General features: G+C 37.2%; 1 protein-coding gene and 1 pseudogene across 1 annotated transcript; one reads left to right on the top strand and one right to left on the bottom strand.

The window, feature by feature from the left end:
• Positions 1 to 14,514: 14,514 nt before the first annotated feature.
• HS3ST3B1 (heparan sulfate-glucosamine 3-sulfotransferase 3B1) lies at positions 14,515 to 42,759 on the bottom strand. The gene is made up of 2 exons (XM_044004714.1): positions 42,022 to 42,759; positions 14,515 to 15,316 (listed from the first exon to the last, which is right to left on the bottom strand). Exons 1-2 carry the CDS (start codon positions 42,549 to 42,551, stop codon positions 14,698 to 14,700), a joined length of 1,149 nt encoding a protein of 382 aa, XP_043860649.1. The 5' UTR covers positions 42,552 to 42,759; the 3' UTR covers positions 14,515 to 14,697.
• Positions 32,485 to 32,883, top strand: LOC122755840 (annotated as a pseudogene).
• Positions 42,760 to 62,339: the final 19,580 nt, after the last annotated feature.

Genomic DNA, 62,339 nt, shown 5'->3' with positions numbered 1-62,339 from the left:
TTCACCCTATTCCTCCTCATCAACATTTTGCTTCTTACCCCTGCCTCCCCCAATCTGCCCTCCCTTTTTATCACCCCCCTCCCTTTTCTTTATCCTTTTCTCCCTTGCTTTTGTCCTCCCTTCTATCAGTCCCCTCCTTTCCCTTTCCCTTTCCCTTTTGCTTCCCTAAAGAATGAGCTAAGTTTCTTTATCCCAATGAACGTATATGTTATTCCTTCTTTGAATCAAATCTGATGAGAGTAGGGTTGAAACAATGTTCACCCCTCCTTTCTTTCCCTCTATTGTAATAGGGTTTTTTTCACCTCTTCATATGATGTAATTCACTCCATTCCACTTCTCCTTTCCTCTCCTCCCCAAAGACTCTCTTTTTAACCCCTTAATTTTCTTTGTATCATCACATCAAAGACAATTTATATTTATACCTTCTGTGTATAGTACTTCTCTCTGCCCAAATACATTTACAGTTCTTAAGAGTTATGAGTATTATCTGGGGCAGCTAGGTAGCACAGTGGATAGAGCACCAGCCCTGGAGTCAGGAGGACCTGAGTTCAAACCTGGCCTCAGACACTTAAGACTTACTAGCTGTGTGACCCTGGGTAAGTCACTTAACCCAAATTGCCTCACTTAAAAAAAAAAAGAGTTATGAGTATTATCTTCCCATGTAGGGATGTAAACAGTTTAACCTAATTGAGCAATTTCTTTTTCCCTCTGTTTACCTTTTTAAACTTCTCTTGAGTCTTGTATGTTAAGATCGAATTTTCTGTTCGGTTCTAGTCTTTTCATCAGGAAACATTGAAAGTCCCCAATGTCATTGAATGTCCATCTTTTCCCCTGAAAGAGACTGATCAGTTTTGCTGGGTAATAGATTCTTGGCTGCAATTCAAGCTCCTTTGCCTTCTGGAATATCATATTCCAAGCCTTGCGGTCCTTTAATGTTGAAGCTGCCAGGTCCTGAGCAATGCTGACTGTGGCTCCTTGATATTTAAATTGCTTCTTTCTGGCTGCTTGGAGTATTTTCTCCTTCACGTGATAATTCTGGAATTTGGCTACAATATTCCTTGGAGTTTTCCTTTTGGGGTCTCTTTCAGGAGGTGATCGGTGGATTCTTTCAATGATGATTTTATCCTCTGATTCTATGATATCAGGGCTGTTCTCCTTAATAATTTCCTGTAATATGGTGTCTAGATTCTTTTTCTGGTCATGGCTTTCAGGCAGTCCAATGGTTCTCAAATTGTCTCTCCTGGATCTGTTTTCCAGATCAGTTGTCCAATGAGGTATTTCACATTTTCTTCTATTTTTTTCATTCTTTTGATTCTGCTTGACTGATTCCTGGTGACTCATGGATTCCTTATCTTCCAATTATCCAATTTTAATTTTTAAGGCATTGTTTTCTTCAATGAGATTATGCACCTTTTTTTTCCATTTGGCCAGATGAATTTTTTAAGGCATTGTTTTCTTCAGTGAGATTATGCACCTTTTTTTCCATTTGGCCAGATGAATTTTTAAGGCATTGTTTTCTTCAGTGAGATTATGCACCTTTTTTTCCATTTGGCCAGATGAATTTTTTAAGGCATTGTTTTCTTCAGTAGATCTTTGTGCTTCCTTTTCCAAGCTGCTGATTATTTTTTCATAGTTTTCTTGTTTTGCTTTCATTTCTCTCCCCATTTTTTCTTCTACCTCTCTCAATTGATTTTTTTTTTTTTAGTGAGGCAATTGGGGTTAAGTGACTTGCCCAGGGTCACACAGCTAGTAAGTGTTAAGTGTCTGAGGCCGGATTTGAACTCAGGTCCTCCTGAATCCAGGGCCGGTGCTCTATCCACTGCGCCACCTAGCTGCCCCTCAATTGATTTTTAAAATTCTTTTTGAGGTCTTCCAGGAAGACTTTTTGTTCTTGAGACCAATTTACCTTCCCTCTTGAGGCTTCACATGTAGGCAATTTGAGAGTATTGTCCTCATCTGAGTTTGTGTTTGCCTCTACCCTGTTGATACAGAAGCTCTCAATGGAGAGGGTTCTTTTTTGCTTCTTACTCATTATTGCAGCTTATTCATTTATTTTTTAAGTTGAGGTCTGCTCTGGGGGCACCAGGTTCCCTGTTTTGAGCTTCTTGTGCTGTGTCACCAGCTTTTTACACTGAGGCCTATATGGTGTGTGGAGTGCCCCCGCCCTGCACTTCCAGTCTGAGCGCGCTGGGGTCAGTGGGCCTAGTCAGGCCTATCCTGTTCATGGCCCTCCAGCTGGCAACTTGCCCTCTCGGCTGGTGCAGGTAGGTTTTTCCACTGTCCTGCTGGGCCACCAGATTTTTGAGCCAGGATCCAGGGGCCTCAGTTGCTCGGCTGTGGCCCGCAGCTTCCTGCTGATTTGCCGCCCTTTTGCCCAAGTCAGACCAACCTTTCCTGAAGTCTTCCAAATTATCTCTGGTTGGAAGACTGTCTCTCTCTGTCTCTTTGCAGGTTCTGTAGTTTCAGAAGCCATCCAGAGACTTGATTTAATGTTCTTTTTGAGGGAACAGAAGGAGAGCTCAGGAAGCTTGCTGGTTCCTCTCTGCTTTCTTTTGTTGGATTATTTTTGTCAATAAAAGTGTCACAATGGTAAGGAAAAAAAAACAACCAACCTGTGGTTCGTGATGTATGTATATGATATGATGTCTAGTGCTCTTCATGCTGAAACCTAGCAGTCAAGTTTCATGTCATGACTTTAGGATTAGAAATTGATTTGAAGGAGCCACTTTTACCTCATGTGTAAGTTAAGGATTCTTTTTTTAATGAAGTGGTTTTATTTTATTTTATTTTTTTAATTAATAAAGTTTTTTATTTTTTCCCCATTACATGTAAAGATAGTTCTCAACTTTTGTTTATACAAGTTTTCCAATTTCAGATTTTTCTCCCTCCCTCCCCTATACAGCAGGTAATCTGATATAGGTTATATATATATATATACACACACACACACACACACACTCTCTTATATATATATATATATATATATATACACACACACACATACATAATAACATTAAACATATTTCTGCATTAGTCATGTTACAAGAGAAAAATCAGAGCAATGACGAAAAACCTCAAAGTAGAAAAACAAAAGAAATAGCGTCTATACTCCATAGTTCTTTTTTTTCCCCTGGATTTGGAGATCCTCTTCTATCATGAGTTCCCTGGAATTCTTCTGTACTATTGCATTGGTGAGAAGAATATAGTCCATCACAGTAGATCAACACTCAATGTTGATGATACTGTGTACAGTGTTCTTTTGGTTCTGCTCATCTCACTCATCATCAGCCCACACAAGACCCTCCAGGTTTCTCTGAACTCCTCCTGCTCATCGTTTCTTACAGCACAATAGTATTCCATTGTATCACAACTTGTCCAGTCATTCCCCAATTGATGGGCATCCCCTCAACTTCCAATTCCTTACCACCACATAAAGAGCAGCTATAAATATTTTTGTACATGTGGGTCCCTTTCCCCTTTCCATGATTTCTTTGGGAAAAAGACCCAAAAGTGGTATTGCTGGGTCAAAGGGTATGCACAACTTTATCGCCCTTTGGGCATAATTCCAAATTGCTCTCCAGAATGGTTGGATCAGTTCACAGCTCCACCAACAATGCATTAGTGTTCCAATTTTTCCACAGCTTCTCCAACATTTATTATTTTCCTTTTTTGTCATTTTAGCCAATCTGATAGGTGTCAGGTGGTACCTCAGAGTTGTTTTAATTTGCATCTCTCTAATCATTAGTGATTTAGAGCATTTTTTCATATGGGAATAGATAGCTTTGGTTTCTTCATCAGAAAACTGCCTGTTCATAACCTTTGACCATTTCTCAATTGGGGAATGACTTGGATTCTTATAAATTTGATTTAGTTCCCTATATATTTTAGAGATGAGGCCTTTATCAGAAGTATTGGCCATAAAAATAGTTTCCCAGCTTTCTGCCTCCCTTCTAATTTTGGATACATTGCTTCTGTTTGTACAAAAATTTTTAATTTAATGTAATCAAAATCATCCATTTTGCACTTTATAATATACTCTATCTCTTGTTTGGTCATAAACTGTTTTTCTTTCCAAAGATCTGAAAGGTAGACTATTCCTTTCTCTCCTAGTTTACCTATGGTATCACCTCTTATGTCTAAATCATGTATCCATCTTGACCTTATTTTAGTATAAGGTGTAAGATGTTGGTCTATGCCTAATTTCTGCCATTCTATCATGAAGTGGTTTTATTAACTTGGCAAGGGTTTATTGTTTCCAATCACCAACTTTCAAGGAAAGTATCCATTAAGTACCTTTATATCTTAGAGTTATACTGTAACTCAGAGTACCTTTATAACAGATACATGCTACCCTGACATTGATTTTAAAAGGGCAATAAACAGTTCTGGAGGGGGCAGCAAACAAAATCGACCATAGCTTGCAAACCTCTACTTTTATGGAGTTTTCCAGAATATAGGAAAAAATCCCAGAGGCTCCTATGAACTTGGCTCTTTCCACCATTTGGTGTTCTAGTTTGTGAGAGAATACTTAATAATACATTATTATCTGTGTTGAGTTCAATTGTTAATGGAGCCCCCCCGGAAGGCAAATGCCCTGGGACAGAATCCTGGCTCTGCTACACTTTTTTCCTCCTTCCCATGTGTAACCTTGAGTGTGTCATTTACCTCCCTAAACTTGTTTCCTCATCTGTATGAGGAAATATAAAAAGTTTAGCCTTAAGATTTCTTCCAGCTCTTAAGTCTATGATCCCAGTGGTTGAGCAAGAATCTGATCTTGAGCAGAAGGAATGCCTGTTCTGGTCATGTGGGTGAGAAGTCAATTAAGTGTTTCTGCTATCCTTGGTCTCATAGAATTGACTGAGGCTTGTTATGCCTCCTCAAATTCCACGTCTTATGGAACACTGTGAAGTAAGTGGGACATATGCTAACACTTTGGGGGCTGGGTGCATAATTTCTCATTTTCTTTCATCAGCTATAGAAAGGAACTCTCTTTTCAGTGCTGTGTCTTGATTCAACACCTTGCAGACATCTTCAGGAGTTGAGGTGTGCTTAACTGTTTCTATGACTGAGTAATAGACATTCTAAGGACCCGGATTTTAGAATCAATTAAATAATAGTGGTCTGGGTGAGTTTGGACTTGTACAGTCATCAGTAAAGACAGCTCTGCCTCAGTGTGGGATTTCCAAAAATGAGTGGACTCACTCCTTTAGGGCAATGGAATCTAGAGATCTGGTGTGATTAAAAGTTTATGATGAGGGGCAGCTAGATGGCACAGTGGATAGAGCACCAGCCCTGGAGTCAGGAGTACCTGAGTTCAAATCCGGCCTCAGACACTTAACACTTACTAGCTGTGTGACCCTGGGCAAGTCACTTAACCCCAATTGCCTCACTAAAAAAAAAAAAAGTTTATGATGGTGCCAACCAAGTAGGCAGGAGGACAGCTTTGGAGCTGTCTTCTCTATGAAGCCTTTCTTGATCACTCTTCTTCTTCTTTTTTTTTTTTAGTGAGGCAATTGGGGTTAAGTGCCTTGCCCAAGGTCACACAGCTAGTAAGTGTTAAGTGTCTGAGGCTGGATTTGAACTCAGGTACTCCTGATTCCAGGGCCGGTGCTCCATCCACTTCGCCACCTAGCTGCCCCCAATCACTCTTCTTACTCAGATTATTTTGTATTTACTGATTTGGACAACTACTCCTGGGTCCTATCACTCTTCAAGACACTTCAAGGTGTCTGCCTCAGAAGGTAACAATGATGACATCAGCCATGCCTCTAAGGTCTTCATAATGCTTGAAGTAAATGTCTTGATAAGAAATAGAAGTCCCACATTCTTCCTGGCTACATCACTCCTTGCCATGTACATCTCTAAGAATGTGAAGTGGTGGTCAAGTTTTTCAAGTCTTTGGGGAATTCAGAACATCTTAGTTGTGTGATTTGAAGATAACAGGTCTAAGTAGTGTCTGTCAGGGGTTCAAGTAAGGGACATAGAACCCATTGGCTGGGAGTCATCTACTACTACTGAGACTCTTCTTCATTTGAATATTAGAGAAAGCCCCCTTTTGAATAACTCTTGTGGATTTGTAAGTTTGGAAACAAAAAGCTACTACATATTCAAAGGGTCTAAATTCCCTTAATTCCAAGGGGAACCAACTAACATTCTTTAGCTCACAGATCTGTTGATATAATCTTAGCAGTCAATTCAAGACTTCACTTCAGTGATGCATGTTGTAACCTATCCATGTTTGGCTAACTTATGCAGCTCTTGTCCTTGTTCTTCCCAAAGCTCACTACAATTTGCTGGAGACCTACAGTACCAGTGGAGTACTTTGGCTGTCTACCTGTCATTCCATGATATTGACATGATAACTGTTATCTTGAGTAATACTATGACTTGATATAATTTATTTTTTAAAAATCCCTCTTTGGTTCTGTCTTGCAGCCTGTTCACACCTACCATGCATGTGGCTCTCCATTAATTAGTGTAATAGCCACCTTGTAGTGCTTTGTAGCCAAGGTATTTCATATCTCAGTGCCATACAGCAACACGAGTAAACTGTTAGTATTGAAAAGATGTAGCCAGGCATTGTGGCACATACTGGGCAGTCTCTTTTGTGATAATCAACCTCTGGATATGTTCATTATTAGGTTTTATCCATTTGTATCCCTTTAAAAACCTGAAGCCCTTGAATCAATCCATCTTTTCAGTGGTCCATAAACTTTGCATGAAGTTCTTGGCAATGGAGGCCTTTCCTTATGTTCCTAGGTGTTCTGACACCAGGAAAGTCTAGGTCCTGTGGAAATCTATTTTGATTTGGGGACCCTACTTATGGGCTGAGATTAGAAACTCTTAGGCCCTCAGGGTCTCTTCTGTGTGGGAAGTGCTGGTGCCTCTCCCCCTCCACTTCAGCTGAGCCAAAAAGCCCTGTGGGCTATACAAGATGCCAGGTCAGACAGCTGGGGGGAGGGAACTCCAACCTGAGCAGATCTATCCCAGAGATCCCGGGCTCGTCCAGGCCAGCCTCCGCCATAGCCTGTGCAGAGGTCCCTGGGTGCACAGCAGGGGGCATGGGCCCCTGGAGCCCTGGGTGTGGTTCACAGGAGACACCTCAGTGTCCCCGCCCCCTAGCTGTAGCCCCCTGGCTGGCAGATTAGCTTGGTGTGTATGGGGGTGCAAAAAGCCCTGAGATTTGAGTGGAGAAAAGCAAAATATATATAGACCTGGGAGGCCGGCAGACGAGGAGGAATGGGAACAGAGAAAGGAGGCCAGCGGACAAGATTAAAGGAGGCTGACAAGATTAGAAGAACAGAGGAGAGGGGCGGCAAAGGCGGCAGAGGGCAGACTGATGAGCAGACAGACAGACAGACAGACAGAACAGGAGGCAGTAGAGAGCACAGAAGCGGTAAGCACAGGGTACAGGTTGGAGAAAGTGAAGATTAAGAGAACAGAAGGACACTGGAGCACTAGGAGAATGGAAGGAGAGGTCGGTGAGAGAGAAACACAGGGGTTCAGCGGTTTCAGAACGAGAGGAAAGTTAGACACGGGGATAGACAAAGTGAAAGGGACTCAGAGTTAGAAGAAAGTATCTGAGCAGTGAAAGTCGAACATATCCTAAGGCAAGAGGCAGCAACGGCCCTTATTGTATTAAAAAAGTTCCAGGCAGGGGCAGCTAGGTGGCACAGTGGATAGAGCACTGGCCCTGGAGTCAGGAGTACCTGAGTTCAAATCCAGCCTCAGACACTTAACACTTACTAGCTGTGTGACCCTGGGCAAGTCACTTAACCCCAATTGCCTCACTAAAAAAAAAAAAAAGTTCCAGGCACAAAAGATGGAAAGAGACACTGCAAGGCAGTCAGCTTGTACATTTTATTTCCCTGTATTCTTAATTTTAAATAGTATCTCATAAATAAACTCTGCTTTGATTATTTAGTTAAGAGGCTTCTTAATCTTTTGCTTATCAATTTGGGAGCAGTGTGGTGGAACTTTATAAATGGCCCATATTAAATTAATAGCAGTAAGATAACCAAACAGTCAACAGTCCCAGCTTAGTCCTCCAGCCAAATTAGTCCCCCCAAATTAGGGGAAATATTTTAACATATGAATGGCGACCCAGATGGGACTTACAGCCCAATTATAATTTTTATAAGCTTATAATTTTTTCCAGATTAGATTAGCTAATGGTTTTTTTTTTTTTTTTACAGTCCCCAAGACCATACACAGGGAAGGATAGATTGATGGCAAGAAATGCCTGGAGATTATTAACTTTTGGTCCTATATAGATTTATTTGGGGGAAATAGAACACAATCTGAAGATGACTTACTAATCCTGTGGGAGCAAAACAGGGCCTATGCCTGTATGGTGGGTCTGAGTACTCACTTCTCTTTACAATTCTAGAATGGTGATAATAGAGCAATATCAATTTGGTATGTTTTCTCTTTGTTCTGTCACTGTTCACTCATAAGTCCTGTTCTTGGTGCCAGCAAAGGGACCCCAGTTATCTCTTTCTGACCAGTGAGCTGACCCGTTTCCTGTGGTCTGAAAGCTCTGGAAGCCACCACTGCACAGCTGATTCAGTTGCCCCCAACGTGTGCTGTTGGTTGGCTGGGGCCATCTGTGCTGTGGTCCATTCTCGCCCCAGTGTGACTCACCTTTACTGCCAACCTCCTAAGTTGTCTTGGGCTGGAAAGTTGTTTTACCCTGTCCTTTTGTGGCTTCCGTGGGTGCAGAATTTGTCTTGAGGAATTATTTAAAGTTCTTTTGAGGGAATTTGGAATAGCTCAGGTCAGTCCCTGCCTTCTCTCCACCATATTGACTCTGCCCCCTAATAACATGATTGTGATCTTGTTGTTCATTTGTTCATTTGTGTCTGACTCTTTGTTACCCTGTATGGGGTTTTCTTGGTAAAAATGAGTGGTTTGCTATTTCCTTCTCCAGTGGGTTAAGGCAAATAGAGGTTAAGAGACTGGATTTGAACCCAGTTCTTTCTGACTCCAGGCTCTATCAACAGAGCGGACTAGGTGATTTTGGATTTACTAACATGATTCTGAGCTACTGTGTCCATATTCTTTTCTCTTGTTTGTTGTGTCTGCTTCTTTCTAACCATTTAGTCTACCCCTATCTTGATCCATCATAGCTATTCATTAAAATGGATCTACACAATATGGTCTAATGCATAAGGTATTAGATATTAGATCTAGAGTCAGGAGAAATGCAGGTTTAAATCCTGTCTCTTATACTTACTATTTGTTTGACCTAGAGCAAGTAAGTTCTCTTTATCTCTGTAAAGTGGGGTTAATAGTATTTGAAAAGTTGCTGTAAGACATCACCACATGCTCATTTAACTCTTACCCAATCCCTATATTGAATTACTATCCCCCATAAATTAGACTTCCAACAAGTAGTTGCTACCTTGTTTAGGACACTGTAAAGCCCTCAGGACCAACAAGAGATTGCCAAGTGTGAGTGAGATTTTCCCTATCCCTTAGAGATAAAGTGATTTAACTATGGTAATAATCAATATATAGACTAAGAACTGTGATTCCACATGTTTTGGTATTCTTTAGTGGCTAAAGCTTATAATAAGGAAGTAAGATATTGTTGGAACTAATATACATATTATATTGTACTCTGGTTTGGATAACTCAGAGTTCATCAACTCTCACCATCATCTCAATTCCAATTGTGGTTAGGCATCCACCAATCAGCTTAAAGGTCAAATACCAAAAATAGTAACTCCTGACCTAGAACAGACCAATCAGAACTTGAGGAAAAGCCATCTAATGGAAATCAATAGATTCCTCCAGTTGCCATCAGATAATGTGTCCAACTAGTGTCATTTTTGCGATTTTAGCTAATGTGTCAAAATGGACAAACCCAAATCAAGGGGTTAGCAAGTTGGATGACTTAATGTATTGAAAAACTTTGTACATGTATCATTTTGGTTGTGTTTTGGCGGATTGTGAAATGGGAGGAGTTTATCTAAAAATAGTATATAAATACTTGTTTGTGTATAAAAACCCTTGGGACCTGCTGCTAGAGGTCTTTGGGTCTTAGACTCGAGACCGGCTTTATTGTGAGTTAGGTACTTTCTCTCAATAAACCTTTTTTTTTTTTTTTTGGCTTGGAGACTTTGGTTTTTCTTCGTCTGACCCTGCAACAGAAATTTTCACAACACAAGTGAGCCTGTATCTTACTGACCCTGCTGCTGCTGTCTATTTAGAAAGTCCATTTTCTAGATGTTCTATTCATAGGTGATCACCAATTATAACAAGTTTTCACTGAACTTTGTGTGTGTCACACCCAAGTGATAGTCTTAGAGTAGTCACTGCTCCTATTAATAGTATACTTATTGTGGGAAGGTAAGGAAAGTGTCTTACAGAATTCCAGGTGGTCTTGATGGCTTGTAAAGTTTTCATGTCTAATTTTCATCCCTGCTCCCACACCCTTTAGTTAAATGTACTCACTTGTCTGTTTCTGTCACCATATTCAAGTATGACCCCCACCCTGAGATGCCTTCCTACCCTATCATAAAGCATATTTTAGAGTGGAGCAAATACTTGTTGATTTACTGAATCCATATGTATATACACACATACATACACATTTCTTTTAGGGTTAAACATCCTTAATTTTGAAAGGTTCATTTTGGTTATTCAGTATGACATTCACATTTGGTTCAGTAGTTAAATAAGCATGAAATGTGATGGCCTTTCCTTCTTAAATATGACAATTTTATTTTTATTTTGGCAAAATATATTTTACTTGTCCATATAAAGAAATAACATGAATTATCAGACCTTCATTTCCCTAGAAAAGTATTGTTCTATATAAAATTAATTTGGAGTGTTCATACCACAAAATGATTGCTTTGCATTTTGTGGTACAAATTAGCTAGTCTAAGTACTGTTACAAAGGATTGATTGTTATTTGCTCAGTATTTCTGTATATACCTCAGTCATAGATTAATATTGAAAAATGAAAAACACCTCTAAATTTTATAAGCACATCTCTTAAGGAAATGAAAGAATTGAACAATGACTTTCAAATATGTCTCAAATATTTATTAGGACCAGCCTTTTGCCTTAATCAATTTTCTCCTTTCTAAAACATGTTTAAGCAAGACTTGAAATTTTGTTTTGCCATATAGAGTAAATAGTAATTAATTTCTATCACTCAATATGGCTATCATACAAAGTCAAACCAGGAAGATTTAACTTCATTATTATCATCAAATTATCAATAACACTAATATTTAGCAACCGCTGACATTTTAATAGTTACTGCTTACCAAACTGGCTATCATGTAAACAAATAATTCAGAGAAAGTGGAATGAAATATCTGGAACAAACTTCTGGGTATTTAAAATGATGAATGACATAGAAGTAAGAAGATTAAGAAGGATTCAATAAATACTTTAAATTTGAAGAAATGTAAAATGCACCGAGCTAGAGTTGTCAAAATACTGAACTGTTTTGGAGCATGGATGTAGATGTTTACTAGCAGCTAAAAAGTTAGTCTGGTCACCTTGCATATGAAGAAAAAAACCAACAAGGTTGAATTCCAAATATTGCATCAATTCTCCAGTATCTCCAGAGACACATGGATTCAGATTCTATAACAATAGCTTTCACATGGTAATGTTTTGCCATAAAACAAATGATTTGTCTAAGTAAAACAAAATCCTTCTATAAGACTCCTGTGAAGCGCTGCATACAATATTTTGCCTATTCACATTACATAGTACAGTATTAAATAGAGCTATGACTCTTAGATTCAGGATTTGACCCCAAATGGGATTTAAATACATTTCAGTGTTAATGACAGAATGACCTTCCTTCTTCTTGGAAACTCCAGCCCCTCCCCCACACCAACAAAAATAACATAACAATACTTTTATCTTTAAGGCAAGGAACAATAAGAATTTGAGAGAAAATGTGGTGAAATGGTAAAAAGCAAAACCAAACAAAAACCAACAACAACCAAAAAAGCTTGTACTCCATTTTCCATTAAAATTTACTGCATGACTTCAGGCAAATCACTTTCCCTTACTCTGTTTCCTCACCTGTAAGATGAGGATATTTCATTGGATGAATTCTAAGCCCAATTCCTTGCCTAGGGTTGTATGAAAATTTAGTTCTTGTATGTATTTTACTACCTTTCTTTGTAGTACCATTTTCCATTTTCTGAGTTTATATAGCATGGGATAGGTAATGTTGCTTAAAGTGCAAGAGACAGAGGAAGGATAGATGGCTCAATAGGGTATATGATTGTGTTGTTCATTTTTCCTATCTACTACAGTAAATTAATTTCACTGAATTTCATAGCTAGATGGGACCCTAGTAACCATCTAAAGCTGCCAGTTTTATTTAAAATGAGCCTTTTATTTAGAAAGGAATACTTTTAGACCAATTAACACTTTAATTCATACTATTTAGCACCTTAATCTCATATGTAAACATAGATCCAGGCTGTGCTGTGATTGTCTCAAAACAGCTGTCCAGAAACCAGTAAAGAAACTTAGTCATTAATATCAATACTGAGGGGAGGGTGTAACTGACAGACAGACACTGGTTACCCTTCTCAAAAACAATACCCTAATATAGGTTTTTCTAGCAAAGATAAGTTGTTTAAATTGGTGCTAAGTCACATATGGCTAAATTCATGCCAAATTATTAACACATCACAAAACAAAAACAAAACAAAACAAAAAAACCAATGCCCCATAAATCAGGATCTAGTTTTTTTAGGTGGTTTTTTATTACACTACAGTAGAGCACATCTGTTATTACCTAACATTATAGAGTTTGTTTTGTAAATGCAAGCAATGATCACTAAAATAGCTTTTTTATGTTTCCATGGATTCTTTGATAAGTATATTTAATGGCTTCAAACTTAATTACTGCATGATTTAATCATTTTAATTAAGATAGAGGACAAATATATTAGCTATGTGTCTGTGAGACAGGGTACAGAGACCCTATTCTAATTAAATAGTAATTAAATGATCAACAAAAATTCCCCAAATAGGTTGGGCTGATGAGAATTCTGAAAATTCTACCCTGTCAATAATGTGGGTTCTCCCATCACAATCTTGCTAAGAATTCTGTGTAAAAATATTGCACATCAGCACTCATATCTGGCAGAAGTGACTGCAAGTAGGTATGGGATAATGTTTCCTAAGCTAAGCCTAAAGAAACCCTTATCTATTTCTTAATTTCACCCATTCACTGGATAGATTTCTTTGACTAGGGTGGATGAACATGGATGGAAAACCCATAGTGTGATTTTTGAGAAGGGAGAAGCCTGAAATTAAAAAAAAATGTCCCAGGGGCGGCTAGGTGGCGCAGTGGATAAAGAACCGGCCTTGGATTCAGGAGTACCTGAGTTCAAATCCGGCCTCAGACACTTGACTTACTAGCTGTGTGACCCTGGGCAAGTCACTTAACCCCCATTGCCCAGCCAAAAAAAAAAAAAATTAAAAAAAAAAATGTCCCAGCCTATGTCCAAGGGAGGAGCCTGAGACCATAAACAGATGTCCCAGCTTTCCTGTTAACCAAGAAGGGTCTTTTATCTCCATCAGCTTCTTTAAGATAGAGGCTTATCTTCAATCTCTTTTGTCCCCATCCCACTACATCCCTCCACAGTTGGCTTCACTACCTAGTGCAGTCTTTCTGTGCATTGTAGGTTTTTTACTGAAGACTACAGAGAAGTTGAAATGACACATACACATTTCAAATCACATCTCTCAATGCTGATTTTCTGATGGGGGTTCTTGTCATTCTGTAGTGTTCTTTGGTTTATTAAAACAGAGTGCCACCTGCCTGAAATTGAGACACCAATACTTTTTTCACAAGGAAGGGAAAAAAGGAAGGGAAAATTTCAGTTTCACTGAATATTTGCACCAAGTACCAAGCATTTCACATAAGTAAAAAGGAGAAGAGGAAACTAAAATATGCATAGAATTCCAAGTCAGAAAATCATCCTGAGATTTGAGAGAGTAGGGTAGGGGAGGACAATTAAATATGAGGTGACAAAGTACAGGGCTATCTTTCAAAATCAAAACCAAAAGGAATCAAACATCAGAATTCAAGTTTCAAAGCGGGTGCTGATGTCCCTGAAGAGGATATAATCATTATGTACTGATTCTCAGAGTACCAGAGTACTCAGAGATGGGGCTGAGCAGAATCTCCAAATCTAGTTTAAGAATAAGCTATTCAGTACTTTTTGAAATGGCATCACATTATTTGCAAGATTAGCTGCATGAGGTATTGACTTCCCAATTATTCTAAGGCATATCTCTGATTCTATATAACCCTTTAGGAGGGAAGAGATATAGAAGTCTCCTCAAAAAAGCATGTAGCAGACTTAAAGGTTGGCAAAGGTTTAATACCCGTAGTAACACAAAAATACAAAAATTGTGCTTTTCTTCTATTCTTTTAAAATATTATATTAGAAAATGGAAGTACCATCAATTGTAAGAAGAAAAAAACCAAAATATTTGAGTTAAAGGTGTTGGAATGTTAATAGGCTTTGATGTTAACTCTCTAAAGAGTGTGACTAGACAGTTTGGTGAATTAATTACTGATGAATTGAAAATAAATTATTATAAAATAGATATCTGTACATTTTACATATATATAATCTTTTTTTATAAGCCCCTGCTTTACATGGTAAACTATATAGTACCTTTTGTTTGTTTGTTTTAATCCCAGCCAAAGTCATGTCCAGTCATCTGGTAGAACTTCATGTTAAAAGGCCTGTAAAACTCACGGAGTCTCTGAACAACCTCCTGGTTGATATTGGGGTGTGTTCTACCTTTGTTTTTACCAAGGCAGTGGGATTTGCTGCTGCCCTCAGATTTTTTCAGGCAGGGGAAGCCCTTGGTCTTGTTGAAATAAAAATTTTTGTTTGTGATGACCCTTTTAAGGCCCAGGAAGTCCTGGACCCTTCCAAGTTCTCCAGCTGGGTCACCAATCAGCCTCTCCCCACTCACAAACAGTATCTGGCTGATAGGGAAGTAGAGGAGCCAGTTTTCTAAGTGCTTGGCATAGATACCAATCTGGATGGCACTCCAGGATGTGTCAATCAGGCCTGTAGTTCTGTTTTTGAAAGTTAGGCTTTCAAAGGTGGGGATATCCGGGCGTTTGGAAAGTGTCTGAGTATAGTCTGAGATTGCTCTGGTCACTGGGTCTCGGACCACAACAATGAGCTTGGTGTCCTTGGACATAGCTGAGATACGAGCAGGAGCCTCCTTAGTGACAAAGTAACTGGGGGTTTTCTCCATGGTGATTTGTCCATCCAAGGATCTTGGCATCAGGTCTCTGAAAACAAACAAATGGTATGCAGGTAAGAAAAAATAAGTGCTAAAATTTCAGCAGGATCTCAGTTCCTCATCTATAAAGTTGGGGAGTTGGGCTAAATAACCTTTCTAGCTCTAGATGTATAACCCTAAATAGCTAGATGAGTAGAATATCAATGGATATATTTGTCTTATATTTACATTAGCCCCCAGTGAGACAGGTAGGAGGATTATTATTATTCCTGTATTACAAACAAAATGAAATGAATGACACTTATTAAGAGTTTGTGTAAAGTTCTGGGGATACAAATGTAAAAGCAGTTTCCTGTCCTATTTTTATAGGAAGAGGAACCCCTGCCATGTTTTCTGCCACTACTATGGCAAGAGACCTTGGCTCAAACTTTCTGTCACCACTGTGCTAAGAAAACTCTGCCCCAGAGTCTATCTTAACCTTTCTTTCTTTCTTTCTTCTTTTTCCTTCTTTCAGTTTCCTTCCTTCTTTTTTCTTTCTTTCTTTTTTCTTCCTTCCTTCCTTCCTCACTTTAAATTTTATTTTTTCCAATTACATGTAAAGATTCATTTTTTAAAAATTTGAGTTCCAAATCATTTCCTTCCTTTTCCCTTATTGAGAAGGCAAACAATTTGATATAAGTTATACAGTTGATATAGGTTATATATGTTCAGTCATACAAAACATATATCTGCATTAGTCATGTTTCTATGATTTCCTTATCCTCTTGTCATCTTATTTCTTAATCTGAACTCCTTTCTAAGAGTTCATCCCTTTAAGGGACTCCTATTTCTCTGTAAGTTCAGAAGACTTTAAACCCTTCTAGATATAGACATTATTCCCTCTTTTACCTAGTTCTGATGAAAATAAGGTGTAGTACTGCCCTCCACTGGAACACTTCTTCCATTCATGCCTCATTTGTAAGAGATAATTGCTTCATTTGACCTCTCCCTACCTATTTTTTTGTTTTGTTTGTTTTTTGCGGGGCAATGGGGGTTAAGTGACTTGCCCAGGGTCACACAGCTAGTAAGTATCATGTGTCTGAGGCCGGTTTTGAACTCAGGTACTCCTGAATCCAGGGCCGGTGCTTAATCCACTGCGCCACCTAGCTGCCCCCACCTACCTATTTTTTTTTAAGGATCATCCCATCATACTTGACTCATCCCCAAGCCTTCCATATATGAATGCTCTTTCAAACTACCCTAACATTCTTAAGAGTTACATATAATGTTTTCCCCTATAAGTAAACAGCAAACTGTAAAAATTGTAAAAGTAAAAAAGCAAAACCTTATTAAATCCCTTATCATTGATTTTTCTTGTTTACATGTTTATGTTTCTCCTTATTCTTGTAGGTAAAATTTTATATTCCATGCTGGTCTTTACCTCACAAATACTTGAAAATCTTTTAATCTGTTAAATATCATTTTCCCCCATGCAGGATTACACTCAGCATTGCTGGGTAGGTTATTCTTGGTTGTAAACCCAGTTCCTTTGCTCCTGAGAATATAGAAGCTGCTAAATCTTGTGTTATCCTGACTTTAACTCCACCATAATTAAATAGTTTGTTGTTTGTATTATTTATATTATTGTTGTATTATATTTTATTATTTATATTATTGTTTTGTATTATTATTAATTGTTTAGTTGTTTGTATTATTTTTTCCTTGACCTGGAAATTTTAAAACAGCTATATTGTTCGGTTTTCATCTTGGGATTTCTTTCAAGTAGTGATCAGTGGATTTTTTCCCCCATTTTTATTTTATCCTCTAGTTCTAAAACTTCAGGGCAATTTTCCTTAATGATTCCTTGATGTATAGTGTTTAGACTCTTTTTTTTTTTTTTGCGAGGCAATTGGGGTTAAGTGACTTGCCCAGGGTCACACAGCTAGTAAGTGTTAAGTGTCTGAGGCCGGATTTGAACTCAGGTCCTCCTGACTCCAGGGCTGGTGCTCTATCCACTGCACCACCTAGCTGCCGTAGACTCTCTTTTTAATCATAACTTTCAGATAGCCCAACAATTCTTATATTGTCTCTCCTCAATCTGTTTTCCAGGTCAGTCATTTTTCTGAGATCTTTCACATTCTCTTTTTCATTCTTTTGATTTTGTTTTATTATTTCTTGGTGTCTTATCAAGTTATTGGCTTCCCCTTGCACAATGCTAATTGTTAAGAAGTTATTTTCTTCCATAAGTTTTTGCATCTCTTCTTAAAATTAGTTGACTTTCTTTACATAATTTTCTTGATTTTCTTGCATTACTCTTACGTTCTTCCCTAATTTCTCCTCAACCTCTCTGATTTTTTTCTTTTCTTTTCTTTTCTTTTGTGGGGCAATGAGGGTTAAGTGACTTGCCCAGGGTCACACAGCTAGTAAGTGTCAAGTGTCTGAGGCCAGATTTGAACTCATGTCCTCCTGAATCCAGGGCCAGTGCTTTATCCACTGTGCCACCTAGCTGCCCTCTTATTTGATTTTAAAGTCCTTTTTAAGCTCTTCCAAGAACTCTTTTTGGGCTTGTGACCATTTTGTATTTTTCTTTGAAGTAGAAATAGCTGTTTTGACTTCACTATCTTCCAAGTTTGAGCATAAATATTCTCTATAATCACAGTAGCTATGTATGATCAGGTTCTTTCTCTCTTTCTCTTTTATTAAAAGCAGCTATTTCTTGGATGTTAACTTTGTGGGGCTCTAGTCCAGATGTGTGAGTCATAATGTCTTTTTTTTTTTTAAACCTTTTACTCAAACTTTGAATGGATCATGGGTGGGAGTATTTTTTTTTGCAGGGCAATGAGGGTTAAGTGACTTGCCCAGGGTCACACAGCTAGTTAAGTGTCAAGTGTCTGAGGCTGGATTTGAACTCAGGTCCTCCTGAACCCAAGGCCAGTGCTTTATCTACTGCGCCACCTAGCTGCCCCCGAGTCATAATGTCTTAAGCTTCAGGGGTTTTGTGCCATTGTTTTCTGAGCCCTGTATAGGGGTCTGACCACAGGCACTCCTCTCTGTTCCTGAGATGCTACCAGGACACCCAGCAATGACTGTCAACCTCAAACATTGTTACTCCTGCAGTTCCTCCTGGGACTGCAACCTTTAGCTCACCCCTCTGCCCTGGAACCAAAACCATGGACTCCATTCTCCTGCAAGTGACCACAGCCAGCAGTGTCCCCAACCCTTCGTGATTGCAGTAACCTACATGAGGACTTGTTTCTCATTCTCCTTAGCCACAACATGGGACCATGTCTGCTTAGTGGACCTGAGCCCCAAATCCAGCATTAGTGGAGGGTCCTACAATCTTTCCCTGATCAGCCCTCTGATCCCCACACTGTGAGTGGAGTGAAATTTCCTGAAGCTGAGGCTGATGATGCCAACACAGCTGCTTCCAGGGCTTAATGTTTGTTGAGCCAGAGATATCTGCTTGGAATTCTCTGCACTTAAATCAGGCCAGATCACCACCCCAGGAGGTGAGAGGTCTTTCCTAACATCTTCCCAAGTTGTCTTAGGTTACACAATTTCTTTACCCTGATTTTTAATTATTTCTCCTATGCTAAAGTTCACTTTGAGGCATTATTGTTTGTGGGATAATTTGGAAGAACCAGGTGATTTCCTGCCTTATTCCACTATCTTCCTAGAATCCTCTTGGTTATTTTCTACTGTGTATTATGTGCCTATGTATTCCAGTGATCCACCACTTCATTTCTTAGCCAGTACCAGATTGTTTGGATGACTACCACTTTATATCTTGACTTTTCTGACACTGCTTGAGGAAAACAGGTTTTGCATCTGCTGACATCTACAAAATCAAGCTTGGGACATAAACTTCAGGCTTCAGTTTTGACCAGCTAGTTCCCTGAGCTACCTGATGTAGACATCCTTATCTTCCCCTTCTGTCATTTTTTTGATGTGTAAATATACATCTTCTCTTTCTGCTTTCTGTAAAATTTCATTGTACTTATCCTGCTTAGGCATTCGCCTTCTATATAAAATTGATGAAACTTGTTTTGGGCTGATTGGCAAGTTTATAATTTAACTTGATCTCTAAGTGTAATAAAACTGCACTTACTACCGCTGCATCACTGATTCAGCGATTGACAACAGAACCTAATCAATGGATCCTTGTGTAATTTTTTTTCAACATATAGGGGAGTGGTGACCAGGAAGTGTGTTTTTTTCCTGGAAAGTTACAAGGATGGTGAATGAATCAAATATAAAATTACCTATTAGGCACTTGGAACCTTTAATAATCTGGGCCCTTCCTCCAATTCCATTCCTCTTATGCTTTACTTTATTCAAAGCACTCTACAAGTCAATGAAACCTGCCTTCTTGCTGTTCTTCACATATGGCACTCCTTTTCACTGGCTCTCCCCTATGCCTGAAATGCTCTCCTTCCTCACTTACTTCCATAACCTCCTAGCTTCTCTGGTTCCCTTCAAGATTCAGCTCAAATACCACCAGGTATTTGAACAGGAGGTCTTTCCAAGTCTATCCTTTCTGCTCCCAATACCTTCTCTCTGAGTTTGCTTTCCATGTACTTCTTTGTTCAGTTGTAAGTATAATAAGTTTAATAAGTTTGGGGATACCCTATATTATCTTGTGAGTGCATGGCTATTGGTATAACAAGGAACTAGCCAATGAGTCCAGTCCTCATAAGCAGGCAACATCATCCTGGGCTGATGTAATTCCTAACAGGGAAGAAGCTGAGGAAACGGCTTCTGGGAGAATCTTGATGATGCATAATGGAAATGCCTTAGAGAGAATTGTAGTGTGCTGATAGTGGATGTTTTTTGTTTTTATGTGCATTATAGCAATGCTAGCTTTCTTTATGTTTTCCTCCTAAAACACTCCATCTCCATGCCATTACACTGGACGTCCTCCATGCCAGGAATGCTCTCCTTCCTCACTTCTACCTTTTGGAATCCCTGGCTTTCTTCAAGGCTCAGTTCAAATGCCACCTGAAAGATGAACCAGTCTTCCTAAATACTAGAACTAGCCATCTGCTTGGATGTATCTTGAATCTACTTACATGTATAGATACTATCTTCTCCATTCAAGGTAGAAACTCTTTTTGTCTTTGTTTCCCCAGAATCCTAGCACAGTGCCTGGGATATGTAATAAACTCTTATTCATTGATTGATAATTTTGTATATGCTTATATGTGAACATATTTGCTCCTCGGGACAAGAACTGTTTTTGATCCTGTATCCTAAGTGAACACCTAGCACATTGCCTGACACATGATAGTAGTTTAACAAATGCTTTTTAATTGATCAAAATATGGTGTTTTAAGGCTCTTAAAGTACATTACATTATCTCATCTGATTTCTATAACAAAGCTGGAATCCTAAGCTCCACTTTCCAGTGATTAAATTAGCTTGTCTTAAAACATTGTATTATCTTATGGGAAACCAAGCAATTGTATGCTTATGTTTCAAAGCATCACAAAATATCAGAGCTAGAAGGAACCTCAGAGACCCATACCTCATTAAGAATCCCCTCTACCTGGTACATAACAAGTAGTCATTCATTCACTACCTTATGAAGTAGCTTATTCTAATTTGGGATAGCAGTAAGGGTTAGGAAGAACTTCCTTACATCAACTCTAAATTTGATTCTTTGTAACTTCTATCCACTTGTCCTAGTTCTATCATAATGTATTAAGAAGGACTAAATCTTTTTCTTTTTTTCAAAATCAATCCAACAAACATTTATTCAGTACTTACTATTGAGCCCTAGATTAGGTGTGGAAAATAAAAAAACAAAACTTACATTCCACTGATGAGACAGTTCCTTTGACTTTTGGACAACAAGGCATTATCCACTCCCATTCAAAAAGTAAACAGGATTACAGTCAAAATAGATCTTAGATCTGTACTACTCAAAAATAAAAATACAAAGAAAAATGGATTGAAAATATTTGTGGCAATTATAGCAAAGAAAAACCTGATCTCTCTCTCTCTCTCTCTCTCTATATATATATGTATATATATATATATATATGTGTGTGTGTGTGTGTGTGTGTGTGTGCATTAAAATTTATAAGTATTACTCTCAGTATTCGGTGAAATTAAATACATAAAGAAAATTGTCACAAAAAGAAATACAAATTGTTGATAATTGTTTGGGAAAATACTCAGCTTCACTAATAATTATAAAATGCAATTTAAAATAGATTTAAGGAACTACTTAAATCTACTACACCCATCAATGCTGATAGAATTGTGGAAAAGGCAGGGGCAACCCATGCATTGTTAGTGGAATTGCAAACTGCTAGCATTGTTTTGGAGAGTAACCTGGCTGTACGCAGAAAGTTACAAAAATAACCATACTCAATAATCCCATTAGTGGGAATATAACCTGAAAATGTTATCAAAATAATCAAAAGGGAACTATCTATTCAAAGATGCTCTTAGCTCCTTCCAAATGGAAACTGTTTCATTCTTCATACTTGTATCCTCAGCACTTAGTACAGTGACTGGCACATAGTAAGCAATTAATAAATGCTTGTTACTAAATCTTTTTTCTAAAAAACAATCCTTCAAATATTTGAAGATAATTATGTGCTCCCTTGGCTGCATCTTCTATAGGTTAAACATTTCAGTTCCATGAGCTGACTCTCATATGCACAGTACCTGGCACATAGTAGGTACTAAATAAATGCTGGCTATGACGACGATGACGATGATGATGATGATAAGAGCAAGATAAAGATTACTTTGACTGAACCTTAGAGTTTATGAACACTAATATTCTTAGATTGGTAAACTGGGACCAGGTTCTAAAAAGCATTAAATGCCAAAAAAAAAAATTTACATATGATCTTAGTATTAATAGGGAGCAAGTAGGGTTCCTTGAAGGGGAGGGGAGACGTATGCTTTGGGAAAATCACTTTGGTAGCTCTGAGTAAGATGAATTGGAACAAGGAAGCTATTGTAATATTACTAGTAAGAAGTGATGAGGGCCTGGATGGGAGGGCCATATGAGAGATGTGAGATATTATGGAAGAGGAAACAAGAAAATATGGCAATTGATTAGATACATGGAGTGAGTTAGAGTAAGGTGTCAAGGATAACTGAAAGGTTGAGAACCTAGGTGACTGATAAGATGATAGTGTCCCTAACAAAAAGAGGTAAGTTCATAATTGGGGTGTGTTGAGGGGAAAGATAACATAATACTTTCTGTTTAGACATGATGAGTTGGGGATTCCCATGGGACATCCAATTGGAAATTAACTATAGTCAGTTGGGGACTGGAGGTCAGGAGAGTAGGTGTGTCATTGCATAGAGATGTAGGAAGTCATTGAATAGAGATGATAATTAAATCTGTCTGGGATGGTACATCAGAGTTGTTTTAATTTGCACTTCTCTAATCAATAGTGACAGAGAATTTCATGTGACTATGTAATATTTGATTACTTCATCTGAAAACTGCTTGCTCATATCCTTTGATCATTTATCAATTGTGCTGTTATAAATTTGACTCAGTTCTCAATATATTTAAGAAATGAGGTCTAAAAGAGAAACCTGCTGTAAATTTTTTCAGTTATTATTACTGTGTATTTTCTTCCATCCTATTAACCCCATTTTTCCTACTCTCTCTCCTTTTACTCTATCCTTAAAAGTGTTTGTCTTCTGACTACCACCTCCCCCATCTGCCCTCCCTTCTATCACCCCTCCCCCTTGCCTATTCTCTATTCCCCTTCACCTGTTACTTTACTGTAAGGTAAGATAGATTTCTATACCCAATGGAGTGTGTATGTTATTCCCCCTCTGAGCCAAAAGCTCAAATGCTCCCTTATCACCTCATTTTCCCTTCCATTGGACAAGCTCTTTTATATGAGATAATTTACCCCCATTCTACCTTTCCTTTTCCCCTTCTCCCAGTGCACTCCTCTTTCTCACTTAATTTCATTCTAGTTTTAGGTCTCATCCTATCATGTTTAACTCACGAAATTGAGACACTCATACACTGTTGGTGAAATTTTATACTGATTCAACCATTCTGTAGAACAATTTGGAACTGTGCCCAAAGGGCTATAAAACTGTACACACCCTTTGACTCATCAATGCCACTACTAGGTCTATTGCCCAACAAGATAAGAAACAAAAAGGAAAAGAACCTATATGTACAAAAATATTTATAGCAGCTCTTTTAATTCATGGTAAACAATTGGAAATAGAGAGGATGTCCATCATTTGGGGAATGGCTGAACAAATTGTTTTATATGATTGTGATGGAATACTATTTTGCTATAAGAAATTACAAGTAGGATGCCTTCAGAAAAACCTGCAAAAAACTTACATGAACTGATGCAAAGTGAGATGAACAACCAAGAGAACATTTCATACAGTAACAGCAATATTGCATGATGATTAACTGTGAATAACTTGGCTATTCTGAACAATACAATGGTCCAAGGCAGTTCTGAAGCACATGATGAAAAATGCTCTCCCATCTCTAGAGAAAAAATATGTTGGAGCCTGAATGCTATCGAAGGATACTTTTTCTTTATTTTTCTTGGGATTTTTTGTATGTTTGCTTTTTTTGGGGGGTCTGTGTTTTCTTTCACAAAATGACCAACCTGGAAATATGTTTTTCATGACTGTACATGTAAAACATGTATAAAATTGCTTGCCTTATCAATGGGGGGAGGAGGTGCAAGGGGGAAGGAAGGGAGGAAAAGATTGTAGAACTCAAAAATTTTTAAATTTGTTTTTACATGTAATTGGGGGAAAATAAAATTTAAAAATGCAAATTGGAACTACTCTGAGGTGCCACCTCACACCTATTAGATTGGCTCATATGACAAAAAAAATGACAAATGTTGGAAGGGGTGTGGGACAATTGGGACACTAAAGCACTGTTGGTGGAATTGTGAACTGATTCAACCCTTCTGCAGAGCAATTTGGCACTATGCCCAAAGGGCTATCAATTGTGCACATTCTTTGATCCAGCAATGCCACTAATAGGTTTGTATACCAAAGAGATACAAAAAAAGGAAAGGGACCTCTATGTACAAAAACATCTATAGTGGCTTTTTTTTGTGGTGGCAAAGAATTGGAAACTGAGGCAATGTCTATTAATTAGGGAATGGCCCAATATGTTGTGGTATATGATTTTCATGGAGTACAGTTGTGGTATAAGAAATAATGAACATGATGCTTTCAGAAAACCTGGAAAGACTTCAACTGATGCAGAGTGAAGTAAGCAGAGCCAAGAGAACAGTGCAGGCAGTAACAACAATATCATACAATGATCAACTATGAATGACACCTATTCTCAGCAACACAATGATCCAAGACAATACTGAAAGACTCATGATGAAGAATGCTATCTACCTCCAGAAAAAGAACAGATGGAGTTTGAATGCAGATTGAAGCATACTGTTTAAAACGTTCTTCATTTTTCTTGATTTTTTTTCTTGGTCTTTGTTTTCTTTCAAATTATGACCAATGTATAAATATGTTTTGCATAATTGCAATGTATAATTTATATCAAATGGTGTGCCTTCTCAATGAGGGGGAGGGAAGGAAGGGAGGAAGAGAATTTGGAACTCAAAATTTAAAAAAATGAATGTTGGGGGCAGCTAGGTGACGCAGTAGATAGTGCACTGGCCCTGGATTCAGGAGGACCTAAGTTCAAATCCAGTCTCAGACACTTCACACATACTAGCTGTCTGACCCTGGTTAAGTGACTTAACCCCAATTGCCTCACCAAAAAAAAATGAATGTTAAAGGGCAGCTAGGTGGCACAGTGGATAGAGCACCAGCCCTGGAGTCAGGAGGACCTGAGTTCAAATCTGACCTCAGACACTTAACACTTACTAGCTGTGTGACCCTGGGCAAGTCACTTAACCCCAATTGCCTCACAAAAAACAAACAAACAAATCATTGCAGGTGCTTGTGGGGCAGAGCCAAGATGGCAGAGGAAAGGCAGTGAGCTCTTGAACTCATGACACAATCCCTCCAAAAAACAGCCAAATAATGCTATATGACAATTCCTGGAGCAGCAAAATCCACAGAAGAATGTGCTGAGATCATTTTCCAACCAAGGACAGCTTGGAAAATCAGAAAGAGGGAGCTGCTATGCTGAGACAGAAGTGGAACCTAACCCCACAGTCACCCTGACACAGATCCAGTCCCAGGAAGGCCTCGCCAGAGAAAGAGACCCCCAGAGCCTCTGAATCAGCTAAAGTGCCAGTGTCATCTAGAACTAAGCTCACAGTCTGGTAAGGGGGCTGAACCCTTGGCAGGGGGGAGATTACAGGGGTCTCTGCTGGTGCTGAGGTAGAACTTGGGTTTTTCACCCCTGCTGGGAACTGGGAGGTAGGCTTGAGTAGCAGTGGCCCAGGTGGGGGAGGGGCACAGGCTTGTGGGAGCTGACAACCACAGCACACAATGACGGTTGATTAGCAAGTTGGCCTGGGGTCATCTATGGACCAGGGAACAGGCCAGGGAAGTAATCATACCACCTGCGACCTCCTGAAGTTTGGGATAGTGCAGCCTGGAAACAGTGCCCCACTTTAAGGAGTTAAGTAAAAGAAAGGCAAGATGATCAGATAGAGAAAGGTGAGGACCATAGAAAGTTTCTTCAGGCACCCTCAGAGGAAGATGTCAATGTCAGGGCCCCTATATCTAAAGCTTCCAAGAAAAAATATGAATTGGTCTCAGGCCATAGAGGCCCTCAAAAAGACTTTGAAGATAAAGTTAGAGAGGTAGAGGAAAAAATGGAAAGAGAAATGAGGGTAATGCAGGAAAGACATGAGAAAAGTCAACATCTTGGAATGCCAAATGGAAAAGCTCTCTGAAGAAAATAATTGCCTAAGAATTAAGAATGAACAAATGGAAGCTAGTGACTTTATGAGAAACCAAAACATGATAAAGCAAATCCAAATGAATAAAAAAAAAATAGAGGACAAAGTGAAATATCTTCTGGGAAAAACTGCTGACCTAGAAAATAAGTCCAGGAGAGACAATTTGAAAATTATTGCTCTACTTGAAAACCATGATCAAGGAAAGAGCTTAGACATCATCTTCCAAGAAATTGTCAGAGAAAATTGCCCTGATATTCTAGAAGTAGAAGGTAAAATAGAAATTGAAAGTGTAAGGGGGCTAAAATTTTAGCTATACTGTCTAAAATATCTAATGAGTGGTCACCAATTAATTATAAGCTTTAGCAAGAGTTAGACTTTTAAGCATTTATTAAGGAGAATAAGAATTTGGTAAGGAGAGAGAGAAAGGCCTGATTCCTCTATCTATTAAAGGGACAGCGCATTTGTAGCTCCCTTCTCCACCAGAGTCCTCAGGAAAGAGCCAGAGTCAGAGTGCCAGGCTCCCCCTTTTTCCTCCCACCAGCAAACGTCACTTCCTGATGCCAAAGAAAAGACGCATGGTCTTGCCCTCAGAGACCTTCACCTCATGGCAGAGCTTTTCTACAGTAAGTCTACAGCAGGTGGTGTCATTCTAATCATTACAAAAGAATCCACTGATCACCTCCTGAAAGAGGTCCCAAAAGGAAAACTCCTAGGAATATTATAGCCAAATTCCAGAGCTCCCAGGTCAAGGAGAAAATATTGCATTCTGCCAAAAAGAAAGAATTCAAGTACTGTGGAGCCCCAGTGAGGATAGCACAAGATCTTGCAGCTTCTACATTAAAGGACTGGAGGGCATGGAATATGATATTCCAGAGGGCAAAGGAATTGGGATTACAATCCAGCAAAACTGAGTATAATCTTTCAGAGGAAAAAATGGGACTTCGATGAAAAAGAAGACTTTCAGGTATTCATGATGAAAAGACCTGAACTGAATGGAAAATTTGATAAATACAATTTGATAAAAATACAAGACCCTAGAGAACCATAAAAAAGAATTGGAGTTGGGGGACATACCTGGGTTCATGCAGTGATTGGCATAGTATCTAAATTCTTAAAGGAAAATTTAAGTGCCATTAGGAGAAATTCTACCTAAATTAATTTACTTATTCAGCGCCATGCCAATCAAACTACCAAAGAATTATTTTATAGATCTAGAGAAAGTAATAGTAAAATTCATCCGGAAGAACAAAAGTTCAAGAATATCAAGGGAACCAATGAGAAAAAATGTAAAGGAAGGTTGCCTAGCAGTAACAGTTTTAAAACTATATTACAAAACAGTTATCATTAAAACAATCTGTTGTGGATAGAGCACCGGCCCTGGAGTCAGGAGTACCTGAGTTCAAATCTAGCCTCAGACACTTAACACTTACTAGCTGTGTGACTCTGGGCAAGTCACTTAACCCCAATTGCCTCACTAAAAAAAAAAACCAAAAAACAAACAAAAAAAAACCAATCTGCTACTGGTTAAAAAATAGAGTGGTGAGGGGGCAGCTAGGTGGCACAGTGGATTGAGCACCAGCCCTGGATTCAGGAGGACCTGAGTTCAAATCCAGCCTCAGATACTTGATGCTTATTAGCTGTGTGACCCTGAGCAAGTCACTTACCCCTCATTGCCCCACAAAAAAAAATTAATTAAAAAAATAGAGTGGTGGATCAGTGGAATAGATTAGATATTTAACACATAGAGGTAAATTACAATAGTAATACAGTGTTAGATAAACCCAAACTGCTAAGCTTTTGGGCTAAGAACTCACCATTTGGTGAAAATTGCTGGTAAAACCGAAAAGCAGTTTGGAAGATACTAGGCATACATCAACATCTCACACCTTATACCAAGATAAGGTCAAAATGGGTGGATGATTTAGATATAAAAGGTGACCTAATAAGCATACTAGGGGAGCATGGAAAACTTTAGAATATTAGAGAAGGGAAGAGTTTATGACCAAATAAGAAATAGTGAGGATGATGGGAAGTATAACAGATAAATTTTATTACATGAAATTAAAAATGTTTTGCATAAACAAAACCAATGCAGCCTAAATTAAAAGGAAATCAGGAAACTAGGAAAACATTTTAACAGAAAATTTCTCTGATAAAGGTCTTATTTCATACACATACACACATATGTATATCTGAGTCAAATTTATAAAAATGATATGAACAGGCAGTTTTCAGAAAAAGAAATCAAAGCTCTTATGAATCAATACTCTACATCACTATTGATTAGAGAAATGAAAATTAAAACAACTCTCAAGTACCACCTCACTTATCTGATTGGCTAACATGACACATAAGGAAAATGATAAATGCTAGAGGGGATGTGGAAAATGGGATAATAATGCACTGTTCATGGAGTTGTGAACCTCCTTCTCAATAGGTAGTGGACCAGTGAGGTAGGGGAAGAATTTGGAATTGAAAATTAAATAAAATTTAATGAAAAAAGGCAATATTTAAAAAAGAAAATCAAAGGAATTAATGAAAGAAGAGGGGAAAGGGAGGGGGTGGGGAATGGCAGTACCAGATCTCAAATTATACTACAAACCTATAATCATTAAAGCAGTTTGCTGCTGGGTAAAAAATTTAGAACTCAAGACTATAAATAAAAATGTTTATTATTTTAAAAAGATAAAAAGAATAACATCAATTTGCAAAAAAAAGAGATGTGATATACAAAACCGAAATGGTTGCATTGATTCACAATGCCCTAGTGAGCTTAATTTCCTACAACTTCCTATCATTTATTGTTTCCATTTTTATCTTGGATAATTTACAGGATGTGAAGTGAAACATCAGGGCTATTTTTTACCTACATTTCACATTTTTATTAATGATTTAGAGAATAGGTTCCAAACTCACTGCTGCCACAAAACTCCCAAATGCATCTTGAACCAGATTAAAATTAAAATTTAAACCTTTGTTGATCAGTTAAACACATAATATACAGAAGCAAAGGAACCCAGTAGCCTGTTGTTTGAGAAAGCCAAAGACCCACTTAATATTAGATAAAAGTTGTTGGGAAAACTGAAATGCAGTCTGGAAGAAACTAGGTATAAACCAAAATTTCGTAAAGTATACCAAGACAAGATCTAAATGGGTACATAATTTATACATATAGTGTAATTTCATGAACAAATTATAAGAGTATGGAAAAAAGTACCTGCTATTATCTATAGATAGGGAAAGAGTTCATAACCAAACAAGATATAAGGAGGTTTGTAGGAGGTAAAATGGACAGTTTTAATTACATAAAAATGTTTCTGCATAAACAAAACCAGTTTTGTTAAAATTAGAAGAGAAGTGAGGAAATAGGGGGGAACTGCAGCAAATTTCTCTGATAAAGGTCTCATTTGTAAGATAAATAGAAAACTGATTAAAGTTTGTAAGAATAAGAGCCATTCCACAATTGATAATTTGTCTAAATACATGACTAGGCAGTTTCCAGAGAAAGAAAGTGAAGCTATCAGTAGCCATATGAAAAATATTCTAAATCATTAATAATTTGAGGTAAGAAAATTAAACAACTCTAAGATACCACATGAGACCATAATGCAAAGTTTATTTTAAAAAAGGAAAATGACAAATATTAGAGGAGCTATGGAAAAACTGTAATGCAGTCTGGCAGAAATTAGGCATTATTAGACCTTTTATCATATTCTATAACATATTCTAAATTACAACTTTGATTACATGAAACTGAAAAGTTTCTGAAAAAGCAAAATTAATTCACTTAGGAAAGAAATGAAATGGTTAATTTGTTTATATATGTAATATATATATAATATATAAACATATTTCTCTGATATAAAATTCCTCAGATCAGTGTTAGTAATCCAAGAGATAGAAAGATAGATAGAAAGAAAGAATCTGAAAATATATATGTACACAGACATATAAACTATATACACAAATTCAGGCACACAATGTGTATGTATATGCATATATTTTATACACATGTATATACACACAATACATACATGTACACATGTGTGTGCATATATTTGTGTGTATACATGTATGTGTACATCCACAAAAGCCATTCACCAATGGGTAAATCATTAAAGTATTTGAACAGTTTTCAAAAGATTTGCAAACTATTAAGTTATATTAACAAATGTTCTAAACCAGGGGTGTCAAACTCAAGTAGAAATAAATCCTATGGGCTGCATATTAACTTAGAAAACCACAATTAACATAATCGATGTTGTACTGTATTTTTGCTTATTTTGTTAAACATTTTCCAAGTACATTTTAATTTGGTTCAGGATGCATTTGGGAGTTTTGTGGCAGCATGTAGCCTATGGGCAGTGAGTTTGGCACCTCTTCTCTAAATCATTAATAAAAATGTGAGATGTAGGTAAAAAATAACCCTGATGTTTCACTTCACATCCTGTAAGTTATCAAAGACAACAAAAATGGAAACAATAAATGATAAAAAGTTGTAGGAAATTAAGCAAACTAAGGCATTGTGAATCAATACAACCATTTTGGTTTTTTATATCATATCTCTTTTTTTTGCAAATTGATATTATTATTTTTATCTTTTTAAATAATAAACATTTTTATTTATAGTCTTGAGTTCTAAATTTTATTTCCCATTCCCTCCTTTCCCTCACCCCTCCGTGAGGCAGTAAGCAATCAGATATGGGTTATGCATGTGAAATTATGTAAAACATTACTATATCAATCATTTTGTGCAAGAAAACTTGAATAAAAGAAAAAAAGTGAAAATAGCATGCTTCAATCTGTGTTCAATCAATATCAATTCTTTCTTTGGAGGTAGATGGTATGTTGCATCATTAGTCCTTTGGGATCGTCTCTGATCATTGTATTGCTGAGAATAGTTAAGTCATTCACAGTTCTTCATCATGCAATATTGCTGTCACTGTGCACAATGTTCTCTTGGTTCTGCTCACTTTGCTATAACATTAGTTCATACAAGTTTTTCCAGGTCTTTCTGAAATCATTCTGCTTGTCATTTCTTATAGAATATTAATACTCCATCATCATGGAATGTTTAGCCATTCCCCAATTGATGGGCGTTCCTTCAATTCCTAATTCTTAGCCACCACAAAAAGAGCTGCTATAAATATTTTGTACAAATATGTCTTTTTCTCTTTTTGGGGATGCCTTTGGGATATAAACCTAGTAGTGGTATTGCTGGAACAAAGAGTATGCACAGTTCTTTTTTTTTTTTTTTTTTTTTTTTTTTTTGGTGAGGCAATTGGGGTTAAGTGACTTGCCCAGGGTCACACAGCTAGTAAGTGGTAAGTGTCTGAGGCCGGATTTGAACTCAGGTACTCCTGAATCCAGGGCTAGTGCTCTATCCACTGCGCCATCTAGCTGCCCCGAGTATGCACAGTTCTATAGCCTTTTGCACATATTTCCAAATTGCTCTCCAGAATGGTTGGATCTTTTCACAACTACACCAACAGTAGATTAGTGTCCCAGTTTTCCCACATGCCCTCCAACATCCAATATTTTCTTCTTTTGTTTTGTTTGCCACTCTGATAGATGTGAGGTGATATATCAGAGTTAATACAACCATTATGGAAAACAATTTGGATTTATGTGAATAGGGTGACTATCATTTTCATAACCGTTGACTCAGAGATTTCACTACTGGGCTTTGATAAGAAAATAGTTCCCATATACACCAAAATCTTTGTAGCTGTACTTTTTGTGATAAGAAATAATTGGACTAAACAAATAACTAAACAAGTTATTTTACATAAATGTGATGGAATGTTACTGTAGTTTAAGAAATGACAAATACAGAGAAGCATTGAAAGGTCTATATAAACTGACTCACAGTGAAATAAGCACAACTAAGAAAATAATATATATGACTACCACAATGTAAACAGGAAGAACAACTGTCCACATCCCCAAATAAAAAAAGAATGTTGCAAAATTATACAGAAGAAGAGATATGAAAAGCACAATGTCTGGTACTCAAATGTGCAACATAATAAATGCTTAATAAATAAATGTTTAATAAATGCTTACTAACTGACTGACAACCCTACTTTTTTGCAAACATATGAGATCTACACTTGAGGTATATTGCACATTTTCAGACTTTTTCAATTTATTAATCAATCATGTTGATCTTTTTGTGTTTTTTAAAAATATTATTTGTTTAGGGATATTGCTCTAGCAAGAGTAGGGGGAAAGGCATTAAAGAAAATTATGATATTAAAAAAACATTTTAAAATATTTTCACCCCAGCAAAAACTAGGTAGGGACAGAGAGAGGAGAGATGTGGTTAAAAGGGATACATGAGCCTTTCCCTCTCCTGCTGCTCAAGGAGCTGGCTGCCACCATGAATGACACTGTAACCATCAGAACCCAGAAGTTCATGACAAACAGACTTCTTTAGTGAAAACAGATGGTTATAGATATCCTTCATCCTGGAAAGGCCACAGTGCCTAAGACTGAAATTCAAGAAAAACTGGCCAAGATGTACAAGACAACTTCAGATGTCATTTTTGTCTTTGGATTCAGAACCCATTTTGGTGGTGGCAAAACAGTAGGTTTTAGCATGATTTATGATTCCCTTGACTATGCAAAGAAAAATGAATCAAAGCACAGACTTGCAAGGCATGGCCTGTATAAGAAGAAAAAGACATCAAGAAAGCAGTGAAAGGAATGCAAGAACAGAATGAAGAAAGTCAGGGGTATTGCAAAGGCAAATGTTGGTGCTTGCAAAAAGAAGGAATAAAAGGCACTATGGAGGATGTTTGTTCATTAAGATATGGATTTTTCATGAGAGCATAAATAAACTAGATAAAAACTTCAAAAATGGGATTCAAGGATTAATGAGGGATAAGTCAGATGCAAAAACAAACACCATTTGATGATGGTGGACCATGAAAGGGATATTAATAAACTAGAGGGAAACCACATAATGCTTAAAGGTACCATCAATAATAAGTCAATACTAATATTAAATGTATGTTGTTGCTCAGTTCTTTCAGTCTTGTCTTTACTATCCCATTGGAGTTTTCTTGGCAGAGATACTGGAGTGGTTTGCCATTTCCTTCTCCAGTTCATTTTACAGATGAGCAGCTGAGGCAAACAAGGTTAAGTGATTTGTCCAGGGTCACATAGCTAGTAACTGTGGTTAGATTAGAACTCCTGATGCTGTCTTCTTAACTTCAGGCCTGGCACTAATCCATTGCACCACCTACCTGCCCTAAATGATATAACATCCAAATACTTAAAGAAAACGTTAACCAAATTACAAGAAGAAATTGAGATTAAAAGTAAAAATAGTAGGAGACCCAAATGTACTCCCCTCCAGACCTAGATAAATCTAACAAAAAGAGATGCAATAATGTAGTTAATAATTTGAATGGAATCTTAGACAAGTTAAATCCAATAGATTTCTGATGATTACTGTATAGGAACAGAAAAGATAAAAAATTCCTCAGCTATGTATGACACCTTTACAAAAATAACCATTTACTATGGCATAAAAAGTCAGACAAATCCAGAAAAGAACTACCAAACACACTCTTTACTCACAACAAAGCAATAAAAAATATATTCAATACGAGGCCTTCTGGATTAAAATCAATTAGAAACTAACTTAATTCTAAATAATGCATGAGTCAAAGAATAAATCATAGAAATAAATCTAATTTCTTCAAGGAAAATGACAACAATGAGACAACATGCAAAAACTTTTAAGATACAGCCAAAGCAATCTTTAAGGGAAATTGTATGTGTCTACATCCCTTCATCCACAAAAAAGGAGAAACAACAGATAATGAATTTGACATACAATTTAAAAAAGCATCAAATGAAAAATTCCAACTAACCAAATCTGTAGTTCTAAAAAGAATCAAATTATTGGTTAAACTAAAATTTAAAAATTAAAGTGGCAAATACAACTAGGAAGTAAGTTTCTTTTTAAACTAATAGAAGAAACAGCTACTCTGATGAAAAAAGAAAAACAAGGAGACAACCAAATTGCTGGTATCAAAAAGAAAACATCACTCTAAATAATACCAGAACTCAAGTAAATCAGTCCCAAGTAGGGATAACTTTGGAAAGTTCAGCTTAACAGGTGAGGCTGTGAAATCTGATCATGGCAAACAATGTAGTTCCTTTAAGCAAAGTGTGGAGTTCATGTGTCAGTCATATCAGACAACATTCTTGAAACAGAGTCGAAAACTAAGACAGTCTCCCGTCCCCCAAAGACAAATAATCTTAGCCATCTGTCTGAACTGCTCAACTCTCCCCAGACTGAATGAAATGATTCCATTCAAACATAAGGACCTTGCTGACTGATAACAAGGTCCCAGCCTAGCTTGGGAAACCATTTCCTTCATAACTCCACAACATTACAATTCAGGTCTATTGAAACCTGAATGAAACCTGAATATAATCAAGAGCCACTAAAAACAAACATGTATCCAAGTATGAGCCTTGTTTTGAGTCACTACTTTTGCCTCTAGAACTTCATGGGTGGGAAAATAAAAGAGGTGTTTTCTCCAACATGTGAAATCATGTGTGTGAGAGAAATCTTCTCATTGGTACTCTTCCTTATTTATTCTTTTGTCTAATCTTTCCTATGTTTTTTTTTTAAAGTCTCTATCCTACATAATACATTTCTTAGCTGTTCCCCCCACCACACACACACAGGGTTACTAATAACAATCATGTTTCTGTGCAATTTTACTGGTGCTAAATACTAATTAAAACAACAACAACAACAACAAATTGGAAACAACATTGTTCCAGTAGGGTCATGCCTATCAAACTGTAACTATAGTAGTCAACTTATCTTTTTTTTTTTAACTCTGAAAAAGTATGTCTACTTACCAAGAAAGACTTTTCTCACTTCGAAATACATTAAATTTTAGGATAAAGGTTAATCTTTCTAAAAATTTGTTGATATAACAAAACTATTAAAATAATAGTAGAGGAATTTATCAGAATAAAATGTGGTAATTTCAGATTTTTATCAGCTTAAAGTCACCATGAGAGAAGAAGGGAGAATTCTTCCTTGGTAAGATTATATCTCTTAAAATACTTATTGATACTAAACTCTAAATACATCCCCAGATAATAAGCCAGTATTTATAAGCCTGAATAATATAGTGGTACTGCTGAAATTATTGACTCAGAGACATTGAAGGAACATTTTTATGGTCTATTAGTTCATCATATTCTTACTCTCAAGTTACAAAAAACTATTTAGAAAAGAGAGATTTTTAGATATCAGCAAAAGTAAATTAATATAGCTATTCTAAGTAAGAAGGCAAGTAGGATCTGCAAGGAAAAGTAAATGATAAAACTTATTGATCATCTATTTAGTGACATCCAACCACCCATGTTTTAGATATAATAAAGTATATTTTTATTATCTTGGTATTATTATTATGATTGGTTCTCACAAGGTGAAATTTTCCCTAAAATATAATAAATTGATAAAACTTTAGATCAATATTCACTGATGCTCCCAATTTAGCCCTATTTTTCCGCCCTACTCCAAAATAAAAACGTGTAGATATATATTATATAAAAACCTCCCCCATACTATCTCCAATCTTAACAACCTTTCTTTTTAAACAAAAGCAATTTGAGTACCAGTAAGAAATGTGTTTTATGAGGATCCAAAAATAAATTTAATTTTTTTCTATTTGTGCACCATGTATATGTGGAATTTACTTTAACAGGATTCTCAACTACTTCACCCAACCCCAAATATTTTGCCTCTCTTATAATTTTATCTGCTTTAAGTATATTTTCTCCATTCAGAATGGAATGCATTTTACTAGCTTTAATGGGAATGCTAATTTAAACTCCCCTTTCATAAAGCAAACAGACAACTAGTCTACAAAAAAATTACTATACTGAAAAGTGATCCACAGATATTGATATTTTTGTTACAAAACTTTTGGTAAATGCCACCTCCACTATTAAGGATAAAAATAGTTTCAGCTAGAGTCATCTCATTCATCATATAGAAAGAGCTCCAGAAAAAAAAATACGAACAGATTATTTAAAAAATGCATGCAAATAAATGTAGACTTGAAATTCAATTTTTAAGTACTGTACAATAATTGAACATTTCACAGTTACTATACATCATTTAAGGCTTACACTTTAGGATTTTCCTCTCCTAAAACAAATAGATTGCTATTAAATGTCACCTATTTAATTAATTCAATGTAGGAGAATATGTAGGAAAACAGGAATGAAGGAATTATATGTAGAAAAAATATGATTAGATTAATTTATGTGGTATTTCCCCCTCAACTAATAAAAATTGATCAATCATTTTATAGTTTAATTTAGTTGCCTAATTAAAACAAAATTCAACACATGCTACACTGTCTTTCTAATAAACCTTGACAACTCTTCTGCTTTGTCACATGATGCTTTTTATTTCAAATGACTACATATAAATAAATTCAGTTTTTAAAAATCTCTCAGAAGCTGGGAAGTGAGTACTGTAGTTAGTTGAAGTTCCAAACTTGGTATAAAATGCAAATTATTTCAAATTAAATCTTTCATTTCCCTTAATGTGTGAAGTAGAATAGTATGGCAAGTGGATTTTAGAAGTCATCAAAAAGAAAAGGAAATGCAATTTTCATCAATGTGTAATGAAATAAAATTACAGAAGATAGGTTGCAATTTCTATCTATTATTTTTTCAGGTGAAATTCTTCATATATTACTTTTAAATTTTTATTTTAAAGAAACCTGTTAAAATATTACCTAATTATTTTTTCTGCTGAGCATATTGAATGTTAATTTAAATTTAGGGCAGGATTGATAATTGATGGTTAATTCTAAGAAGTTTAAAAATTGGTCATTTAATCTTAACTTGACATACACCTTAAAAAGAGTAAATTGAAAATAATAAATATGCTTATAAATAAATTTACTGTGCTTTCATAGTTTTTATGTTGGAAGAATAATTTGTTTTCATTTCATGACTTGTTTGATTTTAATTGATTTAATTTAATTTAATTAATTCTCTCCATAAAGGAGAGAAATGAAACTAAAAGGATTAATTATCATTCTAGTTACAAACAGATTCTAGAGATTGATATTCAGAGAAAGTGAATAAAAGGAAAGGAAAAACATATTGAAATAGCCACTATTTCGAGTACATAAACATTCAGAACTATTTAAAAAATAAACCCAGCTTTCATCATATGGAAGTAATAACAGGTTTCAGTTACTTCACCCATACTATTATACAACTTCAGCTTCATTATATTTTTATGGCTAAAAATTGAGAAAGGAGGGGAGATTGAACCTATGAATTCTAAAATATGGTCCTAGGTGTTATAAAAAAGTTATTAGACTATATTTAGACAATTTTATTCTCAAGCAGCACTCAAAATAATTAACATCCATGAAAAAAATTTACCTTGAAACATGCCATTATATAAATTCTAATTGTCAAAGTCAGAAACAAAATGCTTCCATGATGCAGGGCTAGAATAAAGTTTGAAGAAAAAATACTAAGGACTTTATGTTGTTAATTGAAAACAATTCAACATGTACTCATCTAATTCATAATTAAAATATTCAGTGAATTATGTGAGAACCCTTCCTTTCTCCACATTTGCACATTATAAAGGTCATTGAAAGACAACACCAAACTTCTCATAGACTGCTATTGTGATTGAAAATTAAAATGCATTTCCAAAAAAGTCATCATAATTAACTACTTTTTAGGTTGAAAATAATCAAATTAGTAGGTAAATATGGAAGAATATAAAAGAAATTTTACTTCTGTGGCAGATGGGCTATGTTTATCTGTTTGTTTTTTAAAACTATCCTGAACCAAGGTCACAAATCCAGGCCATATTGAAGAGGAAAAAAGTCTCCAAATAAACATCTTAATCAACTTTGTTTAGGTTAATAGTACTACATTATGACACGTGCAACCATTATTAAACTGAAGATAATGCACACCACTGCAGTTTGGCCACTAGTTCTACCACTGCACTTGTTTATAAACTATAAAATCTACTTAACTAGCTATTCCAGTCATTCTCCACTGTCTCCTAACACCTGTCACAAACATTATGTAAATCAAGGCTTAGCTTTTTTCTCAGCATCTAAAACTTTTTTTTGGCCACAGGAAGACTGCCCCTTCAATAGTTTATCCCACATTTTCTCCAAATGAATGTTCTTTCTCCTTTTTTTTTTTTGTAGTTTTGATGCCTTTTTATTACTACATTTTCAAATATTGACTGTTTTCTGAATTGGTTAATAGATACATATACATAAACTTTTAAAAGAAACCTTTTCTTCAATTCAATGGATGTTTCTATAAATATAATTAGATGATTCAGAGCTGCGGCAAAACTTCAAGCAAAAGGATTGGGGAAGGAGGTAGAACTTAAAAATACAAATATTAAAGTAAGAGCTGTAATGCCTAATGGCATCACTGCTTGCCTATAAACAAAATTCCTATTCTGATTGGGCACTATTTATTTTTCTTTAAAAGATGTTATCTTCCCACTTCAATTTAGACAAAGATAACAATGAAGGAATGTAGTCAACAAAAACTTTTGTGTATTCAAATGTCAATTGATCTCAAAGAAAAATAGACTATGATAGATGTAATTGTTACTTTAAAAGTCAACTAAAAGGAGATCTGGTAAAGGTGTAGGTTTGGAACTGAAAAAGTTCAATTTTCATTTACATTTTGCGGGCGAGTATATAGCACGAAAGGCAATTTCTTCTAATACTGTTCTTTCAGCAGAAATCACCGTGCAGTCCATGTTTCTTATCACTGGCATTTTTGCTCATTAGTTTTGTATAGTAGTGTCAGAAGAATGTTCAAATTTTCTTGTATGCCTCAACGCACATTAATCTTGAAGCTAATAATAATCATTAGATGAAGTTTGCTGAACTAATGAACTGAGTAGCTAGAAATAAAAGTTGCCAAGCTTGGATTATTCGATGGAGAGCAAAGACACAGTACTGACATTTTTTTTCTTTCCTTTTGCACAAAGTTCACGGAATTTCAGGGTTGTGCTGAAGTTGGAAAACTTTGCATGTATACATACTTCTACCCTAAACATTAGAGGGAGAATTCCCCTAAAGTTTTGTTTCCTGAATCATATCTTCATGAATACAAACAGAATTTGTACACTATTTACCCGAACTCCAGTATATTACAGTTAACAGTTCATAAAAGACGCTCGCGGCTTCAAGTACTTCCGATGTGCTACATTTGGACAAGGATTTCCTCCCCTTTGCAGGCTAAAATCTTACCAGCAGGTTCAGCCTGAGGAAGTGGAAAACCCGTGAGATTCTAGGGTTGGAGAGGGAAGGTAAAGAACAGAGGTGTAGGTCAACAGCAGATAGATTGTTGACCACTGCTAGCCATTCGGTAAAGTGGCTGGTGCAAGAAACCAATTACAAACATACAAGTGTAACGCACCAGTGTGTATGCTTCAGGACAATGTATTAATCTCTGAGGTTGATATTCAGAGAACGTGAATAAAGAGATGAAATGATTACCTGTGGCTCTGGGTAAAAATCTTTTTGCAACCCAGAACTCGATTTTGCTCAGGAATGCACAGATGGGTTAAGTTTTATCTTTCTTTCTTTTTATGATCACATTATTTATTATTTTTTCAGACTCTACTCATAAATACTCAGGCTAGCAAATTTTGCGACTGCGCTTAGTTATTTCGTGAATCCAGGGATATCCACTTCTGTCAGTGGTCTCTAAAATCTCTAAAGTACCAAACTTTTGGTCGCTTTTCTGCTAATTCTCGCAAACTAAACTTTAGATCTCAAAGAATCTCCTTGGCTGGCTAGTAACACTAACACAAGGCTGGCAATTGCTGCCGTGAAGTTTGTTGGACGGGCTCCTTTCTTTTATTTCCATAAGAAACTTGCGACTTTGGAGACATTCAACAATAGTTTTTTTTTTTTTAAGATGAAAGTAACAAAGAGAGGGAGGTAAAGGGGGAGAGCGGGAGAAGGGAGTTTTAATCCTCAGGGTCAGCCCCATAATCTCTACATTTATAACCCTTTCTTTCTCATCTCCTCCCCTCCCCCCCTTCACAGGGCTTCAGGGAATGGGAGGAGGGGAGTCATAGGGGAAAGGGTGGGGAGGTGACTAGGGTTTAAATTGTTCCGTTCTCTTTTGTTTTCAGAAGTGTCTAGTAGTGAAAACTGAGGGCAAGTTGTAATAGTGGGAGAACTTGGAAGTAGTCAGTATACAACCAGAGAAACGGGGAGCACAGTCTCTGAAAATGGGGCCCTCCCTTCTGCTAGAATCAGGGTGAATGGAGAGGGGTGGGGGGAGAGGCTGTAGGACAAGGGGGGAATGCAAAAAAAAAATGTGGAATTTGCGTGTTATCAGACCGACAACTCCATCTCTCCCACTACTTATCTCCTTGTTCTGCAAACCAAGCCCTCACGAAAAATCTGAGTGCAGTTGTGGGATCCTTTAACCCATCTGGTACTCCTCCACTAATCTAAACCCTATTTCTGGGGCCCCGGAACACAGTTAGCGAAGTCGGGGGAGGAGAGGGCTGGGGAGAACGAGGTAGGGCAGCAGTCACTTCAGGTGAACCAGGGTGTCTGTTGGCTAAATCATGCAAACTTAACCCAGGTTTCTTCTGTCCCAGAAGCCAGAAAGTCGAGTACTGTGCTTATGGATGTGCACCACCCACACAAACATGTTTCTTGATCCACCAACTACCAAGAAGTTATTTATTGAGTTCCCACAAAATGCTTAGAAAAGAATGCTCATAAGTTGCTTACCAGTGGGTTTATGTTCTTCAGCTTCGTGGCTTTGTGAACTTAATTCAAAGAAGCCCAGAGTGATTAAGCTGCAGTGAGCCGATTTCTCCAACAGAGACCAGCACCGCTCCACACAGGTACGTGCTGAGCTGCTTCGAACAGTCTCAGCTCCAGCCTGCAAGAAGAGGCGGCAGCTACCCATAGCCCACAGTGAGTCAGAGCCAAACAACACCCTGGATTACGGGCTGAAGGAAAACGGGTTCAAAACCCCCTCAGAGATTGTCAGGAAAAACTATCTTAAAACCAAACCAAACCAAACCCAAATCATTAAGCATACGCCCTCTGCAAGTTCCATCGCATCTGTTGAGCCAGGACGAATCCCGAAATCTGGTCTGGGGCAGGTACATCCCATTAGACTCCAGAGGGACCTCCGAAACTCCCAGGTCAGGAATGAATAAAGCTTTTAATGGAACAGTTTGAACAATTACTCCACTACTCCAACTATAAAACGTATGAGGCACCAAGTCCACGAGCTTGCTGTTCATTCCAACTGAGCGATTGCAGAAGTATCCTTCCCTGTCTCCTTCAATGAGAGGTTTCTTTGTTTTTAATGGGTTTGCCTTTGAAATTAATATGGTGTAAAGGGGCAAACTTTGCAGCGTTCTGTAGAGTTATCCTGCAAAAGTGTCTCTAGGCGGAGAGAATGCTCTATTAAACGTCGTCCCGGTCTGAAATTCTTATTTTACCAATTTACCAGCAAGATACCTTTCTCTGGTTTCTTGAAAGAGGATACTGGCTGTCCAGACCGAAATACACAGAGGCAGAATTATCAGTAGCTACAATGAAAGGTTTCTTTCTGGTATAGGTAGGGAAGGGGAAGCGAAGGAGTGTGTGTCTGGAGAACACACTGCCAGCATATCCCCAGTTGGTGCAGTCAGAACAGAGTTCTGCTCCGACCTAGAGCTGCACCTTTCTGGTCACCTATAGAGCCCGATCATTCCGTTTGGGGCGAAGAAGGGTCAGCAGTGCCCTTTGGAAGTCAATCCCCCTTTTCCCACCCCAATCCGATACTACTCTACTTACTGCCCTCCTCCCCCTTTGAGTTCGGAAGTCTGAGTTACCTGTACCAGGTGAGCCCCTTGTCGTAGCTGCGGTCAAAGAAGTGCGGTTCGGCGCCCACTGCACGTACGTCAGGGTGCACCCGTAGGAACTCCAGCAGCGCCCTGGTGCCACCCTTCTTCACCCCTATGATGATTGCCTGCGGCAGTTTCTTGTTGGCAGAACTACTGAAGAAGCTAGAGATTGGACTGGCAGAATCAGCAAGTACTCGGCCTGTTTCCTTTCGTCTCTCAACCCTGACTGCAGTTAAGGGGGCCTGTGGCAACCCAAAGAGTATCTTGGGGTCTATGGCGTCTGTAGCTAAAGCAGATGTGATAGAGGCTTGGGACTCTGCTGGCAAACGGGGCACTGTGCCTGGCAGCACTAGGCCCCGCACAGAAGCGCAGGAGTCTGAACAAGAGTAGAACATATAAAGCCAGAGGCACAGCATGGCGAACAACAGTACGACTTTCCTTCTCACCTGAGGCAGCAAAGGCAGCAAAGGACTGGTATCATTGAGGCAAAAGCTGCCGTCGCTTAGGCACTGCCCCATACGCTGCCCGTGTGCACTGAGAGGGGCATGGCTGAGAGGGACGCACTCCCCCTGCTACCTCTACTGCTTGCCTAGACCAAGCACTAGAGAGTTCACTCCTTTCTCAAACACTTCAAACACCTAACTGACAGGCTTCAAAGCTTTGGAGATGCCGCAACCCCTACTGCTGCTCTTCCCCGAGTGGCGAGAGCCACAGCTTTAGCCGCTCTTGACATTTTGGTGGGAAAAGAAAGGCGCCTTCGAAGTTGAAGCAAGAAAATTGTGGCCGGGGCTAAGAAGCCGAGTGGATCGCTTTCAAAAAGCGCAGTCCTGGTGCCCGGCAGTGGTGCGCAAGCAAGGAGCTTACTTGAAAAATCCTCGCAGCTCACTGACTCAGCCTGAGTGCTTCGGCTAGCCAGCAGATGAAGCAAAGGGGGAGAGTAACTCAGAAAGAGAGAAGGCAATAGAAGCAGTGGTGGGCGGGGCCACAGCTTTCCTGATTGAAAGGCCTACCGACCTACCAGGAAAACAGCGTGTCTAGCAAATACAAATAGTTTATAGAGGAAGTAGCAACCAACCAGCTCTCTGGAATTGGGGGTGTGGTGAGAGCTGGCGGTCAACTGAGAGAAATGAAGAGAATGTTATTGGCTTAGGGCCGGGAGAGGGGAATGAGAGAAAGACTACACCAGTGACAGGAATGAAGTGTGTTTAGGGGTTGCGGGGGGTGATGGGGAAGGGGGGGAGGGGGGAATGGAGATGGCAGGGAGTGTAGAGTAGGCGAGAGTGAGATTGGAGATTTGAGAGAAATCTGACAAAATCAGTCCATTCTCTCTCGCCCCCTCATCTTCCCTTAGGCAAATCTGAAGAGAGAGGCGGAATAGAATCTTACCCCTTCCCGCCCTCCCTCTCTGGCACTAAATTCAGATGTCCCGGTGCAGAGCTGGAGAGGGAGAAGAGAAAAAGGAAAGGGTAAACTTCGAACTAGAGATGGATCTTGGATAGGATGAGAAATGCGTAAGAACCCTATACCCAAACCTAACTGCTCGAAAAACAGCACTTCGAAACTGGGAACTAGCAGTTGGGTTCGGGAGTATTCGATAGAAATCCTAATTGAAAATCGCCCTCAAATTAAAAAAAAAAAAGTACATTCTTCATTTCAGCTCTTTGTAAGGACATGGATCTCCTAGCAAAACCCTGATATTAGTCCCTCAAATTGTGAGCGATGAAGGCTGGGGGTTGGGAGAGGAAGAGAATCAAGAGAATGAAAAAAAAGGTCTAGTTTTTAAGGGATTTAAAAGTTTCCCCTACACGTGGGAACTTTTTATCCGATGATGCATTTAATTGAGAACTTTAAATTTTGTTAGATAAAACTCTTTTCTTAAGTCTATTTTTTTCTTGAAAACAACTATTTTTCATCTTGAGAAAAATCTGCCAGACTTGTAGAAATTCGTTGTTTTCATAGTAGTGGGGGGAGAGCTTTTCTTGCCTTTTTTTTTTTTTAACTGCAAGGCAAAAGTGAGCTTTGAGGAAATCAATCACTGAGTTCTATTCATTCAGCAATTGAGATGTAATTTGGTGTTATCTTTTCCTTTGTCCAGTCTGGCTTTCTCAAAGACAGAAAAGGGGAGATGTCCCAGGGTGCGCATTTCTTTTCTTTGCTTGGGGAGCTGAGGATTTAAGTTTAAAATCTTCATGCCATTCCTGGTTCTCCTTGACATCAGATAGGGCAAAAAAGGTCGCTTCGAGAAGAGCACTATTTAAATTATATTTGTTTGTTTGTTTCTGTGTGTGGGTGTGTTTTTAAACCATTATAAAAGTAGAGTTCTGACTTTGTATTTATCCATCCCCCCGATTACCAGGGGAATTATTCTGTACTCTGATATAGATGGGAGTGGCCCGTGGTTCATTAAGCAGACCCGCTCTAGTAGCATCAAGTAAATCAAAGCAAAAACGATCAAGGCAGACTTTGGGATGTATTAATGACATCAGTCTCCGCGTCCCCTCCCCCTTCAGAGATTGATTGCCCTGTATTTTTATCCTAAGTTATTATCAACTTTATAATCAATAGCAATAAAATAGCGTCCAACTTCCCATAAGTATCTGGCCAGTGACCTTTGCTAGCCTACCTCGACAAAACACTTTCGCCCCAACTCTATTTCTTTTCTTAATAAATCTGCCAGAACTCCAAAAGCTCTCATTGTTCAGGCACACCTCTCCACATCTTTCCTCTCGGAAAGGTTTTTTGAACGGGAGATTGTTGGAATGCAATGAAACTCACTTAACTCTTTGGTCCTTAAAACTTGCCTTCTGCAGCCTAAAAGCACCACAATAATTGTTGATCCTGGGGATGAGGGGGAAGTTCGGGGTGGGGAGAGAAAAAACAATCCATCAACAAAATCTATGTGCCCACGAATTGATCTTCTGCATTGTGTTTTTGTAACCACTCCCAGGCTCAAGCACTTTTCACTACAAATTAAGTGGGGTGGGGTGGGGTGAATAATGTAGGCAGAGGATTGATTTTCCCCTCAAACACACTTTTTTTTTTTTAAGTTTAGAAGAATTGTTTCCCATTCGCTTTTTCCTCCGCGGGGCTCCTTTTGTTCAGTGGAAATAGATTATTCAGATAAGGACAAAGTTTTGCCTTCAGAAGTTTTTTTTTTTTTTGAGCAAAACGTTTCTGGGCATTTCTCTTTCCATCTTAAGGGGAAAAAGTTAAAGTTTGCTAAGTGTTGGTTAAATTTACCCTTCGGTAGTAGAGGGGAAATTTTTACTTAAATGTTAAGTATGAAAGGGAAAAATTAAGGAAAATATTTTTTAATGAGACAAATCTTTTATGGTGAACCTTAATCCAACAAGACTTAAAAATAATTATATTATTTAGCTGATAATCCATTTATAATTAAAATTGTTTACTTTTCTGAAAAGAACAACGATTTCCGATCATTCTGATCTATTGCATTTGCGATGAGTTGGGATCTCTGTCTCTCTCTCTCTCTCTCACACACACACACACACACACACACACACACACACACACACTCACCCCCACTCTCTCCAAAAGTAAGCTAGAGGAAAGACCCAGCATGAATAGGAAAAATTCTTTGGTTCTCTGGCTCTGAGGTGGCTTGAAAACAATCTTCTTCCTACCCAGATTCCTCCTACTAAGAGAAGAAAGCAAGAAAAAGGCTCTCATACAGCGATAAGGAAGTCTGAATTGCTCTGAATCTATTATCGATCTAGGATGCTTTAGAGTATGACTATTATTAACTTGTCCTTTGCCATGTTGTAGCTGGCAGACTGACCTAAGTTTCCCTTCCTGTGTTTTTTCCCCCCTATAATTTTATGGAGAGATAGGAGAGGTATCCAAAGATTAGTGGGTGGGGATAGAGGTGAGGAGTGGAGGGTAGAGGATCATAATACTTTCTCTGAGCTTCCTAGGCTCAGAAGTTCTCATTCTCATTTTCACTGCCTTGTAAAGACCCCACCTAACCTACTTAGGAGTGAAGCAACACAAACAATACTCAAACTCTCTCCTTTAGCTTCCTCCCCACCACGTTTATCCTTTCCTGGGGCTTCTTGAGAGCTTGGAGAGAGCACTGAGAGGGGCTAGAAGTGGAGAGATCAGGCACAGAAAGACTCCCCCCCCCCACCATTGGGCCTTCAGTCTGATGTCACAAGAGGCAACTACAGAAGCTGAAGGGCCAAAAGAGTCAGGTGATCTTGAATCTCATTTTTGATGGAGATGGGACTCTTCCTTTCTATTTGATATAGTTTGGTTGCCCATAAGAAAACTTAGGGTGCAGTCCCACAGGATAGCTTCTTGAAACAGTGGAGTCTCTCTGATTCATGGCAGCAGTTCCTCTCATGGGCTTAAAGCTTCTAAGGGCTCCACAGCCCTTGGGTTGACATATTTGGTGAAAAATTCAGTCTTAAACTTGGCCTTAAAGTTAGGCCAAGTTAGGGCAGCTAGGTGGTGCAGTGGATAGAACATTGTCATTGGATTCAGGAGGACCTGAGTTCAAATCCAGTCTCAGACACTTGACACTTACTAGCTGTGTGATCCTGGGCAAGTCACTTAACCCCAACTGCCTCACCAAAAAAAAAGTTTATCTTAAAAGTATAAGTTGCATAAATGGAAGGATGTCTCACAGGTTATGCTTAAAGAGAAAATGAAGGAGTTGAAAGAATTGGTTTTATTGTGCATCTATAGGCAAGAAGAGATCATCTTATTGTATATTATTATTTCAAACCATGTTTTTGCAAGGTGAATAAATGATAATTACAGCTTAATAGTACAATAACTATTGCAGAGAATGAATAGTTAGATACATTTTAGAAAGAATTAGATAAGACCCTACAATTAAATCAACATATACTATAATGTGATTTCAATGCAAATATGAAGATGCTGAAAAATGTTAGAAAAAAATGAATCAGGAATAATGAAAGAGGCCAAAGACTTTAATGCTATACAGAAGCCTCATATCTTTATAGCATGAGTACTTCATATTTAAAAAAAATAAACAGAAGACAGTGGACCCTAAATAACATAAAAAAACCTGATTTTATTTTAAGAGAAAAAACAACTCTTACTTATATGGGAATTCTGAATAAGTTGCCTATGTACAATCAGACTACCAGCTTAAAACTCTTTACTTTCAAGGTAAAGATAAAAATTAGAACAAATATGGAAGAATGAAAATGAGAAAAAGATATAACATACATTCAAAACAACTACAAAAAGACTCATTGAAGTACATTTTAATGATAAAAATGGAATTGTTATAGATAGGAAGGAAACAAGTATTTTAAAAATAATATTATGATGAAGGATAAAAATGGGGAAAGGCTGCAAAGATTTTCATAGCAAACTCTTTTTTTTTTTTTTTTTACCATCAGTGGAATCACCAAACTTGTCCTTTAATAGTGTAGTCTTGGATATAATTATAGTAGAGTTACACAAGACACTATGACTTAGGCTTTTCCCATTCCAAACTGAAGCATTACCATAGAAACTTGGTGCGCTAAATATCTACCTATAAGCCAAGCAAACTTCCCAGAGTACCCAGGTTTCTGAGCAAAATGCTCTTAACCTTGAACAGACTTCGAAAACGATTTCACAGATGTGGCCATGTCAATGGACAGTATCCATCTTGACAGAGGAGAGGATAAGGAAAGAGAAATTAGGATTCTGGAGACAGCCTCAGGAAGGAGAGAAAGCATGTATAGGATACTGAACTCACAAGACTGAGGAAGACCTGGGCTCATATCCTGCCTCAGATAAATACTTTCTGTGTGAACGTCACAAGTTTCAGCCTCCTTTAACCTGTGCCTTAATTTTGTTATCAGTAAAATGAGAGGGCGATAAACTTGATGGCCTCTCAAATCCTTACAAATCAATGATCCTAGGAGTAGAGCACTGCATCCTAGATCTTCCAAGTAGGGTAAGTGATGGCCTTGCTCCTTTGATGGTCTTAAGCAGAGGTCAAATAGACTGAGACAAGGAAGAGAGTAGAATAAGGAAAATACATATCCAAATGAAATTGCAAGGTTAGTGGGGGAGGGTGCTGGTCAGATCCAAGCAAGATAAAACAACCTGGGGCCTGTGAGGAAAACCAGTATGCCTGATGATAGTTTTTTCCCCATCTTTCTCCATCCCTCCACTGAGAAAGCAATTTTCCTTTTTACTTGTCAGTCCTTCAATTTCTGTTTTCCTCCTCACATTCAAAAGAGAAAGGGGCGGGGTGGAGCCTTTCTTGTCATTTTGCCTCTCAGTGAATTATTTTCAAATGGTTTATTTTCAGTGTCTATGCTATTTAAAGGGTTGTTATACAACTTAATGGTCATATATGATAGGGCCTAGACACTTCTTAATTCAATGCTCTGAGGTGTGTGTGTGTGTTCCTGCTTGTGCAATTTCGAGGTTGGCCATGGGGATGGGAGAGGGAGCCTGGAACCAAAACTCTTAAAGGGTTGGGAGACATTTTCCCCTCAGCATATTCTAGAACTGGAAAAAGAGTGAAAGAGAGCCTGTACAATTTTTTAGTGTAATACCTCATCTTAAGTGCTCCCAAATTTTATTCCTATTCTCTGGTTGGTTTTCAAAGAATACCCGCTACCTGAAGTTTTAAGGCAACCCCCGGGATGCTGTGTTTGTAACCCTATTCCAAAAGCTGAATCTTCCCTCAATTTAATCAACTTGATTGTCCTTAGTGCCTTCTTTTTTCTTTCATTTCAAACTGTTTACTTAAAAAAAAAAACAAACCTGTGTAATAAATATGATGTTTTCAAAACTAGTAAGCTTTTCTGTGCCTTCTTTTAAGTTTTCTTTTGTTCTTTGCTGTGTGTTTTTTTTCTCTCCTCCCCCCCACCCTACTCTAGAAAAGGCTACAATTAAACATGAATATATACACCTATATACATATATATAGACATGCATATCTATATACATACCTATGTTTACCTATCTATCCACATACATAAATACACATATGTAAAAACATACTGTGCATACTTCTAATTATGAGTTCTTTCTCTGAAGATGGATAGCATCTTCCTTCATAGGTCCAAGCCTTTCCAAGTTTTTTGAAAAATCAATCAACTCATCATTTCTTATAGTATTCCATCACAAGTATATGCCACAACTTATTTAGCCATCCCCCAATTGAAAGGCATCTAACATTTTAACCAATCTAATAAGTGTAAAATGATGTGTCACAGTTTTATTAATTTGAATTTCTCTCATCGATAATGATTTAGAACATTTTAAACAATTTTATTGTCTTTTTATTTTATTTATTTATTTATTGCAGGGGAATGAGGGTTAAGTGACTTGACTTGCCCAGGATTACACAGCTAGTATCAAGTGTCTGATACAGGATTTGAACTCAGGTCCCCCTGAATCCAAGGCCAGTGCTTTATCCACTGCATTACCTAGCTGCCACAATCATTTATCAATTGGGGAATGACTTGAATTATAAATTTCATGAAGTTCCTTATCTGTTTGAGAAATAGGACATTTATCTAAGAGACTATTAAAATTTCTCCCCAATTCTCTACTTTCCTTCTAATCTTGGCTACATTAATTTTATTTTTATAAGAATTTCTTAATTTAATATAATCAAAATCATCCATTTTATGTCTCATAATGCTCTCTATATCTCTTGTTTATAAGTTCTTCTTTTACCCATAAGTCTGATAGGTAATGTGTTCCATGTTTTTCTAATTTTCTTATGCTATCTCCCTTTATGTATAGGTCATATATCCATTTTGGCCTTATCTTGGTATATAGTTTAAGATATTGGTCTATGGCCAGACTGCTTTTCAGTTATCCCAACAATTTTTACCAAATAGAATATTTTTATCTTCAAAGCTTAAATCTTTACATTTGGTAGACACAAGTTACTCTAATCCTTTGTGTATTATATGTCTACTCTGTTCCACTGACCTACCTTTCTATTTCTTAGACGGTACCAGATAGTTTTGATATTTATTTCCTTATGATATATTTTGAGGTCTGGTACTACTGAACCTCCTTCCTTTGAAATTCTTTGACTTCTTTGAAATTCTTGAACTTTTGTTTTTCCAAATGAATGTTGTTATTATTTTTCTAACTCAGTAAAACAATTTTGTAAGTAACTTAATTGGGATGTCATTGAATAAATAGATTACCCATGAACAATTAATATTTCTCCAAACACTTAAATATGACTTTATGTGAATAAAGAGTATTTTATAAATATTTTCATGTAGTTCCTGGGTCAATTTTGACAGGTATACTCTCAAGTATTTTACATTGCCTATAGTTATTTTAAATGGTGCTTGCTATTTCTTCTTGTAGAGTTTTATTGGTGAAATGTAGAAACTCTGATGATTTATGTGGGTTTGTTTTACATCCTACTACTTTGCTAAAATTATTGTTTTAATTTTTTTAGTTGAATCTTCAGGATTTTCTATAAAGATGTTCATATCATCTAGAAAAAGACCCCTTCCTTTTTCTCTTTTTGTTGCTATTACTAGCATTTCTAAAACAATATTGAATAATATTGGTTATAGATAGTGTAGTTTCCCTGTTTATCTCTTTTAATTAAATCTATTTAAGCTTTAACTTTGAGATCATGATTGTTATTGCTGCTTTTTTTTACATCAGCTAAAGCATAAATAAATTCTATTCCAGCCCTTTATTTTAACTCTATGTGCATCTCTCATTTTTAATTGAGTTTCTTGTAAATGACGTAGTATCAGATTTTAATTTTTAAATCCATTCTGAGATCTGTTTCTGTTTTATGGTTAAATTCATCCTAGTGCCTGTCTTGCTGAATATATTTCTCTACATAAAGCATAGTAAACATTTTTATTGACTGTTAAAAGGCGTATAGTCTGTCTCATTTTGTTTTAGTATTAAATAGAAATCATTAGAATATTGATCAGGCCCATCCCAGAATAATTTTGGCATAGTCTTACAGGGCATAATGAGCTTCTGGAAGTTGGGGATGGACAGTGCAGAAAAAAGATGAGCCTGGACTGGCATTCATGCTTTCAGTAGTACTTTTCTAGAGATGATAGTTGTTTTTGTGAAACGCCTGTTCTTGTACTTACTCCCCCAACCCACTATGACTCATACTACCAGAAGATTAAAGAATAAACTGCTGAGATTAATTTGAATATACCATTTCCTTAAAAGTTGTACCTTATGGGAAATTGTGGTAAACAGTCTTTTATGCCTTCCAGTTAAAGTTGGGCTTTGTAGCTGGATAATGTAAGCCTCCTCTAAGTTTTCATTTTTAGAATTCTGTTTGCTCTCTATCTGAGGTATGATTTTAATATCAGTACCTTTTTAGTTCAAGGTTGGCACAAAATGAGGCATGTAAAAATCATTGAGTGACCAGTAGTGGGTCTTGGAAGTAGGCCAATAGTAGTCGCAGCTTGGGGAGCTCTGAACCCAAATACAGGAAGGGGGTCAGATAATTAGTCAGAAAGATATTACAAAGGACTCTTTGTTGGCATTGAGTTCAGGGCCTGGAGTTGTTTGGTAACTCTATTGCCCATACACAATTCTGGATCATAGTTGCAGGGCAGAGAAAAGTGCTTGTGGTTACTCACAAAGGAGCAGGGGCCATGGTCACAGTTTCAAGGTAAAGAGGAGCAGTAACACTTGTGGATGCAGGAGAACAGGGAACCTGGTAACAGTCCCAGGGTCCAAAGGAGTCTTCAAGGGAGAAGGGGCCCTTCCTGGGTTAGACCAGAGCACAGAACAGGAGTGCAAATAATCACATTTCTCTCCAGATCACAATCTAGTTGTGACAATAGCAGTGTGAAAAAGTCTGAAGCTTGGGACAGCAGCACCCCACTGCTAGGTAAACAGAGCTCAAATGTAACAAAGTTCAAAATTAAGAAATAGACTAGAAAAATGAGCAACAAATAAGCAAACAAATAAAAGAATTGGACCACAAAAAGCTACCATGCTGGCAAGGAAGACCAAGACACAACTTAGAAGAAGACATTGTGAAAAGAGCTACAAGCAAAGCATCAAAGAAAAATATGAATTGGACACAAGCCCAACAAAAATTCCTGAAAGAAGTGAAAAATTGTGTTAATAATAGTGGAAAAATTGGGAAAATAAAGGAGAGTGATGCAAGAAAAGTATGAAAAGATAATTAACAGCTTGATAAAAGGGGCACAAAAATTCACAGAAGAAAAGAACTCCTTAAAAAGCAGAAGTGGTCAAATGGAAAAAGATGTACAAAAACCTCACTGAAGGAAATAATTCCTCAAAAATTAGAATTGGATAGTTAATGACATAGTGACTCCCTAAAACATCAAAAAACAATAAAGCAAAACCAAAAGAATGGAAAAAATAGAAGAAAATGTGAACTATCTCATTGGGAAAAAACTGGAAAATTGATCAAGGAGAGATAATTTAAGAATTATTGTACTAACCGAAAGCCATGATATTTAAAAAAGAACCTAGATATCATATTTCAAGAATTTTTAAAAGAAAAATTGCCCTGATATTCCAGAATCTGAGGGCAAAATAGAAATTGAAAGCATCCACTGAAAACTTCTTTAAGAATTAGAAATGGAAGATATTCTCATTCATTTGGGAATGACTGTGTGTCAAGATAATGGAATGTGGTAGATAAGGGGATTTAGCAGATACTCAAAGGCCCACCTGGAGATTAATCTAAACTGATTGAATTAAGTGAGAGTGATTGACTGCTGATTAGCCTACTTTCAGTTAACTAGATTGTAAGCACATCTGGCTGGCCCTTAAGAGGGTATTGTTCTCAGAAGCTAAAAACTTTGAACTTTACATGGAGACCACCTTCCAGTCCAGTGAACCAATGAATTTGAATCACACTTGCCAATCAGCTTGAAGAATCTCCCGTTTCTGGGAGGAGAACATGAAGGAGGAAGTTGACGCTGGTGGAGGACTTCTTCCTCTTTTGGTGGGAGACATCAGCTTGGTGGCAGGACATCAAGTGGGCTGGTAAGAAAGCTAGGATTTCCATGCTATAAGAAATCTGTTCTCAATCTTTCTCTCTCTTTACTATCTTATACCTTTTAATAAACCCTTAAAAAGCCTAAACTCATTTATCAGTGATTTTAGCCAGTTTCCCCCCAAAACTGGAGGGACAGATTAGAACCCACATTTAGAATTTTTAAATACACAACTGAACAAATTGTGGCATATGATTGTGATGGAGTAATATTGTGCTATGTGGCAGCTAGGTGGCACTATGGATAAAGTGCTGGTTCTGAAATCATCTTTCTTAGTTCAAATCTGACTTCAGACACTTATTAGGTGTGTGACTCTGGGCAAGTAGTAACACCCCATTTACCTCAATTTCCTAATATGTAAAATGAGTTGGAGAAGGAAATGGCAAATCACTCTAATATCTTTGCCAAGAAAACCCTACAAGGCAGGACAAAGAGTCGGACATGACTGAAAATAACTGAACAATAACTATTGTTCATAAGAAATTTTAAGTGGGGTGGTTTCAGAAAAATAGGCAAGAACTATATAAACTAAGTCAAAGCGAAGTGAAAAGAATTGGGAGTTCATTGTGCACAATAATAGCAATGTTGTAATAATGATCAAATATGAAAGACTTGGCTACTCTGATCAATACAATCATCCCAGACAATTCCAAAGGACTCAAGATAAAAAAAAAATGCTATCCATCACCAGAGAGAGAACTGATAAACTCTGAATGCAAATTAAAGTATTTTTTGCCTTTTTTAAACAATATGGCTAATATGGAAATATGTTTTACATGATTTAAAATGTATAATTGATATCATATTGTTTGCCTTCTCAGTGGATAGAGGTGGGGATGGGAAAGAGGGAAAGAATTCAGAACTCAAAATTTTAAAAGGTAAGAATGTTAAAAAATAATTATTAATAATTTTAAAAGAATATTAAGAAAAGAAAATAGAAAAGAAAATTAACAGCTTGGTAAAAGAGGTACAAAAATAAACAAGAAAATAATATCTCAAAAAATTAATGGTGAAAGTTTAATGGTAAAAGAGGCACAAAAATTAATTGAAGACAAGAACTCCTTTGAAAGCAGAATATACCAAATGGAGAAGGAGGCATAGGAATTCATTGGAAAAAAAGAATTCATTGAAGAAAAGATCTGAAAAAGCAGAATTGGGCAATGGAAATAGAGGTACAAAACTTCACTGAAGAAAATAATTATTTAAAAACTAGAACTGGGCAAATGAAAGCTAAGAGTCCATGAGATAGCAATAAACAACAAAACAAAGTAAAAGTAATGAAAAAAATAGAAGAAAATGACAAGTATCTCAAATTTCAATTAAAACAACTGACCTAGAAAAATAAATGAAAGACAGATAATTTAAAAATTGTTGGACTACCTGAAAGCAGTGATAAAAAAGAACCTACACATCATATTACAAGAAATTTTTAAAGGGAAACTACTTTGATATCTTAGATTCAGGAAAGTAAAATAGAAATTGAAAGAATCCACCTATCCTGAAAAAAGTCCCCAAATGAAAACTCCCAGGATTATTATAGACACATTTCAGAGATCCCAGGTCATCAAGAACTATTGCAAGCAGCCAGAAAGAAACCATTCATAAATTGTGGAGCCACAGTCAGAATCACACAGTTTAGCAGTTTCCACATTAATGGAGTGGTGGGCTTGGAATATGATATCCTGGAATGTAAAGAACTAGGATTATAGCTAATAATAACCTATTCAGCATAATTGGTTGGAAGCCTTCAGGGGAAGTCATGGATATTTAATGAATTAGAAGACTTTCAAACATTCCTGACAAAAAGGCTAGAGCTAAATAGAAATTTTAACATCCAAACACAAAACTCAATCATTATTAGGACAGTTAGAAAAAAAATGTGCACAAACAAGCATATGTGTAAATCAATTATGTTGGGATGAGCTAAAAAAATAAAGGGGTGAAAAAGAGGGATACACTGGCAAAAGGGGGAAGGGGATAGTAATAATGGATAAATTCTCATAAAATGCAAGGAAGAATTTTTGCAGTGCAAGGGAAAATGGTTTTGGGGATCTGGCAAGGCTTGAATCTCATTCACATTTAAATTGATTCAAAAAGGGATCTATATCTATATCTACATATACACATACATATGTGTGTGTGTGTGTGTGTATGGTCCAAAGATCACACTACAGAAGGAGAAAAAATCTCATATAAAACAAAATATTTGTAGCATTACTTTTTGTAGTATCAATGAGTTAGAGTGAAGGTGGATGCTCATTGGTTAGGGAATAACTAAACAAAATGTGCTAGAGAAAGGTTACAGAATATTACTTTAAGAAATTATGAATATTACAAATATATAAGCATGGAATATCTTACAAGAAATTATTTTGAGCCAAGAAAAATATGCATAATGATATAGCAATGAAAATGGAAAGAATAAATAAATACAAAAAACCTGAATGTTGCAAAATTACAAATAAACCAGCATGGACCCAAAAGAGATATGAGATCTTTTCCTACCCCTGGTAAATGTCTCTATTTTATTTTTCCCCCAAGAATAATGTTCTTATTTTTAGCTTTTTTCTTTCAAATAATAAACATTTTATTTAAAGTTTTGAGTTCAAAATTTATCCCTCCTTTCCTCTCTCCCCTCCCTCCTCCCTAATATAGGTTATACATGTACAATTATGTAAAACATTACCATATTGGTAATTTTGTATAAGACAATTTGAATAAAAGAAAAAGTGAAAGAAAGTGAAAAATAGCATGCTTCAGTCTGTGTTCAATCCTTTGGGATTGTCTTGGATCATTGTATTGCTGAGAATAGTTAAGCCATTCACAATTCATCAAAAAATACTGATGTCACTGTGAAAAATGTTTTCTTGGTTCTGCTCACTTCACTATACATCAGTTCATGTAAGTCTTTCCAGACCTTTCGAGATCATCCTGCTTGTCATTTCCTATAGCACAATAATACTCCATCACCATCATATACCACAGCTTGTTCCCCAGTTGATGGACATTCCTTTGATTCCTAGTTCTTAGCCACTACAAACAGAGCTGCAATAAATACTTTTGTACAAATAAGTCTTTTTCTCTTTTGGGGAGGTCTTTGGGATATAAACCTAGCAGTAATATTACTAGATCAAAGAGTATGCACAGTTCTATAGCCTTCTGGGCATAGTCCCAAATTGCTGTCCAGAATGGTTAGATCTTTTCACAATTACAATTTTTCCTACATGCCCTTCAACATCCAATATTTTCCTTTTTTGTTATATTTTTGTTATGTCTCTGGTAAATAGTGATCTATAGCATTTTTTCATATGATTATAGATAGCTTTGAAAGGAATAAATTTAGACAAGGGGCACAGGTGGGAATTGATTATGAAGGAATGATATCTGTAAAGTGTTTATTTTTTGTTTATCTTTTTTTGTGGGCCAGTTTAAAAAATCAATGTTACAATTTGTTTTTACATGTAAGGTGGGGAAAATTCTAAATAAAATTCTAAATAAATAAACAAATGAAGTAAAAAAATAAATGAATGGATAGATAAATAAATGGATGGGTGAATGAATGAATGAATGAATGAATAAATAAAACACAAATGATTATAGATAGCTTTGATTTCTTTATCTGAAAACTGCCTGTTTAGATCCTTTGACCACTTATCAATTGGGAAATAACTTATATTTTTATAAATTTGACTCAGTTCTTCATATATTTGAGAAATGAGATTTTTATCAGAGATACTTGTTTAAAATTTCTTTCCTGGGGCAGCTAGATGGCTCAGTGGATACAGCACTGGCCCCGGATTGAGGAGGACCTGAGTTCAAATCTGACCTCATGCACTTGACATTTTGAGAATTGGAATGACACCCCCTGCTGGGAGGGACATTGTGAGCTCTGGCCTGAAAAGAAACCATGTGACTTTAGTGTCCAGAAGTGATGTTTGCCACCCCATGGGTCCTGTCAATCAGTGCTACCAACCAATTAGCTTGGAGCTCTCTGTGTGGACGGTTCTGTTTCCTGTTTTACAGGAAGCTTCTGAGAGGAGCAAGGCTTTTTCATGGCTGGATTGGGGGCTTGGCAGAAGAGATGGGCAGGATAGGGAGAGCAGGCAAATCTCATACTTTATCCATGTGTTTCTCTTTACTAACCCCTAATATTTAATAAATACTTAATGCCCAAAGATTGGTGCTATACGTTTTCTAATTTAAGGTGACCGGCCACTCATTAGATTTTAGACATCACAGCTAGAATATTAGACCCTTACAACACTAGCTGTGTGACACTAAGCAAGTCATTTAACCCCAATTGCTTCACCAAAAAAAAAAAATTAAATTAAATTAAATTAAAATTTCTTTCCTATTTTCCTGCTTCCCTTATAATCTTGGTTATATTAATTTTGTTTGTGCAAAACACTATTAATTTTATATAATCAAAATTATCTATTTTACATTTTGTTTTGCTCTCTATATCTTCTTTGGTCCTAAAATCTTCCTCTGTCCACAAATCTGACAGATCCATGCTCTCTTAATTTGCTTATGGTATCACCCTTTATGTGTAAAACATGTACCCATTTTGACCTTATTTTAGTATGCAGTCTGAGATGATGGTCTATACCTTGTTTTTGCCATACTGTTTTCCAGTTTTCCCATCAGTTTTTGTCAAATAATGAGTTTTTGTTCCAAAAGTTTGGATCTTTGGATTTATAGTATATTAGATTACTATAATCATTTACCACCTCTCTATTTCTTAGACAGTGTCAGATTGTTTTGATTATTACTGCTTTATAATAAAGTTTGAGATTTCGTACTGCTAGAACACCTTTCTATTTTTTCATCAATTCCTTTGATACCCATGAGCTTTTGTTCTTCCTGATGAATTTTGTTTCAGGTCTCTTTGAAAGTGTGAGGGAGGTGGCAGAGCCAAGATGGCAGAGGAAAGACACTAAACACACAAAGCTCCTGACACAATTACCCCCCCAAAACAGCCATAAAACAACCCCTGGAGAAGCAAAACCCACAAAAAGATGGACTGAGATTATTTTCCAGTCAAAGAAAGCTTAGAGGGGGCTGTGCTGGGCTCTGAGAAGAGTCCAACCACACGATTGCACCAACACAGTCTCCAGGCAGGCTGCACCTGAGAAACTTACTCCCAATTCTCTGAATCAGCTGCAGCACTGGCATCTTCTAGAACTAAGCTTATGGTCAGGTGAGAGGGCTGAATGACTGGCTGGGGGTGGGGTGGAAAATAGAGGGTGTCTGCAGGACCTAAGGAGGACTTTGGCTATTCCCACCCCAGCAGGGAACCAGGAAGAAATCTTGAGCAGCTGGAGACCCAGGTGAGGAAGGGGTGCAGGCTTGTCAGAGCTAAGAACCACAGCCCACAAATTTTTTTCTGGCTGGTTAATTAGCAAATTGGCTTGAAGTTATCTTTATACCAGAGAACAGGCCAGGAGAGAGAATAATCTGCCCTTCCTCAAACTGAAACACCTGGGACCCTCTGAAGCTTGGGACAGTATAGCTTAAAAGTAGGGTCCCACCGTAAGAGGGAGTTAAAAGTCAAGTAAAAGACTGCAAGATGAGTAAGCAAAGAAAGTAGAAAATTATCTAAAGTTTCTTTAGTGACAAGGAAGATCTAGGTGCACCCTCAGAAGAGGATAACAACCTTTAGGCCCCTATATCCAAAGCTTCCAAGAAAAATATTAATTAGTCTCAGGCCATGGAAGCACTCAAAAGGGACTTTGAAGAGAAACTAGGAGAGATAGAAGATTTAGAGAGGTAGAGGAAAGAATGGAAAGAGAAATGAGAGTGATGCAGGAGAGTCATGAGAAAAAAGTCAACAGCTTGAAAAGCCAAATGGAAAAGGAGATACAAAAGCTCTCAGAAGAAAATAATTGCCTAAGAATTAGGATTGAACAAGTGGAAGCTAGTGACTTTATGAAAAACCAAGATATAGTAAAACAAATCCAAATTAAGAAAAAAAATAGAGGGCAATATGAAATATCTCCTTGGAAAAATAGATCCAGGAGGGATAATTTGAAAATCATTGGACTACCTGAAAACCATGACTAAAATAAGAGTTCAGATAGCATCTTCCAAGAAGTTGTCAGGGAAAACTGCCCTGATATTATAGAAGCAGAAGGTAATATAGAAATTGAAAGAATACACTGATCACCTCCTGAAAGAGATCCCAAAAGGAAAACCTCCAGGGATTTTATAGCCAAATTCCAGAGCTCTCAGGTCAAGGAGAAAATATTGCAAGAAGCTAGAAAGAAGGAATTCAAACACTGTGGTGCTACATTAAAGGACTGGAGAGCATGGAATATGATATTCCAGAGGGCAAAGGAACCAGGACTATAGCCAAAAATCACCTATCCAGCAAAACTGTGTATAATCTTTCAGGGGAAAAAATGGGACTTCAATGAAAAAGAGGACTTTCAGGCATTTGTGATGACAAGACCTGAACTGAATAGAAAATCTGACTTTCAAATACAAGACCCTGGAGAAGCATAAAAAGGTAAACAGGAAAAAGAAATCATGAGGGATATTAAAAGATTTGGGCTTAGGGCCTCCTGGGACCAGGGCTAGTGCTTTGTCTACTGTGCCACCTAGCTAACCCATTGTGAGATTTAAAATTGGATATAAGAGCATTAAACTCCCCTTTAACCTTTCCCTTATATATCTCCCAGACCAGTAAGAGAAAGAAACCTTTGAGCTTTAGTTAGAAATGGATTACTTAGCTTTTATTGTTTGGGAATTAATTACCCAACAAACAAGGTGATGCTGATTAGAGAAATAGGAAAGTAGAAATACAAATAAATAGTCTTAGATCTAAGCTTAGTCTATATTCCATATAGAACTCACCAAATCCCAAGGCCACCTCTGAGGCTGAGAACCACATCAAGCACGTGCTATTACGGAGGACCAGGCCGATCTCTAAGGACCATGTGTCAAAGCTGAGTCAGCGTGTGTGTGTGCAGAGCGAGCGAGTGAGTGAGCGAGAGAGAAAAAAAAAGGCCCCACTTCCGTTCTCTCCTTGCCTTTAAGCTTGCACCCCGGGAGTGGAGTGCTCGGTATCAGCAGGCACATGGCTGTTCGTCATGGTCTCCTCCCTGAAAGGGTGGTCCTTCAAAAACTGGCGTCCTTCAGTTATTGCTAACCAACTTTTAGATCTTAGTTAAAAGCTTTCACTTTTGACCACATTTCCCCCCTTTGCTTCCTCAAGAAACAGAACGTTTCCTTGATGAAAACAGTCAAAAATAGCAGAATATCTATGCTAACTAACAATATGTTAATAACAATATAGAAAAGGAAGAGAGGAAAGTTTTGTCCAGAGGGGTGGTTTTTTGTCCTCATGAACCGATGCTTTGACATTGGTCTTGCAAAGGGAGGGCCTCTGCAGAGAGTACATGTTACAGATGGCATATAATAGAAAGGAGATAGTAAAAACTAACAAAACAAAACTGTTCACATAAAGTCTCTGAGTTCTCTTGTCTTCTTGAAATGGTAAGATGTCATCAGGAGGAAGCTGGATTCTGGTCTGGAAAACTAGATTCTGGACTCTGGTCTGGAAAGCTGGATTCTCTTCTTTAACTGTTTGAATTGCTGCATTTTTACTAAACCTTAGCATAGCATTGTCAATGATCAAATTAATAAATTCCATTACATTCCCTGCTTTATATCCTTAGACTTCTAATAGAGGGTTGAGGTCTATAACACTTTTTACCACCATGTGTCTGGATCAAAGCCAAATTTAGTATGTGTTCATGACACCTGAAAATGTTATGGAAAGATTATCATATCATATCTTATGGTTCTGAGACAGCCAGTGATTGTGCTAGGCCACAGGTGAGTTCGACTAAGTGAGACAAAAAGAAAAATAAGTTCAGTTAAGTTAGGTTATATTAGGAGGGAGAGAGGATGAAACTGGACTGTGCCTAGTAATTGTGCTCCACATAGTCACCATCATAAGCAAACCATGGACTTATGTATACCTGTCTCTCCTTTTGTTGCACATATATTCTCTCCAGGGCCTGCATCAAAGTTCACAGCAAGTTAGTCTCTGAAATGATAAGTTTCCATACTTCCGAAATCTCATATTAATTTCACCAAAGACAGTATGATGGTAAAAATGCATGCTATCCTGCATAACTGAGAATATACTAGTGATATATACAATAATTCCAAACCATACTCAGAGTATAATGACATATAAATAATAAATGAATGTAAATAGCTGATTATATTAGACATTATTACATAATCTTCTTTTAGCAAGTAAACCACATCATCTTATACATGAATTCTCTAGTATAACAATAGCAGATACTTAAAGTGGTGATCAATTTATCAAAAAGAAATAAGACTTCAATTAGCAAGATTCAATATTCAATGTTTTCAGTGAGGTATCAAGCAATAGGGTTCAATAACCCTCTTTTTTAAAAACAGAGTACCATAAAAGAGAAAAGAAAAGAAAAAAACTCATTAGAAACTCATGGTTCTCTCAAAAAGAAAGAGTAAAAAAAAAGAAAAGAATTCTGGTAGCTTCTGAGGCCCGATGCCCTCACCCACAGCATATACTTAAAATGTCTTTGAAAAGTCACTTAGTTTACAAAATTGAGTTTTAAAGAAAAGCAAAAGAAACAAACAAACAAACAAAAACCAAAGCAAAACCAAAAATAAAAAGCAAGAGATTTGCTAGGCACTCTTTTGTGCTCTTAAAGAACTTAAAGGTCTTTAAGATTAATTATTAATTAATTAATTAAACTGAATTCCAGGTCTTTTCAGTGCCTTTCAAAAGCCAAAACAAAAAAACCAAAAAAACCCAAAAAGGATTAAAAAAAAATAAGTGTAGGGTAGGTAAAGGGTGAGAGAGATTGACGTGGGCCAGAAAACCAGGCCATGTGTTTCAGTGGTTTGCCTGTAGAAGGAAATGCTTGTTAAATTTTAAGGTATTTAAGCTGCTAGAATTTGGGGTATGTCACATTGTTTTTACTGGTTCCCCAATTCTCTGCATGCCAAAGTGGCAGGGGTTTATGAATTGTCATTGATTTTTCTAATGCTGTCATAATGTTCTTTATGGTAGAAAATGTGGAGTTCTCTAGCATCAGTTTTGTCCGTGTCACTGATTTTCAATAGAGGCTGATTTAACTGATGAACTACCACATTCAGCTGATGCTGTCTAGCAAACGCTACAATTGTATCATTTCCTCCTCACTTTCCAAATTTCTTTAATTCGTCAATATATTCTTCAAAAGGGGAGTCATTTATTCTAAAAAACTCAAACTCTTGTCTATGGTTAATCATATAAGAAGCAGA

This window comes from Dromiciops gliroides, chromosome 4, assembly GCF_019393635.1.
Source record: "Dromiciops gliroides isolate mDroGli1 chromosome 4, mDroGli1.pri, whole genome shotgun sequence".
Classification (NCBI taxonomy): Eukaryota; Metazoa; Chordata; class Mammalia; order Microbiotheria; family Microbiotheriidae; genus Dromiciops; species Dromiciops gliroides.
Note: the sequence above shows the minus strand (reverse complement) of the source record. Positions and strands in the feature narration are given on the sequence as shown.

Excerpts from the sequence above, each read along its gene's own strand:
- HS3ST3B1 (XM_044004714.1), bottom strand. The coding sequence starts at position 42,551 with ATGGGGCAGTGCCTAAGCGACGGCAGCTTTTGCCTCAATGATACCAGT. Across the intron at positions 15,317-42,021 it reads AAGGGGCTCACCTGGTACAG|AGACCTGATGCCAAGATCCT; the intron begins GTAACTCAGACT and ends GTTTGTTTTCAG.